Here is a 72,089-nt window from a genome sequence, read left to right on the forward strand (position 1 = left end):
CAGCCCGACCGTCACTCGTGGACTTGGTAAGTATAATTGTATCGAATTTTGCGTACCCCTGAAACGAGCATTTTCCCCCCATAGACTATAATGAGGTTCGAAATCCGTTCGAACAGCCAAACAGTGTGCGGCTGTTCGAATCGGATTTCGAACCTCGGACATTTTAGTGTTCGCTCATCTCTAGTTAGACCCATGTAGTGAGCTGCAGCCAAAGCGTGCAGTGGGAAAAACTGTGAAGACAGACGTTGTGATTTTTCCGCAGCTCAATTGGAAAAAATTTGCAGAAATTTGCTCGACAGACTTTCTGCCTCTGTTATACCTATATGGAAATCTACAGCGTTTCTGTAGGTATAATTGACATCCTGAGATTTACAAAAATGTAGTATTTCTGCTGCAGATTTTTTTTCTACAATGTGTGGATGTAATTAGACAGAATCGCAGGTACCGTGGGGCATTTCCACTCCGTAGGCCCCCAGCCCCCCAGCTTATTCGAATGACCATGAAAAAAAGGCCAACATCCGTCATATGGCTGTTTTGTCAACACATCTGATTCTCTGTGTGTGGCCATTTTTCACAGTCATCAATAAAACTGATACGGGTTCCAATATGGCCATGGGGTGACTGTTTCAAAAATGGCCATTATTCATTGCAATGTAAATAAGTGCCGTCTATGGACTTGCATACAGCTGTTTTCCATAGACATTAGGACTGTGAAAAACACCATAGCATGTGCATTAGGCCTAAGTGTACGAGACTTTTTACAATACTATTCATCTAGGGGTCACTCGTGCCTGTGGTTTTACATTAACATTTGTGAGCAAAAACCACGAAAGGAGTCTATACAGAGATAAAGTGTAGTGGAAAAATTTGCAGCATCCATTTTGTGGTTTTGACTTCGGTTTTGGCTTACAGACATGTGAATAAGGCCTTACAATGTTACAGTACTTCAGTGTGGATTTCCAAAACAAAGTCAATATGCAATGGGTTAACTAAGACTTACAGCTCAGGTTTTAAGAGAATTTGTTATAAAATATACTGTTGTCCCATAACCACCCCCAAGATGCAAAATGGGCCTAAAAACTATACAGTCCTATGAAAAAGTTTGGGCACCCCTATTAATCTTAATCATTTTTAGTTCTAAATATTTTGGTATTTGCAACAGCCATTTCAGTTTGATATATCTAATAACTGATGGACACAGTAATATTTCAGGATTGAAATGAGGTTTATTGTACTAACAGAAAATGTGCAATATGCATTAAACCAAAATTTGACCGGTGCAAAAGTATGGGCACCTCAACAGAAAAGTGACATTAATATTTAGTAGATCCTCCTTTTGCAAAGATAACAGCCTCTAGTCGCTTCCTGTAGCTTTTAATCAGTTCCTGGATCCTGGATAAAGGTATTTTGGACAAACAATTCAAGTTCAGTTAAGTTAGATGGTCGCCGAGCATGGACAGCCCGCTTCCAATCATCCCACAGATGTTCAATGATATTCAGGTCTGGGGACTGGGATGGCCATTCCAGAACATTGTAATTGTTCCTCTGCATGAATGCCTGAGGATTTGGAGCGGTGTTTTGGATCATTGTCTTGCTGAAATATCCATCCCCGGCGTAACTTCAACTTCGTCACTGATTCTTGAACATTATTCTCAAGAATCTGCTGATACTGAGTGGAATCCATGCGACCCTCAACTTTAACAAGATTCCCGATGCCGGCATTGGCCACACAGCCCCAAAGCATGATGGAACCTCCACCAAATTTTACAGTGGGTAGCATGTGTTTTTCTTGGAATGCTGTTTCTTTTTGGACGCCATGCATAACGCCTTTTTTTATAACCAAACAACTCAATTTTTGTTTCCAAAATGAAGCTGCCTTGTCCAAATGTGCTTTTGCATACCTCAGGCAACTCTATTTGTGGCGTACGTGCAGAAACGGCTTCTTTCTCATCACTCTCCCATACAGCTTCTATTTGTGCAAAGTGCGCTGTATAGTTGACCGATGCACAGTGACACCATCTGCAGCAAGATGATGCTGCAGCTCTTTGGAGGTGGTCTGTGGATTGTCCTTGACTGTTCTCACCATTCTTCTTCTCTGCCTTTCTGATATTTTTCTTGGCCTGCCACTTCTGGGCTTAACAAGAACTGTCCCTGTGGTCTTCCATTTCCTTACTATGTTCCTCACAGTGGAAACTGACAGGTTAAATCTCTGAGACAGCTTTTTGTATCCTTCCGCTGAACAACTATGTTGGACAATCTTTGTTTTCAGATCATTTGAGAGTTGTTTTGAGTAGCCCATGATGCCACTCTTCAGAGGAGATTGAAATAGTAGAACAACTTGCAATTGGCCACCTTAAATACCTTTTCTCATGATTGGATACACCTGGCTATGAAGTTCAAAGCTCACTGAGGTTACAAAACCAATTTTGTGCTTCAGTAAGTCAGTAAAAAGTAGTTAGGAGTATTCAAATCAATAAAATGATAAGGGTGCCCATACTTTTGCACCGGTCAAATTTTGGTTTAATGCATATTGCGCATTTTCTGTTAGTACAATAAACCTCATTTCAATCCTGAAATATTACTGTGTCCATCAGTTATTAGATATATCAAACTGAAATGGCTGTTGCAAACACCAAAATATTTAGAACTAAAAATGATTAAGATTAATAGGGGTGCCCAAACTTTTTCATAGGACTGTAGCTATAGGAAAGTAAGCTATGAAATAGTATGTGCTACCTGTGAATAGTTACCGTATATACTCGAGTATAAGCCGACCCGAATATAAGCCGAGGCCCCTAATTTTACCACAAAATACTGGGAAAACTTATTGACTCAAGTATAAGCTGAGGGGGGAAATGCAGCAGCTACTGGAAAATTAAAAAAATTAAAATGGTCGGAGTTTTTGGGTGCAGTAGATGCTGGGGAAGGGGAGGGGGTGTTTTGGTTGTCTGTCTGCCGCTTCCCTGAGCTTGAGGTTTTTTTTTTTCCTGGCTGAATATAGGGTATCTGCAGTGCTCCTATTAACCCCTTCCCGACGGAAAGGAGTGATTTAGAACTTTTATTTACTTTATTTTTTTATTATATTTTTTTTAAAGCTTCTTTTTTTTTTCACTATGTTATATTAGATTCTATACATTACTATTGCGGCTGGTCAAAGACCCCCATCCCCCCCCCAAAATAAATAAATAAATAAATAAATAACAATACATATATATATTTTTTTTTGCTTGACTCAAGTATAAGCCGAGGGGGGGGGGGGGCTTTTTCAGCACAAAAACGGTGTTGAAAAATTCAGCCTATACTCGAGTATATACGGTATACATGGTAGCACACGCTAGCTGTGAATAGTCATGGGGTGGGTTTGGACTCAGAAGTACTGATGTATTTCTGGCATTACAAGCCAACTCCAGAGGTATCCAGTACTGGACTGGACTGCTATATCTGCACTCCGAGTACATATCGGATGGCACTGGAGGTGTCTTGTAATGTCAGGACTACTACTGAGACTGTCTCCATAACTATTCACATGCCCTATTATAGAACTCCATTTTTTTCTCTATGCTTAAAAACGCATTTAATGATTAAATAATCTCTGTAGTCTACCTTCCTTTGTGCTGATAACTTTGCAGAATTTGCACCATTTTCAATAATTTACCCTGTACACAAAGATATCACTCCTTTGCACCACTTTGCAGGTGCGTATGTATACTGATAGCTAAAAGGGAATGACTTAGGATATGTTCACACTAACATTATTAATGTCTTTTGCTGTTATCAGTCATGGGATGAAAGCGACGGACATTAATGGTGGCAGAATAATGGGCACAGATTGAGCCCTCTACGGCCATGTCTGTTCCAATTGACTAACAGCTGTATACACCTGCTTAATGGTTATGGACTACAGTAATATATCAGCTCTGCATTCTCTTCTTTCTCAGGATCACTAGGAATCCCAGAGGTTGGACTCCCACCGATCTTAAAGTGATGACATGTCCTAGCAATGTGCCATCAATTTATAGCATGAAAAAAACCTTTAACTTCTGTTACGAGGCCCCATGGCTTTTTGTCATGGTCTATAATTCTGTTTTTTTAGCTGTTTTTACCTCCTTATAACATAACTGTTACATAGTCGCCCTGCTGTCCACTGGATTACCTGGACAATTAGGTTACAGGCAAGACCAACATCCGAGATAGGACGGGTACAGAGAATGGGTTAATTTCCCGTTATAGAAATTCTCAACAAATAAAGGGTTTCGCATGACCTGTTTACTTAAGGAACAGAAAACTATCCTTTGTTTTACTTGACCTGGTTTATTCATAAGAGCAGTATCTATCAAGTGTCAGTAAAGCGACACCAACAGTAAACAATGCGGCCACGTCACTGTTTGTTTTTCAGATGCCTATTTTACAAAGCAAGGACAATTACTTCCTTTCAAAAAAGCGGCTACGTAATGCATGGAGTTATATGTGATAGATATTCGGAACCAGCATAGTCATAGAAAACCAGTAGGATCAAGCCTTGATCATTTATATCCTGTCCACAGGGTGCTTTGTTCAGCTGCTAATGAGCCAGGTTGTTGAGGAAGACTTCATGGGATGACCTCTTTTTTCTAAAGATGTACGGTATTCCAAAGTCTCAAGATATTGGTCCCTTGAAGATGTTTTCCCATTAAACTGGCTATTATTTGATTGGTTAAGGACGAATTGCCGAGACCCCATTACCTACAGCCCAGGCAGGACCAAATTCGTGGTGGACACGACCTATACTGTGCGGAAAAATTTCTGTAGATAAGCAGAACTACTAGATAACTAACTAGATAACTTCTAGGCCTAGGGCAAAGCCGACTGCGCATGCCCGCCGGCCACAAGAAAATGGGCGCTTACACTGTATTGTAAGCGGCCATTTTCTTGCGGCCGGCAGGCATGAGCAGTCAGCTGCCCGAAGCCTAGAAGTTTGAAGCCAGCACCAGAAGAAGACGTGAAGAAGCCCGTTACTGAAGAAGATGGAGGCAGTGCTAGAGAGTTATCTCGCAACATTGGGGATGCCCCCAGTGCTGCGAGAGAACTCATTTGCATACCGACGATAGCTGGGATTTATACCAAACGGCAGCCTGGAGAAGACATCTAAAGGTAGGAGAAGAATAGCCCTTCTTAAGGCTATTCCTATGTGAAGGACAAAAAATTGAGTTTTAATGATAGGATCCCTTTAAAGAGGACCTGTCATATCCTCGGGACCCACAGTTTTCCCGTTATGTGCCCTGGAGGAAGAGATATCGGTGCCCATACCGATAACACTCCACGCTGTGCATCACATTCTACTCGTGCAAGGAAGCTCCTGCTCCTGATTCATGCTCCTAACTCCTTTTCTGGGTATATTGTGTGTTTTGTGACACTTGAAAAAGGGGAATCCCCGAAACGCTGTGTTGTAGCATCGTGTTTTTAAGAAAGTGGAATAAAGTGCGTGTATTGGTTTATCCCAAGAGAGTAGCGCGGTTTTATTCTTATCCATCGGTCATTCTCCTGCTTACCGATAGCTCTTCACAGTCATGGCATTCCTGACAATCTAGCTAGGAATGTCCCTCCTGACATTGGTGTATGTAGTGCTGTACTGCCAGAGGGGGCGTTCCTTACCACCCAGTCATGACACTGAATGGTGAGGAATGCCCCCCCAGTACTAGTCTATGGACTAGTGGATGCGTACTGTCAGGAAGGCGGGACGTGTTCCTCACTGCTCAGCACCATGGGTGACTGGTAAGAAACGCCCCCTCTAACAGTACAGGGCTATGGACTCTACTGTTAGGCAGGAGGGGTGTTCCCAGCTAGACTGTCAGAAACACCCTACTAACAGTGAAGAACTATCAGTGACGGCATATGTTCCCCAGGGCACATAACAGGAAGCCGATAGTGTGCTGAATTCAGTGCACTGTTGGCTTTCTAGCGGTATATAAAACTGCGTGTGCTCGAGCACATAAAAGGTCTTCTTTAAGATACAGTTAACATGGTTGAATTTTACAAATCTGGTTATCATCCTCTTAGAAAATGTCAATATCAATCGATCCATAATCTGCTTAAGTGGGATTATCCAGGTTCCAAAATTAACTGCAAATACCACAGCAGTGCTAAATCCTCACTGTCCCATTGTGCACTATTTACTTGGCTTTATTTTCCTTGCTGCACCTTGTATAATTGTAATTTACATGCAGGGAATCTGTGGACAAACTACAATTCCTATGATGCATCTGCCTGCTCTCACTCTCTGTATTTTCCCTTCCTGCTACAGGGTCTGTATGTCTTGTGCGTCACTTTTTCTGTGCGGTATTGCTCTCCTTTGCAAATGAGGCAATAAATCACTTCCATGAGTGGCTCTTCAAGGGGAAAGACGGTCACATGCTGCTGTAACGTTTCGTTTCCTTAGCTGGAACTTCTCACAGGGCTTAGCAGCTGCAGTGTGTGTGTTTCCTTTCCTGTGGCCTCCTCCTCCCGTCTTCATAGACTTCATGTGACAAGTAACTCTGACAAACAGTATCTGCCAAACAGAGAATGAAGCATTGTTCTCTTTATTAAAGAATAGTACCGTACATATGAATGACATAAGATACTTTGTAGCGTTAGAGGAAAGGCAGGCATAGAGCCTAATGGAAGTGCTGTCATATTCTTCATGGTTTCCTTGATCTTCCAGGTCTTGTTGTGGTCCTTGGTGTTCATTTTGTGTTGCAAGGCTTTCTTTTTTTGCCAGGTACATTTTAACCTTGCATAGTGTGTTATAAATAATGACTATAAGAGTCTTCTTGTTTAAGTCTATTTTAACAACAACAAAAAAAAAGAAACTAAGTAATGTTCCTTGAATGAGATGAGAAATAAATCAGTGTAAGTAAAACCAGGCTCAGTCCTGAGGATGTCTGATAAGGCTGGATCTCATTATTGCCGTGGAAGTGAAAATTCCTGGATATTCCCTATACAGAAAAAAAAGCTGCCCACCCCAGCATGGAACAATACCGCTCATAGATAGAAAGCCTACTGCATGGCCACATAGTTCAAGCAGCAGCTCTGTTTATTCTGGACTGGGTCAGAAGACATGATAGAGAAAGTGATGACCTAAGACCTAAGGAAGTAATGACCTAAAAAAGTAATGACCCCTTTGAGCTCTAATATGTATTGTCCATGGTTCGGGATTTTTTCTATACTTTCTACAGCTTACTTTTGAAAAAAACATTGACGCAGATTTAGTAAAAAGACAAAAATGCACCAGATTTATCACAGTGACGGATGAACCAGATTTATCACAGTGACTGATGCACCAGGTTTATCACAGTGACGGATGCACCAGGTTTATCACAGTGACGGATGTACTAGATTTATCACAGTGACGGATGCACCAGGTTTATCACAATGACGGATGCACCAGATTTATCACAGTGACGGATGCACCAGATTTATCACAGTGACTGATGCACCAGGTTTATCACAGTGACAGGTCACCAGGTTTATCACAGTGGCTGATGCACCAGATTTATCACAGTGACGGATGCACCAGGTTTATCACAGTGACGGATGAACCAGATTTATCACAGTGACTGATGCACCAGATTTATCACAGTGACGGATGCACCAGGTTTATCACAGTAACTGATGCCATAACAGATCTGGTGCATCTTTATACTTCGTTTGTGAAACAAATCTAATAATTTTACTGCAATTCTGGAGCTTATTGTCACATCATTCAAATTATGTGATAATACCCAAAGAGAACCCGGCTACCATTTGTATTACTTTCTGTATTTATGTTTGTTAACATTTTTGGTTTATGTTTTTCCCTTATTTCAAATTGTCACATCTTAACCTTCACCAGTTTCCCTGCAAACCCCAACTCTTTTTCAGGTAAGCCCTACCCCTATACTCTGATACTTATTATTTTCCAGATTCCCAACAGGAACACCTCTCATGGGCCCAGTTTTTCTACCCACTTCTCACCACTGGTATTTGTCCTGCAATTTACATCTCCTTGGTATTAGCTTACCCCCTTCCCCTTCATCCCATCATCCCAATTGGCCTTAGTATATAGTTCTCCCCAGAATTGGTTCTGCTAGACCTTTGGATCCATAACTGTGTAAGAGCTTGGGCCTCAGTGGAATCTGCTTGTACTCTTATGGTATAGTTGGACCCTGGTGCGATACTGTATCTCTCTGCCATGCTGTTAGAATGTTTAAAGTGATGTTATACTATCCTAATGTCCTTTACACAGTCAACACAACCTCTAGTTGTAGTATAGCTGTAATTCCCTTTTTTTGTTCTTTAGTTTTCTTTAGAAATTCTGTGGATTGTTCATTTATTTCATGTTATCCATAGCTTTATTCCATTGTAATTTGACATTTATAATTCACTAGTAAAACGAGGATCGCAGATTTATTCAGTTTATTCATGGAAGTCATCATTGAATGTTATTGGTGCGGGATAAAGAAAATGTCAGTGTCTTCAGGTAAGGAGACTTGTGAAGGCTTTCCTCTTTCTCTACTGTTCCTCAGCAGATTTGTATTGACAATATACGGTGTAGTAGATACATTGTTTCGGGATTCTTGCAAATTGGACCTTCAAATTTCTATATTAACCCCTTCCCGCCGATGGCATTTTTTGATTTTCGTTTTTCGTTTTTGACTCCCCTCCTTCTAAACCCCATAACTTTTTTATTTCTCCGCTCCCAGAGTCATATGAGGTCTTAATTTTTGCGGGACAATTTTTTCTTCATGATGCCACCATTAATTATTCTATATAATGTACTGGGAAGCAGGAAAAAAATTCAGAATGGGGTGGATTTGAAGAAAAAATGCATTTCTGCGCCTTTCTTACGGGCTTTGGTTTTACGGCGTTCACTGTGCAGCCAAAATGACATGTCCCCTATATTCTGTGTTTCGGTACGGTTCCAGGGATACCAAATTTATATGGTTTTATTTACATTTTGACCCCTAAAAAAATTCCAAAACGGTGTTAAAAAATTTTTTTTCTAAAAGTCGCCATATTCCGACGGCCGTAACTTTTTTATACATAGGTGTACGGGGATGCATAGGGCGTCTTTTTTTGCGGGGCCGGGTGTACTTTTTAGTTCTACCATTTTCGGGAAATGTTATTGCTTTGATCACTTTTTATTCAAATTTTTATCAGAATTAAAACAGTGAAAAAACGGCGGTTTGGCACTTTTGACTATTTTTCCTGCTACGGCGTTTACCGAACAGGAAAAATATTTTTATAGATTTGTAGAGCGGGCGATTTCGGATGCGGGGATACCTAACATGTATATGTTTCACAGTTTTTAACTACTTTTATATTTGTTCTAGGGAAAGGGGGGTGATTTGAACTTTTAATACTTTTTATATTTTTTAATATTTTTTTTTTATTTTTTTTTTTGCATTTATTAGACGCCCTAGGGGTGTTGAACCCCAGGGGGTCTGATCACTAATGCAATGCATTACAATGCTAATGCATTGCAATGCATTGCAAAAAAGCATCATCTCTTTTGCAGGCTGTATACACCAGCCTGCAAAAGAGAGAATTTGCAGACCGGCTGGGAGCCTTTAACAAGGCTCCCGGCTGTCATGGCAACGGGGGGTCGGCCCTGGAGCATGCTCCAGGAGCCGGCGATCCTTGCCAAAATGGCGGCGCCCATGCGCCACCGGGAAAATGGCGCCTCCAGCGCCTTTGACAGCAGCGCCGGAGGGGTTAATGCCTCCGATCGGTCCGGGGACCGATCGGAGGCATCAGAGCCGGTTGTCTACTGCTTAAAGCAGTAGACACCCGGCGGCTATGACGGCCGCCCGGCTCCCGGGCGGTCGCCATAGTTACAGACCCGACACGCGCCGTACTATTACGGCGCATGTCGGGAAGGGGTTAAGACTATGGTCATGTGATCAATGAAAGTACATTTACTTGTATAGATATGCATAGAACTGAGAATTAGGATTTACCTATTCCTCTATTCCCACCTTCTCTCTTTTGCCATATATCTCTCCCCCTTTATATGTTTTTGTTTTGGTTAACAAATTGAATGAAAAGTGAAAAGAATTGGGAAATTTTTGGCAGTAGTTCAATGCTTAAAATGAAGTTTCCCTATTTAGCTACAATTCTGAAATTTTCTGCTCAATTTTAAAAGGGAGCCTGTTTCCAAAACCCAGCATATCACCTTCATTGCCACAATATTGGTGTTTTTGACAATATTCAAATTATTATTTTTTTTTTAATGTAGATTGTGAGCGCCATATAGGGCTCACAATCTACATTTTTCCCTATCAGTCTTTGGATTATGGGAGAGAAGCTACACAAATACGGGGAGAACATCCAAACTCCTTGCAGATATTGTCCTTGGCAGGATTCAAACCCAGGACTCCAGTGCTGCAGTGCTACAGTGCTAACCAATCAGCCAATGGGTTGCCCCTATTTTTTCTCCCCCTATCAGTATGTCTTTGGAGTATAGGAGATAAGCCACATAAATACGGGGAGAACATCCAAACTCCTTGTAGATATTGTCCTTGGCAGGATTCAAACCCAGGACTCCAGCGTTGCAAGGCTGCAGTGCTAACCACTGAGCCTCCATGTTGCCCCTATTTTTTCCCCCTATCAGTATGTCTTTGGAGTATGGGAGAAAATGCACACAAACATGGGGAGAACATACAAATTCCTTGCAGATGTTGTCCTTAGCAGGATTCGAACCCAGGACTCCAGCGCTGCAAGGCTGCAGTGCTAGCCACTGAGCCATCAATATGCAAATTCCCTCTATGGGTTGACAAGGGTGTTGCGGCTCACCTCAACCTCAGTTTATTTGCATATTGACAGAGCAATATCTAATCAATTCATAATTATTGTAACTCAAAAAGCAAAAACAAAAACTTTCCCATTACAGAATCTGGAATCACAATGGCAGGTATTTTGTGGCTTTGAAGCATTAGTGAAAGTTGCTGTCTTGATCATGAAAAGGGGCACGTAGATGGCACTATATATAGCTTTCTATAGCTTCATTCAAATATTTGCTTGCAGGGTGATGTACAAATCCTACACAGTATGCTTAATAGGGTGTTGAAAGGTGGAAATACTTTTAGTAAATTATAGTTTGCAGATGTTCTTTAGAAATTTCCTCGCTCTCAGCTCAATTTTAACTCAGCAGGTACAATATGTTGTGAACAAAAACTTATTACATTTTACAGTCACTGGTCGGTTTATAGAACCATAATGAATATTTCCCTAAATAACACATACAGTGTGTTCTACATTCACAATATTACATGTCTGTAAAAGATTTCACGCCCTGACAGTTACATACCCTGTCAGATCACGCCGGAGGCTGTAGGGCTGCAACAGCTAGAAGGCCGCAGGTTGGGACAGTCTATGGCTCTAAGTGCAGTTGACAAACAGTAATAATACACCCCAAAATGTGTACTATTAAGGCTTTTGTGGGGACACAGTGTACAAGTTCCCCCTAAAGTGTCTTTTGAATGACTTTGTAGATCAGGGGTCCTCAAACTTTTTAAACAGGGGGCCAGTTCACTGACCCCAGACCATTGGAGGGCCAAAATATAGTTTAAAAAAAATTAAGATTATACGCTCCACAGCAGGCCCTCCCACACAGTATTATATGCTCCTCAGTACACCCCCCACACTGTATTATATGCTCCTCAGTATGCCCCCCCCCCCACAGTATTATATGCGCCAGTACACCCCAACCCCCCGACACACACAATATTATATGCTCCTCGGTACACCCCCACACTGTATGATATGCTCCTCCATATCCCCCCCCCCCTCACACACACACACACACACACAATATTAAACTTACCCATGAAGAGCCGCTGGGTATCCTGGTTTTTCTTACCTGGTTTACTTACGTCATCGCGCCTGCATCGGGGCAGAGGTCACACTCTGCATTCAGTGTATATCGTGGTCACGTGGACCACGGACTACACTGACTGCTTTCAGCCGTATGTGTATTTGCACCGTACCAGATTTTCCGTCAGTGAGCGATCCAGGTGAAGGCGCGCGGGCCAGAAAAATGTCCTCGGCGGGCCGCATATGGCCCATGGGCCATAGTTTGAGTACCCCCGGTGTAGATAGTACTCCCAGCACTCAATTTAAAGTGGACCTGTCTCATGGACAGGACAGAAGTGGTTTTGCTTATTCAGCTGACAATATACCAATATACAGACGATCAAGAGGAACCACGTGGCTGCATTTGTGAACCCATTATAAGAAAAGCGCCATGGATGGGATCATGTGGTAACCACCAAAGTGAGGTATATCAGGCTATGTTCCCATCAACCTCCACTGCAGATACCATCATGAAATGAGACAACATGAGAGAAATCCCATGAACCCATAAGCCAACGGCGCCATTGTTGTCCATCATGTAAAACTGTCCCTGACATGGTTATGCTTCTAAGATGAAGTAGAGTTGCTCAATGCATATGAATTTGGTTGGGGTCACTTGATTTGGCATACCAAGGGTTGACCCGTCTTAGTTACGACTTTTAACTCTTCTGTTGTATCTCTAGGACATACATTCCGACGGAAGGAGCAACTTCGGGACAATTTTATTTTATGGCACATGCATAACCTAAGACATGAATCCTAGTGCTGCATTAACCTGATGTCATATACCCAAGTTTGCCATTCTCAAAGTCGTATTAGGTCAGTGGTCAAGAAGACAGGCGAGCGCAGATATCTGATGGTGAGGAATGCTGTCTATCTATGTGCCATCACTTTATTTCTCTCACTTACGTAACCAGCACATGGGCGGCAGATAACAGGTATAAACGCAACGTGACCTCGTCTGCTTCAAGGCTGCTTCACATTGGTGACTTTGTAGCGACCATAAAGTCATCAGTAGTCAAAGCAAATAACCTCACGTGACTAGCCACTGTGTAATGGCAACTGAATCAAAGTAAACACTTTTCTGCTGACTACAAAGCTGCGCCGCATTCACCTCACTTATCGAACGAAACCATTCTCTGCTATTTCATCCTGATATTATATTGCTAAGTCACTGGGGGAAAAATAAGTACACTGGATGGGGCATGGTATGCCGAAATTATTAGTTTTTTTAATCCTATGTTCTACAGTGTGACTGTATCAATGGTGGAGATCTAGACTTTATTCTTGCTCGAGTGGATATAGTTGAATTATTTTAGTGCCGTAGCCATCACCATTATGATTTGTGATCACCGTTTACGACCAGATAGATTAACCATTACTCTCCATAATACTCCTTTATGGAGACCTACTGTAAGTCTTATCTCTAAGCAAGGCAAGCCAAGGCTCTTTGGTCAGATCTGATAGAAAAAACACGTTCAAAGCAGAATCCCATTGACTTCAATGGGTTCCGTCTTACACGCGCTACACATTGAAATCAATGGGAGGCTATTTAACCCATTGATTTCAATGAGTTACACACGTTAAACGGAATCCATTGAAGTCAATGGGATTCTGTTTTGAAGCGCTCACTCTGACAGAATGAGTGCAGCGTTACTTCGTGGGAACGGACCCTTAAAGGATCTTATCTTATGACTTACTAGCTTTTACCCGTTACTTCGTCCGCGGAACCCCGACCCCCTGCGGGACCCACCTGGAGCGGTGAGCAGGCTTGTTCCTTTGCCTTGTGTCTGCAGCAGGCCCTTCCTACACCTGTGGGTCCATGGACCCTTGGGACCCAACCTGCAGCCCGCTGGAACTGTTTATGTCTTCTCCCTCCTGGCGCCCGCCACCCCCCTTTCTCCCTACCCGCTTCCCCATGTGGTCACTCCTTCCTCCTACCCCGTGCCCCTTTGCCCCCCAGGAACGGGGCCCCTTCCCCCCCTAACCCCATGCCCCCTTCTCCCGTGTTACCTACTCCATGCCCCCTTGTTCCCCATGTCCCCTTCCCCTGTCTTACCTACCCCGTGCCCCCCCACCCTGCGGCCTGCTGGAATTCTTTACCTCGTCTCCCTCCTGGCACCCGCCACCCCCCTTTGTCCCTACCCGCTTCCTCATGTGGTCACTCCTTCCTCCTACCCCATGCCCCCTTCCCCCGTCTTACCTACCCCGTGCCCCCTTTTCCCCCCACCAGACTGTGCCGACTGTGTGTCCCCTTCCCCCTACCAACCTGTGGCACCGTCCTCACCACACCCTGGTCTTCCCGTGGACCGATGTTCCGACTTGTAGTGTCCAGAGACGGCAGATGCTGCGAGACCGAACCGGCGTTCCAGAGCGTGGTGCAGGTGACCCCCTGTCCGGCTGCGGCAGAGTACTGCGGTCCCGTGGTGAGGCCACACAGGTGGGGCAGTGTATGGACGCTCTGGACCTCTCAGAGACGCCATGTTGGTGTGGAAGGCGGCCGGACAATAACTCCACCAACATAGAGAAGCGGCACCCAATCAGGTGATCTGCTGAAAGGGCTGGGATGACGTCATCCCAGGTCCTACAGCGTGCCAGGTCCTGCAGTGAATTGAACCGTGATAAGCACTGGGCACGGGAGTGAATTGCGGTGGTGTACGGGAATTCCATGTAGCCTATCGATCAATCCGGGACCCAAGGTATGTATGTGCGCATTTTCAAACAAATCCGTTTGCCCGTGTAGGTCTGATTGAGGAACAAACATCCAAACACACAAACATCCAAACACACAAACATCCAAACACACATACTTTCACCTTTATAATATTAGTAGAATAGAATATACAAAATTGTCTGAGCTCTGTATAAGCAATGCTACCTCTGATGCTGCCCCTGCTACCTCTTGTGTCACCCCCTCTACCTCATAGTGAGGTATCAGTTGACCAGTCCCATTGAATGGTTGCACAATTCCGCCTGTTTAGCATTGGAAACAATGTTACCTTTCAATGATCTATACGGTGCCTATAGCAAAGGTTATTCACCATTTCCAGCTCCTTTCGTATTTCTCCCTCAAAACTATAAAAGCCATATTATTTCTGTGTCATTGAAGTCAGCAGAGAAACTAGAGATTAGTGGTTGATTCATGTCAATGTAACAGAATGAAAAACAGATTGCAAAACTAATAACATTTTGTGCATCAGTTCTGTTGCAATCTGTTGCCCACTGACCTTCTTGGTAACAAAAAAAATCAGATTGTGACAGATACACGTCTTACAGGACCTAAATATGTGACATGTCATTGAAGTGTTGTATTCTCTCTCTCAATTTACAGCCCCTAATGTCTTACCCTAAAAGACTGATAGACTGAAGCCAGGACCGGTAACATACAGTATATACAAACCCTATGGATATCTAAGGGCTCCATTGTGCCAACTCTATATCATTATAGATTGTAAGCTCTTGTGAGTCGGACCCTCACTCCTTGTGCTTGAATTGTTTAGTTGGCTACTATACAGTGTGTGAATTTGTCTGTACAGTTCTTAAAACGGCTTTAGAATATTTGTCTATATTTTATATATTGCTGTATAATTATATATTGCTGTATATATATATATATATATATATATATATATATATATATATATTGCTATGTTATTATGGACCCATGCACATACAGGATTGCCATATAATACTATATGGTGCCTCCATAACCATCTTACAACAGGGATCAGCAACCTTTGACACTCCAGTTGCTGTGACACTACAACTCCCAGCATGCACACTGGAGCAGTGATTTGCAGAACAAGGATGCTGGGAGTTGTAGTGGCACGACAACTGGAGGACCGAAGTTTGCTGACCCCTGGGCTTTAGAACAAAAACTTACATTACTACTTTGGAGGCAGGTACAGTAAAGCTCCATAGACTGCTATGGAAGCCTTACTATGGCTTGGGTTCATTATACACCCCTGTGGAGCCTTGCCTAAAATCAAAGAGTCATCTATCTATCTATCTATCTATCTATCTATCTATCTATCTATTATCTATCTACCATCTATCTATCTATCTATCTATCTATCTATCTATCTATCTATCCTTGAATTGTTATTCATTCTTACTTACATCCAAAAATACATTATTTATATCTGATTCTAGGAAAGCTGAGTGACTACAGTTATGCTTTTTAAGGGGTTGTCCCTAAACTTTGGCAAAAAATTTTCTAGCTGACCCCTACTCCTAGCCTAGTGGACGCCATCATTTGTCTGCTAGAGAAACAAAAAACTATATCAAAGTAATAAACATCTTACTATAAGGTTGCGCAAGGGCAAAACAATATTAATACAATAGTATATTATTCCGAATGTGCAACCAGACCCCCAAAAATGTTGATGCATTTACTGAAATAAATAAAATCTATGATCGATTGGTTACAAAATCCAACCAGTCTTCATCTCAAGCCTTCCATTCAGACAGAACAGGGCAGAGTAAGCACGAAATCTCCACCCTCCACACAGTGAGGAAATTGCAGTGAGTAGTTTGGTTGCTATGCATGTTAATGACTTTGCACCCTGGGCTGTAGGATGTGTTTTATAAGAGGACAGGCAAGGAAGGCGAGCCTCATATTGGAGGTGGATTCTGTATAAGCAGGACAGAGGCACCAAGCAAAGCCACCAGAGAATACACAGGAGGGCACCCTGAACCAAACCACCACTACAGCAATAACACAAGAGCAATAGGGACATGAAACCCTTGGTAGCAGCTTTCCTTCTCCTCCTCATAGCTGTGTGTACACTACATGTGGAAGGTGAGATTTCTTATCCTTACTCCTATCATTTATACATTATCAGTATTGACTTGAACTGCTCATTTTTTTTTTAAACTGTGCAAACTCAGCACTGCTACATCTCTATTAGAACCATTGCATGCAACAAATTATTAGATTATTCAATATTTTTACAATTATTGGCCAGTATTTTGCATGCCGTGATTTCCTTTAGAGTACTTTGCTTTGGTATAAGGCATGTCATTCTACTTGCTACATTTATTCTACTTTCGTAGATTTGTAACATTGTATCCCCTAATATAAATATTTGCCTACTTGTTTGAGCCTTGTAAAGTTTCAGAAAACATTAGAAATAACTTTTTACTTTCTCCCTGCGTTGATGAGGTTTCCTTATTATTTTGCTCTAGGGTCAAAATGCAAATGTTCCCGAAAGGGTCCAAAAATAAGATTTTCAGACGTGCAAAAGCTTGAAATCAAACCAAGGCATCCTTACTGCGAGGAGAAGATGGTCATGTATGTAATGTTTATTTATTGACTTTATGCTATGGGTTATGCGCAGAGCGTAATTCTTCGTTAAACCCTTTATTATGGTTCCATTGTGGAGTCTTCTATACACCCACATGCAACTCACTGCCATCTATGCAAAATAATGGATGAAGCCTTGGACACCCGACAAACTCACCTCTGCTACATCTAATCCTTGTACATAGCATTTTTAGTGTCCTATTCACCAAGCATGTACATTTATTCTACTTTCATAGATTTCTCTTTGTGACATTGTATCCCCTGATATAAATATTTGCCTACTTGTTTGAGCCTTGTAAAGTTTCTGAAAACATTAGAAATAACTAAGATTATGGATTTGGTTACACTCTATAGAAAACATTATTAATGTAGTGAAGTTATTATGCATCAATAAGAGTTTTACAGAGCTGAATTTGTTATTAGACTTTGAATATAAGTGCAATAACTTGGTAGGTTTATCTAATATTAAACCACAGGTGACACCTTGTATTATCATGAATATTTGCACAAAATGACAAACTCAGCCCTGCTATATCTGTGCAATGAGTCAGTGTATGACCTTATGCTACAGGAATACATTGTATCACTATTCTGTAGGTTAGGTACATGTTAGGTCCTTTGTGTAATGGAAATGAATACCCCAGTGTTGGTGCTGACATTGTAGGTTATCGGCTCTGTGATAAGTGGAACATTGTACATGCTGACAGGTGTTACAATACATTGCAGTCTGTATAGGAGAGATACATTGCTTACATTCTCGGAACTGCTGTCATATGTAACCAGGGGGGAAAAAATACTGTAGCTATCCAATGCTGAAATGTTACCCATACTATTATGTTCCCTCATTGGTTACTTACAACACTAGTTGCTCACATTACACACCTCATTAAGGCTGGCATCCAGATTTCTAAGACTCCTGAACGGTAATTCTGCCAAGTTGTGTACGGATACATTCTTCCTAAAGAATATTCTTTAGTGTGGAGTCAATGGAACAACCGCAATGTATGTTAAAGTGGCTGCAAACAAAGAAGATATAACATATATATCATATATAACGATATCATATATAATATATATATATATATATATATATATATATATATATGAATGATATGACTAAGATCACTTTCGCACTATTCGTATTTAGTCAGTGTTTTGCATCAGTATTTGTAAACCCAAGATAGGAACGAGTCCAAAACATAGAAGAGGTGCAAACCTTTCCGTCCTGCGTTTCTATGTATAGGTTCCACTCCTATTGCAAAATACCGATTATATGGAAGTTGCCAAAACTGTATAATTCCTTTAATAATAAGTTTAATAACTCATCTGAAGCGGAGAATTATTCCATTGCTGCAGGGGCATGGTGACTACACCGCATGGTGATAGTACTTGTCAGTAATCTAGGGCTTATTTGATTCACATAATGTACTCGAGTTCTGTTCATGGTGCTAAAATGTAGCATGTATAAATGATTATATTTGTATACATTGGAGGAATTTACTGTTTTATGAACATCGGAAAACAGGAGTTGATGGGCTTAGGTAAGGGACATCTTTGGCTCATAGCTATACCATATCTATACCAAAGATACATCACTTTTGGGTAGAGTAGGGCAGAGATCAAGGCAATCTGGGAAAGGGACATCTTGGTCCATCTGATTTACTGTAAGTGATGTGACTTATACCAGAATGAATAAGATGCGTAATAATTCTCACACCTCACCTGTCAGCACCCAAACACCCACGGTGGCTCAGTGCTTAGCTCTGCAGCCTTGCAGTGCTGGAGTCCTGGGTTTGAATCCCGCCAGGAGCAACATCTGTAAGGAATTTGTATGTTCTCCCCGTGTTTGCGTGGATTTCCACCCATTCTACAAAGACATACTGATAGGAAAAAAAAAAAGTACATTGTGATCCCTATATGGGGCTCACAATCTACAAAAAAAAAAAAAAATAACACTGGTACACAGGAGTATTTATTCACTTATATGGTCCTCAGGATGCCATTGAGGGACCCCTAGGTCATGTGATCAAAATCAGCATCCGGCTCCCCAGGATGTTCCACGCAACCCTCCATCGATCTCACAGGTAATCTGTGCTATGGGGGCTGGCTTTATTATAATACATGTATTTAAAAGGAGGGAGGAATGGAACAAGACCAAGTCAATAAAAACTCCTTGGAAAACCCCTATGTACAGCCATAATATCAGATCAGTGGAGGTTTGACTCCTTATTGAAGAGGTTGTGGTTGAGGTGATATAAAGTCACACCAACTTAGCATTGTCACAGAATAACAATAGAGCACCAGATATATTCAAATCTACTAAACTACATATTTGTATTCTTAAAGAGTTTAAGGGATTATTTCCATAGATATCCAGTCCTCCAGTGCAGGTCCAGTCTGCATTATTGTCCAGCCCCATATGACATTTTTATAGTGATTACCTATCAGGGTTTGACACCAGACCCCACACAGATCATCTGGTCTAGTGCCAGAAGCTTTTGGATTTCGGGCCAGATGACCCCTTTAGGCTAGGGCCACACAGCAACTCTGACAACGAGTCTCAGGGCAATCTTTGGTCACGCTTTAGGAGTCACAGCCAAAGTCAAAGGCTTTTCTTAAAAACAACCCATCCGAAGTAATGTCTGTACTGAATATTTCGATTGTCTGCCCTGCTAGAGAATCCGCAGTGAACTGTAATCTGGTCTTTCTGAAGTGGAAGGAAAATTATTTATTCCTGTCTCAAATTTGGACACCAGGACTCCGCTGCTCAGATATACGAGTCCCCTAAATCCAAGTGTTTTCTACTAGTGCATTGGTGCCTATGTTGGCAAGATATCGCAGTTTTTGTCAATATGCAAATGAGCTCTTTAGTAGACCGAGGGTCGTTGTTAGTTCATTTGCATATTGACAAAAATGCAATATCTTGGCAGTGGAGGTACAAATTCCCAGAATCTATTGACCCCATCTATGTGGAGGCAGGGGTGATATACAAGGTTCTGGTGACAGATTATCCTTTAGAACTAGGCTAAATAGACAGAAGATGTGCCAAATTTATCACAATGGTCATGTTATGTCTGCCACCAGAACCCAGACACGTATTTGGTGCATCTTTACTAGACCTTTTAGATGCTTTGGCCCATTATAAACCATGTTTTTTGTATAGGTGTCCATTTCTAGACATTTTTGAAAACTGTGTAGTGAAGTGTAAAACGTGTCTAAAAAAAGCATAAATCTTTGCTTGGTAAAACGTCAAGAAGTGACAACTGATTAGCAATGAAGCCGCAGAAGCTACTGACTGAAGCCTGAGCAAAATTTCAAGTCATGTGTTTTAATCTGCCTCGAAAGCAACTAATACAGTTTGTGCGGAGATCATTGGATTGGGCACTGTGACTTTGAGACTCAATCTGAACAACATGTGTTGGTGGAAATGGTGTAAAGTATGCCGCCATCAGACTGTACCAGTGGAAATGTTAAGCAGGGTGGTCATTGGCCCTTTGTCACCTTTGCTAGCAGTTTGGAGGATGAATGGTAGACTAATGCCTATAGGCAACTTCTTGCCTGAAGGAGAAATGGTCAATATTAACCAAGATGCTCAGAGCATTCACCCTGAAAAGTATGCGCCACATTTCTAAACGTTTATTCACACATTGTAATGCCAGTTTTTGCCCCAATTTTTTTCAAATATCATGGAAAAAAATACACTTTGCAACAGTTTGAAAACAAAGGGGTAGATTTCACATGCCATCCTTAAAGGGGTTGTCCCACCTCAAGGATTCTATTTATACTGGTAGCTTATGTAGATTGAAGACTTTCCCTAAATATATTGCTTTAGAAATTCTGCTTTGTTTGCCTGCTATGTGACCTTATTCCTCCCATTGTTTACAAAATGTTGCTATAACCACGGACCTGGGAGATAGGACAAGTGACGTCACTTACAAATTGCACTTTGCTGATAAAGCCGAATCTGTTATCTCAGTATGTAAACACATAGATAACAATGAGTCCATTCTGTACAAGCATGTGCATATTATCTGATCTGTGGACGGATTGAGAGTCACGTACAGCAGGGTGGGGGGGGGTGGAATACAGGAAGTGAGAAGCAGACATTGCAGGCAGCTGGCTCATACACTGAGTTGGGAATAGCCACAGCGCCCCTTACATTGAAGTGCTTTCATCAGTACCAGTGGGGGTGCTCATTGCAGTTAATGTAGCCCCAAGGAGTGAGTTATATTAAAAATATTTCCTTTCTGCTCCGTCCACCAAGTTATGACGTCACAGCAGGCCTAGGAGCAGAGACGAAACATGGAGTAGAATGGTGAATTATGAATATAGTTCACAACCAACTCCTTTGGCATCACCGAGTGTGGGGGCACTGAGTTGGCCATTGCATAACTTTTGACAAGGCTCCAAGCTAAGCTAGCTCATAGCTGGTGTAGATTTCTGTTTCTGTGTCCCGAGATGTTACTCTACTTTCTTACTGCAGTAAGAACATGGCAATTTTTGTGACAATTTAAGAATTTATAATTGATACAGGGGTGTAACTTAGTACATAAGGATAGTTCAACCTATAAATCTACCAAGTCGATCCAAAGGAAGGCGAAAAGTTCCATAAGGATGACGCCAATTCACTCACTAAAGGGAAGTCTTTCCTAACTCCAAATATGTGAATTAGACTATAGTCCCTGGACAAACCTCCTATCCAAAAAATTCAAGGTCCCATAACAAGAACAATACCCAGGCCCCTCTTGAACTTGGTATCAGTGGTCACCACATCCCTTGACGGTCAGTACCATAGTCTCACGCTCTCTGTAAATATAGAATCATTATAGTAAATCCTGTATTCCTCCAGCTGTAGAGGAGGCCCCCTTTGTCAAACTTACAGGCTTCGAGGAAAATCTCTCTGTACTGTCCATTCATTGTAATAAAGGCACCGCTAGGCCACCTCTTTTCCAAAATGAACAACCCCAAGCTTGATAACCTGCCTTTATTCTCTAATGCACCCAACCTCTTCATTCCCTTGGTCGCCCTCTTTGCACCAGCTCCAGTTCAGCTATATCAGACCTATATATAGGTGCCCAAAATTGAGCACAATATTCTACATGTGACCTGACCAGTGACCCCTCCTTTAATGCAGCCATTGACTATATTTACATTATTAGAATCTGCCTGGCACTGGTTGCTAAAATTAAGTTTACTGGTGCAATTGCACCCAGGGCCCACGAGCCTCAGGTGGGCCATAAGCTGTTAGGAGCACAGTACTATAAAAAATCCATTATATTTGAAAGGCCTGGTACTAATTTTGCATTGCGACCAAGAAGCTTCATGGTACGCCTTTGGATAGGATGCTTTTGTATTTAAGTCTGAATGGCGGTTTGGGCCCTATAGGAGAAGGAAACGGTAAATGCTGCTAAAATGTATGCATGGGACATGGCAGGAGATTGTGACTTTAGCTATCCTCCTGACTTGATAAATCTGATCTAGACTAGACAAGCTATCCATGCTCACTTATCCACCAACCTTGCAACTTTTTTTACTCCAAAAATGAGTGCAGTGCTTAATCAATTCCACCCAGTGTTTTCTGGAAGCAGCCATTAGCTCTAAAGACTTCTTTATATTGGGGAGTCTACACAGGTGTGTACTGTAAAACTCCAAGGCAATGCAAAATATGGAATGGGGTCCCTACCTACTTGGTGCCATTTAGAATAGTGGTATATTTTATGTAGCTTTGGGGCAATCTCAGGGTTGAGGCCTGGTAGCCTGAGCGTACAGTAATCCAGGCCATGGAGTTATATTATTGCTTACAATATACACCCTCCTGAGAGTTAGGGTTGTGTTTTATGAGGGAGAAGTATACATCAAGATCCATAGTCTTGCTGTAGATTAGCCTCACCCTTTCGAGATCACACCCCTCAATGTCACTTCCACTATACCTCACCCAGTGAAGGACTCTCCTACATGGTCATCTCGAAGGAATACTTCAGCAAACACCATGATAGTCATAACTACTCTTTTTTTTCATGGTTGAGGGGAGTTCCATGGTTATTTATTGAATTCCTGCCTTGCCTAGATCAGTACCTGCACATTTGCAGGGCAGAGTCTGGGAATATTCCCAGAAACTGACTAGTGAAAGCACATTCACGAGAATCAGCTCAGGCATGAAGAATGAAAGCGAAGTAGCAATAAAATACTTCGTGTTGTGACCAATAATCTGAAATTACAGTCTCCACAATTCTTTGGGAACTGGCAACATCTTTAATTAAGCTATGAAACATTTAAAGGGTACGGGAGTTTTCATAAAAAGTTGAAATATGTTCAGGGTCTTCCTAGACGATCTGTTCTATGGCTGTATAAGCCATCGTACTTGGTGTCCTATCAGTTTTTTTTTTTTGCTGCTAATGTCCCCATTTTGCATTCTACTTTGAGGCTGAGGTTGTATACAATAAAGAGCAATCTGCCCCCCTCCCCTATACATTATAACTAGTTTGGCTTGTTTACTTGTAATTCTGCCAGGAGTAACTGTACACTAGCAAATAGCTAAGGAAAGCCCAAGTGTCCATTATAGAGGAGATCCAGGCGCACAATGAAATTGTTGAATAATATAGTGAATATTGCATAAGAGTTACAAAGTTACAAAATTGTGAGCCAGATTTTTGTTAAAAAAAAAATCCAATATTACATTATAACACATAATATTATAAATACTGTATTGCTGACAAAATGAGTTTATTTCCAGCCTAGATACTGGTTTCTTGGAAAGGAGAGTCCCTTTTCCTTGAAAAAAATGGAACTTTCCTATGAGGAAACATTTATTGATTTATTGGGCAATACAGTGGAATTATAGCGGAAAAAAGTTCTCTAGTCTCCTGCTACTACAAAGGCTTAAGTTTTTCTTACAGGCTGACATATTTAAGGCTCTGTTCCCACTGTGCTTTAGTCCAGTTTACAATATACTGTACAATTTTCAGTTGGTAATATTTTTGGGTTCACATCTCCGTAAAGGCCATGTAATGGATGACTTCAGTGGGATCTATAATGGTGACTAAAAAGGTTGTAGATATCGCAACTTTGATACATACAATGAATACGATCTATTAATCGATTTTCATGGTAGCTCTATGTAAGCCTGAAGCCCCACGTTGCGAAAACACAGAATTTTACAGTACCTGGAAAGTGGATGGTATTCTGCCTAAATCGGCCAAAGTTGCGGTTTTGATAATTGCAGCATGCCAATTATACCTGCGGGGATGATGGTGTTTTTGGTATAGGTGCAAGGGGGGCAGAAAGTCCACAGAGGAAGACACTGCGAATTCGCAATGAAAAATGCTGCAGAAAAAAACCCTACTGTGTGCCTGACGCATTTTTCGGCAAACTTTTCATGTAACGTGGGTCTTTAGCCAAGTTAAAAATCGGCTTCAAACGATACCAGGTCTGGTTTGGTGTTTTAATGAGATTCTATCATTAGAATTCCTTTTTTAACTAAGTACATGTAGGAATAGCCTTAAGAAAGGTTATTCTTCTCTTACCTTTATTATTCTGATCGGCGCCGCCGTTCCTGAGGAATTTCTTCTTTCTTCCTTATGTAAATGAGTTTTCAGACAGCACTGGGGGCGTCTCCTGTACTGCCAGAAAACTCTCCAGTGACGCCTCCTTCTTCTCCTCCGGACCGCCTCTTCTCCCATGTCACCTTCGAGTCTTCATCCAAAAGCGCCGACTGAGCATGTCCGTCGGCCATTTTTCCTGTGGCCAAACAGTAGAGTCCACAGGAAAATGGCAGATGGACAGGTGCAGTCAGCACTTTTGGATGAAGACACGAAGGTGACGTGGGAGAAGAGGTGGTCCAGAGAAGAAGATGGAGGCGTCACTGGAGAGTTTTCTGGCAGTACAGGAGACGCCCCCAGTGCTGAGTTGGTATTACTCTTTTTCAAGTGCATACAATTCACCTTTCCAAATTGGAAGTCTTCTCCCCCCGAGGAGGACGGTCCATCTTCTAGTCTGTTGTCTTAACGTCTCTTGGCGTGTCTCCAGCTGCTGCCCTACTTACCTGTACCATCCATTTTTATATACCTCTATAGGGTTGTTGTGTCCCACACAACCAAGTCAGGTGAGCGGCCATTACCTCTGCTTACCTTGCCTTATTATTGCCTAATTCTACACATTGGTCGGCTTGGTGCCTCTTCCTCTTTTTGCCTCTGTAGAGCATTTGGCACCCATCTTAATGCAAATTGCAACAAAGAAGTTTTTGGTGCCATTTTAAGGAATTTATTTTGCTTTTTCATCTTTAACATCTTGTATAATTGACATGGAAAGTCAAACTATATATACAGAAAACAGACTTAGATTATTGAAGGGATCATCCGCAGCCATTAGAGGTAAAACAATGTCCCATTTTATATAATAATTTAGAACACCGATCCAGAGGAAGGTTAGACAGTCCATTCAGTAAGTTGCGCGTTTCAGACCTCATCTACGTCTCTGATGTGCACTTTCATATGAAACATTAGACAAACACTTTGTACTAATTGATTGCTTTAACAAAACCCTGAAATGTGAGCTTTGATACAAAATACTGGGCTGAATACGGAGGACAGGCGGCCGCTTCCCTTCAATTAGCAAGAGAATGCTCTGTGTGAAAATGGCCGGATTAAATACCTAACCAGATAATCCACGTTCAAGACCAAGAAGCGCACATTCATCGGCACATCCAGCCGATGGAAATTAATCACAGATTGTTTACTGAATAAATTGTGTTTGCAGTTTTTGTTCCGGTGCCAGGTCTCCCAAATGTTTAACTGCAGATGACCTACATTTTGTCAGGCACAGCTGGTATGCGTGCTTAGTTATCTTACTGCAGCCAAATGTAGTTTTTAAAAGCGCGTTTGGGAATACATCGAAACCAATGATACTAAACGTTGTTTCCAAACAATGCTCAAATTGACAACAGACATTATTAGCGTGCTTCTATGTCACCTATAACTGCAGAGGTTAGACTCGCCTCATGCGGCAGATCCTGTTATTTGGCTCCGAGCACAAGGATCTGTCTCTAATTTACCCAACATGTGTGGCCTAGTAGGATAGAAGTCTCTTTTTGGCATTAGGGTTGAATATCTACTGTATGTCACAGAGATACATTATTGCATGACATTTATGGCCCGAGGCTTAAAGCTTTTGAAAAAGGACATAAAACACAAATGTAATTCACTTCTAAGACTTTGTATGCTAAGTAAATACTGTAGTTCTGCTCCAAAAGGAAAAAAAATGGCTTCAAAAATGCAATGGCTTCTTAAGAATCCTCCAGAAATCACTTAGGATCGGAGGCATAACTAAGCAAAATCTGTATTTACCTTATGTCATGTACAATAGTGATATTATATGGGACAGTAAGGGGAACTAGAGATGAGCGAGTAGTATTCGATCGAATACCTCGCCACCCTAGGAATGCGTGTAAGTGGCCGAACACCAAGGGGTTAAGCGCATCAAATATTCACTGCGCTTAACCTCTTGATGTTCGGCCGCTTACACGCATTCCTAGGGCGGCGAGGTATTCGATCGAATACTACTCGCTCATCTCTAAAGAGAACTATTGGGACCCACTCATGGTTCAGGGCTCGGTAGAAACTCTGCATCCCTAAAGCTACCCCCCTGGATCTACTGTCCTCATATGGAATACACATTTACGGTACAGGAGAGGGGAAGCATAGACTCCTAATATCTTAAAGCACTATGATGTTTGGAGTCCAAATCCCAAGTCAGGGCTCAGTCCAGGAAATGTAGCCTAAATCCAGTCTGTATCTCAATTGGTGTGAAGTCAACCTAAGGTTAAGGTACACATTGCTGAAATGCACCCCACCCCTCATAACACAATAGCAAAAGAATAAAAGAATAATAATAAATATAGTAAATGGGATTTACAGGGTTTATTGGGAGTAAAGTGAATGGGCAGGATCAGGCATTCTATGGAGAAACTCCGGTGCGAGAATCATTAGTCGGTTCATTATTATCCATGTTAGACCACCATTAACTCCATGGTGCGTTATATATATGAGGGTTTACATACAAAGCAAAATATACAGAAACAAGTACAATAAGCACAAAGCGACCAACCGGTACAGGGGAACAGCGAGCCCTCCTCGTATAGGCTTACAATCTATGAGGGAAGAGGGATAGAGACAGTAGTAGGTGAGGGCAGAAGATGTCCATGTGGTGGTGGGGCATCTGGGGGGATCTTGAAGGTTGCAGGCTTTGCTAAAGAAAGGAGTCTTCAAGGTCTTCTGTAAGACTTGAATTCTGGGAGAAAAACTTATGCATTGTGGTAGTGAGTCCCAGTTTGTAGAGGATACATTGGAGACGTCTTGGAGAGGAGGAGGCCTTGGGAGGATTGGAGGTGAAGTATGAGGAGGTAGCGGGAGATTAGGTCAGAGGATGGAATGGGGCAGGTTGTGGATGGCTTTCTTAAAACAACACACATAAATTCTTTATATTAAGACTTTATATATGTTCTCAGGGCCAGAAAGGGTGCAGGTCTATAAGTATTTATGCACGTGACTGGATTTTCCTTACACTATACATTATATAAGAAGAACAAAGATGAGAACATGGTACATGGTACATGATATGGCCATATTAATCCAAACTATAAAGGGCAGAGTACATTGATACGTAACAATAACTCTGGCCTGCAATGTGTTTCCCTGCATCAGTCGGTGTTGACAGATCATATGAGCTGATTCCTTATGTCTGTGGTAGAGGAGAGCACTACGGTATGAGAGAGCAATAAATATGTCAGAACTCATATTAGAAAAGAATCTCAATTCTTCATTGATAAGTTTTTCCTTGTAATATTTGTCAATTTAATCATGAATGACTTGTCTAGTAATATCTTGGATAATACGGGATCAACATTACCAAATTCTGGAATAGAGTTCGAATAGAATGAGTAGTCATCGTCATCCAGCAAACCTCTAAAGTAGCCGTAGGTAAATCTGCTGTGTTAGGTCTTTGACAGGTACTTCGTTCGAAGGGGCAGGGTTTATAAAAGGGGCAGGGCTCATAAAAGGGGTGTGGCTTACTTTGTCTGAAAAGCCAGAGATGGACGTTGCTGCTGTAGCCAGTTCTCTTACATCCCATCACAGCATTGTAAGGACAAGGGGGGGGGGGGCATTGCAAAACAGAATATAGATACATATAGATGGTCTTAGTTTTGCTGCCGTATTAGATAACATAGAACGATGGAAGGACCCAAAAAGAGGAAATTGCTGGGATCTTTAATTTTATGAAGTTTTTTTATTTAGTATTTCTTTAAGGAAGCTGCAGGTGCTGTGGTCAACTTGTAGAATCTACCTATCTGATATACATTGTGAAGAGAGACCTGTAAAGTATAATGCAATATAGCCTATGTAATTATTTAGATAAGGTTATTGACAAGAATATTTCTATTTTACACAGTTTCTGAATTACATGCCGTGCAACATGATGTATGTCTTTTTTTCATTTTAGTGTAACTATGCATGTATCCCGGCTCAGAGGACAACAATACTGCTTACACCCTAAACTGCACAGTACTAAGAAGTTCCTTAAATGGTACACGATTTACAGGGAAAAGAACAGGTAGGTGCACTCGTACTATTGTTACTGCTGCTAATTCTGGATCAGATACTAATATACATAGGGGTGTAACTAAAGTCTTATGGGCCCGGTGCAATCTTTTGTCCCTTACCTCATTCCTACAGCCAATTCTTGATAGTGATGGTCAGGTGCTAAGGAGTTTAATCCACCTTAGTGTGGTTCGGGTAATCTGTAGGTCTTCTTGGCTTGTGGGCCAGATGGAAGCTGCAATCTCAATACTGATGCCAGTGCTTATGGCTCCTGGGCCCCAGTGTGACTGCACCCTCTGCACCCCCTCAAGTTACACACTTGAATACACGCTAGCATCATCAATACTAATTGTTATATGACTACCGCTGATACCTATACCTATACCCCCTACCACTGTCCTACTACTACATGGTCTATTATGATTATTAATGCAATTTCCTTTCTGAAATTAGTTTACTCTGACCTAATACAGGACTTTACAATAAGAAGGATTTAATTCCTGAAACTAGTTTGCTTTTACCTAGAAATGTTCAAAACCATTATATAGATACCTGCATGCCTATGTATTGTTCTAACATACTACACACAAGAAATCCACATCTGATCAGAAATCCCTTTTATAATCTTGTTAGAAATTGAAACAATGTTTATAAACCTAGAATACAGATTATTCCTCTCTCGTGTTATAGTGTATCCTCCCTTGAAATTGGGCTCTGCCAACAATGCTTTTCTGTTCTATCTGGGTTCGGATGTTGCCTCTTCTGATAAAGTTGGATGAAACTTGTTCATATACTGTTGTGACGTCATATGTTGTAACTAGGGTGATCGGGATCAGGAAAGATCCCGATCGGCGATCAAGCAAATTTCACGATCAGGATCGGCTGGAAAATGATCGAAAATCGGATTTTAAAAACGATCCTGAAATCTCAAGATTGGCTCAACCCCAGTGTACATACATTATATTACTAGGGTTGAGCGATCGGGATAGGGAAAGATCGGATCCCGATCAACGATCGAGCAAATTTCACTATCGGGATCGGCTGGAAAATGATTGAAAATCAGATATTAAAAATGATCCTGAAATCTCAAGATCGGCTCAACCCCAATTGTAACATCATATGTTGTAACGTCGAATACTGTTGTAACGTCATATGAAGAGAAGCCTGTGTACCCCTTTAGAAAGATAAATAAAACCATCTGAGGCTAGGATCACATCTGTGCTCGGCTCTATCTTCTGGTTCCACTGGGGGATCCAAATGAAGGAGAACTGGACTGCTAAAACAGCGGTCTATAATGGGATCTACCGAGTGTTTGCTGAAGCCAGCAGAGAGAAAAGACCTCAGATTTTTCTGAGACTCCAGCGCAGATGTGAACTTAACCTAAGCCCAAGCTGTCAAATAATGGTGCCCTTACAGGGGCAATGCGGTGGCTCAATGGTTAGCACTGCAGCGCTGGAGTCCTGGGTTCAAGTCCCACCAGGATCAACATCTGCAAGGAGCTTGTATGTTCTCCCTGTGTTTGCGTGGATTTCCTCCAATTCTACATTTAGTCCAAAGAATTCTGAATAGCACATGTTAAAAAATTTCTTTTGAGAATTGAATTCAGGAAAACAATGATGGACTTGGGTTGCACAGAACAGCAGACTTTATGTTGCGCTCCTTGGAGATCTGCTCTCGCTTAACCAAGTATTTAACTATTTTATACCAATTTATTCTTCTTCCAGCAGAGAAGGAATATTTCTATACACAACCAATAAGACAACGTTCACACTACTGTCCATTACTGGATATCATAGGACGATGGCAGAGTTAAAAAAACGTCTGGTTCTTCAGCATAAAAAAGCGCTGTGTCAATGCAACCCTAGGCAAAAACGAAGTTTACCTTATTTAATATAGATTTGGGTGACTGTTCCCAGACATCTCCCGTCCTTGTCAGGAATGTGATAATGAGATGCGGTTGACGTCTATTAATAGCACCTTTGAGTGGAGTTCATACTTTCTGCTTGAGGGCAGCGAGTTCTGATTAGACTAGAAAATTCACTCTAATTATTTTATTTGGAAGCATGTGTCAGTCCATCATGAAGAAGCCCCAGCTGTGGGCACGGAAATTTCCCCGGAGAATCCAGATTAGCTACACACGCAGCCATAAGAAGATAGAAACTTTATATATAAAGCTTAAATTAGCAAATTTCATCAAACACCTGACAGCTTGTGTCTTGTGTTGTAAGGGATTGCAAGTTTAGATGGATACGTTAACTTCAGGCTAATTCACGTCACATTGACATTTTCTAGAATTAAAGTATGGAGGGTGAACTGTTGGCTGCAATAAAGTACCGTATATACTCGAGTATAAGCCGACCCGAGTATAAGCCCCCCTAATTTTCCACAAAAAACTGGGAAAACGTATTGACTCGTGTATAAGCCGAGGGGGGGGGGGGGGGTGAATGCAGCAGCTACTGGAAAATTTCAAAAATTAAAATGTTTTTTGGGTGCAGTAGTTGCTGGGGAAGGGGAGGGGGTGTTTTGGTTGTCTGTCTCCCCCTTCCCTGAGCTTGAGGACTGGGTTTTTTTTTCCCCCACGTGGAACTCAGTCTGGCTGAATATAGGGGATCTGCAGTGCTCCTTTTAACCCCTTTACGACAGAACAGGAGCACTGCAGATACCCTATATTCAGTAGACCGGGCACTGTCAGACACAGGGTTACCTAATGTGTATGTGTGTCACAGTCATTTACTACTTTTGTATGTATTCTAGGGAAAGGAGGGATTTACAACTTTTATTTATTTATTTTATTTTTTTATTATATTTTTTAAAGCTTCTTTTTTTTCACTATTTTATGGGAGATTCTATACATTACTATTGCGACTGGTCATAGACCACCAGCAAAAAAAAATAAATAAAAAAATTTCTTTTTGCTTGACTCGAGTATAAGCCGAGGGGAGCTTTTCAGCACAAAAACTGTGCTTAAAAATTCGGCTTATACTCGAGTATATACAGTATGCATAGATGTGGATGGAGATATAGTTATTTTGATAGAGATCTTATGATCACATCACATCACATAGTGCTACACACAACTTTGGCTGCAACGTGTGTACGTGTTCCAACAGATTTGAATTTCTTGCAAGTTTCAACACAAAAAGTTCACTGTGACATTGATATGTACAGTCCAGTGTTGATTTAATAACTATACTTGCACTGTTACTCTAGATTCACACCAAAGTTGGGAATTTTCATCTTCGGGTATCCAAAAAAAGTAAACCCAATCCATTACTCATGGATACCTGTGGACCCCATTGACTATAATGGGGTCTACTGGGTTTCCGCCCTGAATTGTTCAAGTGGAATGGAATCCCTTAAGTATTACCAAACAGGTGTGACCATAGCCTTTAAATTGGCCATACATTTTTTTCCCCTATGCATATGTCTTTGGAGTATGGTAGGAAATCCATGCAAATATGGGAAGAACATACAAACTCCTAGCAAACGTTGTCCTTGTCAGGATTCGACCGCTGGACTCCAGCACTGCAAGACTGCAGTGCTAACCACTGAGCCACTGTGTTGCCCAGCTGGCCATACATTTCACTGGCTGTCTGATAAATACTTGTTTTTCCTAGTACTTTTCCCACACTTATTCAGACTTGCTTCATCCTAGTTTGCATGTGTTGCCAGTGGCAAAAGAGAAATAAGCTACTGCAATTACATTGGCGGTGGCCTACCGATACATTGTTTCTTACTAGAGGTGAGCGAACAATGTTCGGATCAGCCGATCTGAACAGAAATGAATGGAAGCACCTGTGACGCCGGCCGGCCGCCGGCAAAGTCAGCGCCACAGGTGCTTCCATTCATTTCTATGCGAGCGTGCTGTTCGGATCGGCTGATCCGAACAGTGTTCGCTCATCTCTATTTCTTACCTGTCTTGGCTGAACATGTCCAGATATGTCTATTACAAGTCTAGCAGCTTTTTCTAAAAACAATATTATTTTGTGATAACTTATCACAAGACAATATGCTAACTATCCTAACTGTGTCCATGTGTGGCCACCTAGTGGTAGTATTATGGAATTCAGCCTTTCAAGACTATTGTTAGCATCTTGTGATGTTTATTAGAATTGGTTTCATAAGAAATTAGAGTTCTTGCTCTTTGGGGTTATCTCCAAAGATAAGCATTTGTTGCTTAAACATTCAAAATGAATGATCCTTTCTTTACCCCATACTATAATATACAAATTATTAAAATGAATGGGCATTGATAGCACCCAAGATATGTATTCCTTCCAAGAAGGAACTGATGTCAAGTCATCAGAAATATACAAGTATCTGCCAGCTCTAATAGATTCTAGGATTCTAAGGTCTTCAGGGAGTTTTAGGCCTGGTTCACATCTGCTTTGGTAATCCGATCGGGGAGTCTACTTGGGAACCCCCCGTACTACTGAACACATTGGCAGTGAAAGCACATGGACCCCATAGACTCTAATGGGGTCCGTGTGCTTTCCACATGGTCTCCGCATGGAACATGCGAGCAGAAAAGTACTTTACAATCTACTTTCCTGTCTGCTTGACTCATGTGGACACTGCACGGAAAGAACACGGACCCCACATTGTCTATGGAGTCCATGTGCTTTCACTGCTCACCACTTGCCAATGCGTTCAGTAGTCCGTTTGGGGGGGGGGGGGGTGTCCCCATGTGGACTCCTTGAACAGATTACCAACGCAGATGTGAACCAGGCCTCATGCTCTTTTTGCCATATATGTAGTTTGCTTAATTAAAATGTAGCCATAAGAATATTTAATTACGAAACTGATATAAGACTTGGTCTATAGGAGGAAAAAATTAAATTAGATCCAATTTATATTGACCAAATTAGTTAGAACCATTTGAGTTTTCCCATCAAATGAAATTTCTATAGATTTAGACATTTCTGCCTGTATGTAAATGGAACATCTCATTACAGACTAATCTATGAAATAGGTTTTTGATCCACCTCATTTAGACTTCTATGGTAAAGATTCTTATGATTACGTTTTCAAGAAATTAGAAAATACAGTTAGCCATTGTGATGCAGTTTTGAAAGAATGCAAAGTATCTACAAGCACATGAAAAAGTGTAAAAAAACAAACAAAAAAAACCTCCATTAAGTGCATTTTATTCCACAATTGACACTCATAACTAGAGATGAGCGAACACTAAAATGTTCGAGGTTCGAAATTCGATTCGAACAGCCGCTCACTGTTCGAGTGTTCGAATGGGTTTCGAACCCCATTATAGTCTATGGGGAACATAAACTCGTTAAGGGGGAAACCCAAATTCGTGTCTGGAGGGTCACCAAGTCCACTATGACACCCCAGGAAATGATACCAACACCCTGGAATGACACTGGGACAGCAGGGGAAGCATGTCTGGGGGCATAAAAGTCACTTTATTTCATGGAAATCCCTGTCAGTTTGCGATTTTCGCAAGCTAACTTTTCCCCATAGAAATGCATTGGCCAGTGCTGATTGGCCAGAGTACGGAACTCGACCAATCAGCGCTGGCTCTGCTGGAGGAGGCGGAGTCTAAGATAGCTCCACACCAGTCTCCATTCAGGTCCGACCTTAGACTCCGCCTCCTCCGGCAGAGCCAGCGCTGATTGGCCGAAGGCTGGCCAATGCATTCCTATGCGAATGCAGACTTAGCAGTGCTGAGTCAGTTTTGCTCAACTACACATCTGATGCACACTCGGCACTGCTACATCAGATGTAGCAATCTGATGTAGCAGAGCCGAGGGTGCACTAGAACCCCTGTGCAAACTCAGTTCACGCTAATAGAATGCATTGGCCAGCGCTGATTGGCCAATGCATTCTATTAGCCCGATGAAGTAGAGCTGAATGTGTGTGCTAAGCACACACATTCAGCACTGCTTCATCAAGCCAATACAATGCATTAGCCAGTGCTGATTGGCCAGAGTACGGAATTCGGCCAATCAGCGCTGGCCAATGCATTCTATTAGCCCGATGAAGTAGAGCTGAATGTGTGTGCTAAGCACACACATTCAGCACTGCTTCATCAAGCCAATACAATGCATTAGCCAGTGCTGATTGGCCAGAGTACGGAATTCGGCCAATCAGCGCTGGCTCTGCTGGAGGAGGCGGAGTCTAAGGTCGCTCCACACCAGTCTCCATTCAGGTCCGACCTTAGACTCCGCCTCCTCCGGCAGAGCCAGCGCTGATTGGCCGAAGGCTGGCCAATGCATTCCTATGCGAATGCAGACTTAGCAGTGCTGAGTCAGTTTTGCTCAACTACACATCTGATGCACACTCGGCACTGCTACATCAGATGTAGCAATCTGATGTAGCAGAGCCGAGGGTGCACTAGAACCCCTGTGCAAACTCAGTTCACGCTAATAGAATGCATTGGCCAGCGCTGATTGGCCAATGCATTCTATTAGCCCGATGAAGTAGAGCTGAATGTGTGTGCTAAGCACACACATTCAGCACTGCTTCATCAAGCCAATACAATGCATTAGCCAGTGCTGATTGGCCAGAGTACGGAATTCGGCCAATCAGCGCTGGCCAATGCATTCTATTAGCCCGATGAAGTAGAGCTGAATGTGTGTGCTAAGCACACACATTCAGCTCTACTTCATCGGGCTAATAGAATGCATTGGCCAGCGCTGATTGGCCAGAGTACGGAACTCGACCAATCAGCGCTGGCTCTGCTGGAGGAGGCGGAGTCTAAGGTCGGACCTGAATGGAGACTGGTGTGGAGCGATCTTAGACTCCGCCTCCTCCAGCAGAGCCAGCGCTGATTGGCCGAATTCCGTACTCTGGCCAATCAGCACTGGCTAATGCATTGTATTGGCGTGATGAAGCAGTGCTGAATGTGTGTGCTTAGCACACACATTCAGCTCTACTTCATCGGGCTAATAGAATGCATTGGCCAGCGCTGATTGGCCGAATTCCGTACTCTGGCCAATCAGTGCTGGCCAATGCATTCTATTAGCTTGATGAAGCAGAGTGTGCACAAGGGTTCAAGCGCACCCTCGGCTCTGATGTAGGAGAGCCGAGGGTGCACTTGAACCCTTGTGCACCCTCAGCTCTGCTACATCAGAGCCGAGGGTGCGCTTGAACCCTTGTGCACACTCTGCTTCATCAAGCTAATAGAATGCATTGGCCAGCGCTGATTGGCCAATGTATTCTATTAGCCTGATGAAGTAGAGCTGAATGTGTGTGCTAAGCACACACATTCAGCTCTACTTCATCGGGCTAATAGAATGCATTGGCCAGCGCTGATTGGCCAGAGTACGGAACTCGACCAATCAGCGCTGGCTCTGCTGGAGGAGGCGGAGTCTAAGATCGCTCCACACCAGTCTCCATTCAGGTCCGACCTTAGACTCCGCCTCCTCCAGCAGAGCCAGCGCTGATTGGCCGAATTCCGTACTCTGGCCAATCAGCACTGGCTAATGCATTGTATTGGCTTGATGAAGCAGTGCTGAATGTGTGTGCTTAGCACACACATTCAGCTCTACTTCATCGGGCTAATAGAATGCATTGGCCAATCAGCGCTGGCCAATGCATTCTATTAGCGTGAACTGAGTTTGCACAGGGGTTCTAGTGCACCCTCGGCTCTGCTACATCAGATTGCTACATCTGATGTAGCAGTGCCGAGTGTGCATCAGATGTGTAGTTGAGCAAAACTGACTCAGCACTGCTAAGTATGCATTCGCATAGGAATGCATTGGCCAGCCTTCGGCCAATCAGCGCTGGCTCTGCCGGAGGAGGCGGAGTCTAAGGTCGGACCTGAATGGAGACTGGTGTGGAGCGACCTTAGACTCCGCCTCCTCCAGCAGAGCCAGCGCTGATTGGCCGAATTCCGTACTCTGGCCAATCAGCACTGGCTAATGCATTGTATTGGCTTGATGAAGCAGTGCTGAATGTGTGTGCTTAGCACACACATTCAGCTCTACTTCATCGGGCTAATAGAATGCATTGGCCAATCAGCGCTGGCCAATGCATTCTATTAGCGTGAACTGAGTTTGCACAGGGGTTCTAGTGCACCCTCGGCTCTGCTACATCAGATTGCTACATCTGATGTAGCAGTGCCGAGTGTGCATCAGATGTGTAGTTGAGCAAAACTGACTCAGCACTGCTAAGTCTCTGCATTCGCATAGGAATGCATTGGCCAGCCTTCGGCCAATCAGCGCTGGCTCTGCCGGAGGAGGCGGAGTCTAAGGTCGGACCTGAATGGAGACTGGTGTGGAGCGATCTTAGACTCCGCCTCCTCCAGCAGAGCCAGCGCTGATTGGTCGAGTTCCGTACTCTGGCCAATCAGCGCTGGCCAATGCATTCTATTAGCCCGATGAAGTAGAGCTGAATGTGTGTGCTTAGCACACACATTCAGCTCTACTTCATCAGGCTAATAGAATACATTGGCCAATCAGCGCTGGCCAATGCATTCTATTAGCTTGATGAAGCAGAGTGTGCACAAGGGTTCAAGCGCACCCTCGGCTCTGATGTAGCAGAGCTGAGGGTGCACAAGGGTTCAAGTGCACCCTCGGCTCTCCTACATCAGAGCCGAGGGTGCGCTTGAACCCTTGTGCAGCCTCGGCTCTGCTACATCAGAGCCGAGGGTGCGCTTGAACCCTTGTGCACACTCTGCTTCATCAAGCTAATAGAATGCATTGGCCAGCACTGATTGGCCAGAGTACGGAATTCGGCCAATCAGCGCTGGCCAATGCATCCCTATGGGAAAAAGTTTATCTCACAAAAATCACAATTACACACCCGATAGAGCCCCAAAAAGTTATTTTTAATAACATTCCCCCCTAAATAAAGGTTATCCCTAGCTATCCCTGCCTGTACAGCTATCCCTGTCTCATAGTCACAAAGTTCACATTCTCATATGACCCGGATTTGAAATCCACTATTCGTCTAAAATGGAGGTCACCTGATTTCGGCAGCCAATGACTTTTTCCAATTTTTTTCAATGCCCCCAGTGTCGTAGTTCCTGTCCCACCTCCCCTGCGCTGTTATTGGTGCAAAAAAGGCGCCAGGGAAGGTGGGAGGGGAATCGAATTTTGGCGCACTTTACCACGTGGTGTTCGATTCGATTCGAACATGGCGAACACCCTGATATCCGATCGAACATGTGTTCGATAGAACACTGTTCGCTCATCTCTACTCATAACATCTTGTCATAATGGAATTTTTTAGGTGAAAACGTGAGGCTTTCCCCAAAAACGGTAAATGTGAAACCACCTTTGTTGTAGAAAATTTGTCTTTCCCTTGCCCAATTGATAACTTTTAGGCTAAGGCCCAACGGGACGACCCGCAGCTATAAAATGGTGTGGGAAAAACCATGGCAGGAACGCGTCACGGTTCTTCGTGCAGCACTTTAAATAGAAAGTTTGTGGAGTTTTCCTCCGTAGACTTTCTGTTGCTATCATACCTACCGTGTTTCCCCGAAAATAAGACAGTGTCATATTAAATTATCATCCTAAATATAGGACATGTCGTCTTATTTTTTGGGGGGTGTCTTCATAAGACATGCAGGAGGTTAGGGGGAGGTAGGCTACTGACCTTCCCCATCTTCATAGCAGCGCTGGTGCTGCTATTGATTGTAGCGGCGGAAGTGGTGGGCGTGGCTTAGCGAGGCTTTCGGCAGTTGCCAGGGTGCCTCACTTTGTGGGCATTGCAGCTAGCTGAATGCTGTGCACTGTGTTCCATGTGCACAGGAAAGCTGGCTGCTGCCTCTGCTGTGATACTGGCTACTGTGGGATGAGCTGGGAGAGCCAACTCCGCGGAGCATATGCACAGCGGCATCTCCCAGCTCATCCTACAGCAGGGACAGTGGATACAACCTACGATATCACAGCAGAGGCAGCAGCCGGATTTCCTGTGCACACAGAACATCGCGCACAGTGTTCAGCAGGCTGCAATGGTTTTTGGGGGATGCCTTATTTTTGGGGGGTGCTTTATATTAGGCAATTAAACAGAAACCTCCCCCATGCCTTATTTTCAGGGGATGACCTATTTTCGGGGAAACACGGTATGGGGAAACCGCTGGCATTTCCGTAGGTATAAATGCTGCGATTTCCAGTTTTGGAAACCATGGCGTGTTCACATGGTGATTTTTACCGCATAGTGGACCAGATTCGCCAGAATCCTGTACACTTTGCCTGTACTGTAAAATGCTGAGATTTTCCCTTTTCCGACCCGTCGGGCCCCAGCCTTATAAAGAGAAGGAAACTTATTCCTCTGCCCTCTGTTCTGATGAAACTAGCCATAAATTTCTCCTTGCCATGGATCTAACTTATCAAGCCGCAGCAAACAAAAGACTTTGACAGAGGACGTTGTCATCGCCTGTACCTTTTTGTCTCTGAAAGGATATTTTGTAGTACAGATAACTATATCCCGATTCAGGTCGGGGCACCATGGGCATCGTTTTATAGTAAGGGCAAAGTGTATGAGAGTCTAGCGAATCCCATGCCCACTTTGTGCTAAAAACCGCAGTGTGGACACGCAGTGATTTCCGAGTTTTTGGAAATCGTAGCATGTCAATTGTATCTACGGAAATGCCGACGGTTTCCCCATAGACATAATTGTAATTCCGGGGGAGGAAAACTCTGCGAACTTTATTTGAAGCGCTGACGTCCCGTGGGGCTTTAGCCTCAAAGAGTAGGCCACTGTTTCTGGAAGAAAGAAAAATTCTGAGTTATTTATTTGTGTTTCAGAAAACCACAAGAACATAAATCCAAATGGTGGTTTTGTAGGTTCTTCCCAACTCGGATATCTAAGGAGAATTTGTTTATAGTAATGGAAGGGCACATACGACCAAGTTCTTCTCAGACAGTAGCATAAAGTAACGCGATCCACACAAAGGTTACAGTGTGGTTGCCGCTCATACCAACAGACTATCAGCATCTCTAAACAGTTTGGCTTCCAATAATGGAGACATATGGTATCCATTTCCATTTGTTGACTGTTCAAAGAATGCATTGGCAAAACCTACATCATTGCTCAACGTATTTTCTCTGTAAAATAGAATCTTATTCCATGATATGACGGCACTAGTCTATATAAACACTATTCAGTTGCGATTTCAACTTTTTCCCTATGGTCACAGATATGAATGGATGGAAATTTAAAATTTTAAATTTGCAATAATTGATTTCTATACATTTGTTTTTTTTTAGAGTGTATGAAAACTTAGAGGAAATTTAAAATTTAAAATTTGCAATAATTTATTTCTATACATTTGTTTTTTAGAGTGTACGAAGACTAAGAGGACGTTCCGTTGGCAAGATATAACGTCAGAGGCGAGCAACTGCCCAAGGAGCACAAGCAAAACATCAACTTCTTTCCTGGTTTTCAGATAACCTCCGCTTAGATCATAAACGCTCTTTAAGAGGGTCCATTTTTACATTTATAGCCACATCGACATAAGACCTTTGAAATTCATAGTTGTCTCATTCTCTCCTGAATTTTGCTGTAAGCGTCTTCACGATTCTGAAAATGGAAAGATTGTGTTATAATGATACATGTACCGTGTGTGTTTGAGATAAAGATTAATCGTATGTATGAGCTTTATAAGTTCATTAAGTATATAGTTAAGAGATTTCTTTGATTCACCAATTTCTTATTTTACCTATTTATTTCAATGTTTCCTATTTTGTTTGTTTTTTCCGTTTTGGACACTTTTTTTCAATTCGTGTGATGTCACGTATGAAAATATGTTTTGCTTAATAATATCAGTAATTGCTTTCTAGATCGTGACCGACATCTCGTCAAGGGTCATCATAACAGTCCCTGTATAATATTCCTATATTTTTTTTGTCTCATTTTATGGTTTAGTCAGGGTTTATGAGCAGTCTTTTAAACTAATACGTATTTTTTTTATTCCAAAAGATGCACTTGGATTTTCAAGTTTTCCGAACGAAATCACAAAATTGTAAAAATTCAAAATTCAAATATTTAAATTACATTCAAAAAAACAAAATAGCCAGAAACTGGATATTTATATATACATTTTGTATTTTTATTTTTAATGTGTTTCTAATTACAAAATAGGACTCCATAAATTTTTGGAATTAAGAAAAAAAAAATACAGAAAAATTCAAAACCATCAAGTTCAATTATTATTATTTTTTTTTTAATTTAATCGTCTGTACTGGGATTTTTCACGTGTTGTTTAGCCTCTACTGGTTTTGTTCCTTTTGTCACTTATCGTAGACAATGCTAAGCCACACTGAATCATAAAGAATCTTACAAAATTAACTGACCACATCAGATGTTTTTTTTTCTTACCTTAAGACTGAGGCCCCACATTGCAGAAACGCAGCTTTTTTTGTTGCGTTTTTTTTGAGCCAAAGCAACGAGTGGATTGATCAGAAGGGATAAGTATAAGAATCTCTTATATACGTCCCATTCCTTTTGTAGCCACTCTTGGCTTTGGCTCAAAAAAACCAAACAAAATCTGCAACAAAAACAGCTGCGTTTCCGCAACGTGGGGCCTTAGCCTAACCCTTGTACCAGTTTGCAGCAATATTATGACATTTTTGTGCCATGAGTTCAGTAGTTTGAAGAGATGCCAATAGCTGGAAAGTCACATAGTGTACTCCAAAAGCACTCGCTTGGAGCACTCTCCAACGTGCCCATAAAAATTAAGATGATAATTTGTATAAAATTCAATAAAAATTGAGAAAATATTAGGCACCCAGTGCCCATCAAAAAAGTCACTAGCACAAAAAAGGACACTCAATAAGGTCCATAAAATCAGTATATATTTGACAAAAAAAAATTAAGAGTAAATTTTAGAATTTTTGAATCGTGAAGTATTCCCCCCATTATTCTGGACTCAATACCTCATACTGACAAAGTAAAAACAATGTTAGAAATCTTTCCTATAAACTATAATATTACATTGACTTTAAAGTATTCAGACCTTTTGCTTGGTACTTCGTTAAATCACCATCATCAATTACAGTCTCTGGTTTTCTTGGGTTGATGCCACAAGGTTTCCACACCTGGATTTGGGGAACTTCTACCATTCTTCTCTGCAAATCTACTTAAACTCTGTCAGGTTCGATGAGGACAGTCAATGGGCAGCCATTTTCAGGTCTCTCCAGAGATTTTTGATTGGGTTCAAGTCAGGGCTCCGAGTCGTCTCTAAGTCTGTCCTGTGTTTTGGCTCTGTGCTTAGGGTCATTGACTTGTTATAAGGTAAACCTTTAAACCAGTGAGGTCCAAAGGACTCCAGATCAGAGTCTCTCTGTACTTTACCCCATTCAGATTCGATCTTGACAAGTCTCCCATCACACCATGCTACTGCCACCATATTTTCCTGCAAGAATGGTATTTAATGTCTAGTTTCCTCTAAACATAGATGAAAAAAAGTTCAATCTTGGTTTCATCAGACCATGCTGATGCTTTTTGGTAAACTCCAGGCAGACTTTCATATGTCTGAGGAGCCAATAAACTGATCAAAGTGTAGAAACATCTAAAAAATGAGCGAGAGGCCCCAGGTCAAGTATCAATACTAATGTCCATGTTAATTTTAATTTTTCCTTTACAAATTTGCAAAAATTTAAAAAATTATTTTTTCACATTGAGTATTGAGTTCAGATTGATGGAGGGGAAAACTTGATATTTATTTTAGCACAAAGCTAAAGCAACATAACTAAACTGTGAAAAGGTATGAAGACTTTCCAAATGCATTGTACATACAGTCTTTATAGGCTTCTACCATTAAAAGGTCGGGTGATGCCCATGGCGGCCATCTGAAAAGCGGCCATTTTGTGAGCACAATATACAGGGTGGGTTACAAAGGGTAAGGTGATATCAGCAACCACTTCAATTTTATCTGGGTGTATCCATACTTATGGCTCACCCTTGGTGTATCCATACTTATGGCCCACCCTTGGTGTATCCATACTTATGGCCCACCCTTGGTGTATCCATACTTATGACCCACCCTTGGTGTATCCATACTTATGACCCACCCTTGGTGTATCCATACTTATGGCCCACCCTTGGTGTATCCATACTTACGGACTACCCTGGGTGTATCCATACTTATGGCCCACCCTGTAGAATCCATATCATGTTCACAATACCTCAGTCCCTTATAGTTCCATTAAACTAACGCGAAGGTCACATACAGCGAAAATGCTGCTGAATGTCAATTGTTTTAGCCTTTGCTTCAGCTCACTGTTGCTTCCCCTGTGGCTTCTACCCTTTACATTGCAAGCCCCTGGTAAAACCCGTACCGCATATTGAAGATATATGGTGATTACTGGTTGTGCAGTAGTCTGGATGCCGCAAGTCACAACTCAAGTACAGATCCCAAAGTCAAGTGCATTAGTAAAGTTTTGAAAGTGTTTCTACAAATTGTTAGTCTTTCTACCGTACATCGATGCCATGTGCAAAAGCTTGATCAGTAAGTCAGTATTTCCTGTAATATTGATCCTTTCTTACAGAATTTAGCTGGAGAGATGAATACTTTATAATATGTAAATAGACTATGATGATAAAGGTTCGTACTATAAATGTGTATATTATCTATGTATTGTACTGCTAAATTATCATTTTATTTAAGTATATTCAGTTTGTAGAAGACTTGCATGTTGGTTTCTTATTCATTTTTTAAATAAACTGGGGAAAATTATGTGTGTTGGGGGTTTTTTTGGACCTAAAGGTTTTTTATACAGTACATAGTAACAGGTAATACAACAGAATTGGCGGCAACATGCTATAATGTAGTGTGAATCACACCAAATGTAATAATTCAAGTAAAGGCACAAAATCAATAAGAACACTAACTGCCAGGTCTGTTACTGGTGAAACAAAAAAATCTGCTGAAAGAGGTTCTTTCATATCCTTGGGCACATGCGGTTTTATATACGGCTAGAAAGCCAACAGTACACTGAATTCAGCACACTATTGGCTTTCCCGTTATGTGCCCCGGGGCTGGAGATATCGGTGCCATTACCGATAGCTCTTCACTGTCAGAAGGGCGTTCCTGACAGTCTACTTGGGAACACCCCACCCGACAGTACTGTGTGTAGCTCTATATTGCCAGAAGGGCGTTCCTTACTGGCCATGACACCAGTAGTAGTACCCAGAGTTCCCTGCCCCTTTTCCCAATATGTTAAGCAGGCATCGAAGCGTAACAAAATCCGGTTTCTTGGTGATTTCCTGAAATTTGGATCGCATTCCACTTCTCCGGAATGTATTTGCTAATCTATAGTGATGAGCGAGTAGTGTTCGATCAAGTAGGTGTTCCCACGTCTTCTTCCGGGTGGAATTCACTCTGCCTAGGCATCCGGCCTAGGCAGAGCCGACTGCGCATGCGCGGGCATGCACGAGCATACATGCGCATGCGCAGTCGGCTCTGCTCAGGCGTCGGGCCAGGGCAGAGCCGCACATGCATGCGCAGTCGGCTCTGCCTAGGCCGGATGCCTAGGCAGAGTGAATTCCACCCGGAAGAGGACGCGGGGACCCTGCGCAGGGAGAAGACTTCAAGCAGAATCCAGCCCGACCATCACTCGTGGACTTGGTAAGTATGATTTTATCGAATGTTGCCTACCCCTGAAACGAGCATTTCCCCCCATAAACTATAATGGGGTTCGAAATCCATTCGAACAGTCGAACAGTGTGCGGCTGTTCGAATCGTATTTCGAACCTCGGACACTTTAGTGTTCGCTCATCTCTACTAATCTATAGCCCTGACCCGTGCACAAAGCTCCATTAGTGTCATAAACAATCCTTGCACAGTGCAACCTTGCTCTCGATGTCATTATGTAATGTACATTGCCATCATCTGTCACTGGATGAGAGCAATGGACATTAAAACAGATGTAGACTAAACCTCTTCCATCTGCATTCATCATCTTTTTCATGACCTTTTTTACTTATCTGAAGAGGGAAAAAAATTTGGCATACAGGATTTTTACAAAAGTAAACAAACATGATGGAAGAAAGTATATTCCAGTCTTCGTAAATGTGGGCCACTGTTTTGTAGAGTGGTCTTTGCTGAGTGGGGCCCCTTCCATGTTTTGGTATGGAGATCTGTGGCTATTTCCTATTTTTATACAAGACCCCCTGTCTCTCCTGTGTTCTGATTCTCTTGTGGACTTTTCAGTCTTCTTTTCGGTAGTATATTGTGAATAGATTTGAGAACCCAAACAATGTTATTGCCCTTCCCCCCATCAGGGAGACTGAACCCCATAACACTTGTAATGTAACCTGGGTCAGGAGTTGACATTATGGTACCACAATGGCTAGAGGTATGAGGGATCTGTTCGCCGTTGTTGGCACCCCTATAGTCTCCTGTCCTGCAGGAGCTGCCGATGATAAACTATATTACTGTATATCCATATAAGTGGAATATACTGGAATATTGAGTGATAGCCATTACTATAATCATGGTTACTAAGGAGTAATTTACACACAAGACAAAAACCACAAACACAATATACATATGTTTAAATGTTTTTATTGAATAGGCAACATTGTAATGAAAAATGTCACCCTTAGGTCAGGCTTGGTGGAGAGCATATAACTCGCTGCAGCCATGAGATGAAAGCCACTGACCCAATGATACAGAGGAGGGCAAAACAACCCCCCAGAGAGTTATACCTTAGGGGGGCAAAACATTTCTTTCTGACCCCAGATATGGCAATCGGATATCTCCCTGGATCATATCTTGCCCGCTGTCTTATGCTTTATCTATGTATGTATGTATGTATGTATGTGCCGCAACCCAGATGGAGGAGACAGGAGGTTGAGATTTGAAGGAGTTAAGGTTGAGCCGATTTTGAGATTTCAGGATTGATTTCAAAATCCAATTTCCGATCATTTTCCAGCCGATCCCAATCGCGATCATGAAATTTGCTCGATCGACGATCGGGATCTGATCTTTTCCGATCCCGATCCTCAACCCTAGTCAATGCTTTTCTATGATAAAAGTCACTTGAGGGTTGAGCTGATCTTGAATCTCCAACCTCGATCCTGCTAGAAAAGATCGGGTCGAAATTCTGATTGCGATCGTGAAATTTACTCAATCGCTAATCGGATTTTTTCCGATCCCCATCGCTCAACCCCAGTAGAAGTGGATGATATGCCACCTGATAGGCCGAGCACTCTAGCCCCACTCTTGGGCTAGACACCACTGAGGGAGGTCCTCCAGCACTATCTGATTGTAGTGGTAGTAGTAGTTTTCCCCGGGGTGCTTCCAGTTGGAGAGGGGGCCTCTTCTTTCTGAGCCGATGTGATGGTGTTCAGAAAGACCCTAGTAAGGCAGGCATAACTCAGGAAGCCAGTGGTTGCAGTTGATCAGAGTCACAGCTTTACTGCAGCAACTGGAAACAGGTACAACGGCAGTTTCCCAGCCTTGGTTATAGGAGCGTGCCCAATGATGTTACAGGCTCTATGGCAAAGTTCTCCAACTACTCCTACTCTCATGCCACTCTCAAATAAGGATGCTGGGGACAGTTGGCTGGTTGGCTTCAGCCCGAATACATTCCTCCTGTCAGGGTCCTCTCCTGCTCCTCCTGGCATTAATCCAAAACGTCCAATAGTCCCTTTCTCGGAGCTGTCTCTAGACAAGCCTGGGGCAAGGAATAATCTTCCTAGAGGCTGTGTAGGCAATCCAGTTCACGTGCTGTGTGCAGGGATACTCTGCACACTGTTACAGCTGCACACTAGGCACTGCACTGCAGCTCAATGGACACCCAGGAGACCTAGATCTCCTACAACCCCGCCTATTTGCCTGCAATTGGCCAGGGCTAAACCAAGGCAAAGGTTTGAAATATTGGGGGTAGAAAACAACAGGGAAAGCTGCAAACAGTATATACAAGTGATATAGAACATAAAGGATGGGACATACCAATACACAGATGAGTTGTACTTTTGGCCCCATTTTGGGGTACATAATAAAGTTTAGCTTTTTGATCACTATTAGAGATGAGCGAGTAGTATTCGATCGAATACCTCGCTCCCATAGGAATGCGTGTAAGCGGCCAAACACCAAGAGGTTCACTGCGCTTAACCACTTGGTGTTCGGCCGCTTACACGCATTCCTATGGGAGCGAGGTATTCGATCGAATACTACTCGCTCATCTCCAATCACTATATATTGCTGGGAAGAGATTAGGTGACCAGAGTACATTAAATTTGCACTTTGCAGTAATTTTATGACGTTCAACATACATACTTAATCATGCTAATTTTTTATAGCGCTGACATAGGCACATGGGGATACTGAATGTGTTTGGTTCCTTTATTTTGTTTCCATATGTGTTTTTTAAATTAAGAATTTTTTAAAAATGTATTTAATGTTTACATTTTTTCTTCTCCGATAAGGACTTTATCCTGGGATCCGCTGACCCCTAATGCAATGTGCTGCAATACTTTTTATCAGGGCATAGTATGACCAGTTCTCCAGGCACTGTAATGGCAGCCATTAGGGATTATATCTTACCTAAAGCTGCTGAATAGTGTATATATAAGAATATATTTTATTATAGGAATATAAGACATATCACTAGACCATTCTAGGGGAAATTCAGTTCATAAAAAAAAAAAAAAAAGATGTTGAACCCCCACAAAAATAAGTATCATATTGCAAATCAGGCTCTTATTTCAGCAGTGTCTACACTCGACCCTCATTGCAATCATTCTACGTCTTTGAACACTCAGACTAGAATATTTGATCTCCCGTCTTGTTATTCTTAGTCTTTATCTGGTCCAGATGTTTCCTCTGAAACGTCTCAGATGCCATGTAATAGCTCAGAAATCATCATGTACGGAAAACAAAATTCCAAATCTGTATAAGCTGCGGAATCTAAACTGTTACTGTTTGTATCAGAATTTTCTTGTAGGCTTTGACTGGAAGGATAATAGGCTACAGCAAACATTGAAGATCTGAGCTTCGTAGGGGCAGGCACCGCCAAAAGATTTTCTCAGGATTAAAGGATCGTATTTACTTTAGCAGACGTTTTTGGAAGTTTGGAGAATGATGGAGAAAAACAAATTTGAAGAATATTTAATGAACGTGAAAATGAATTGAGATTATTTTAGGTTTCCTTATAGAAGGTTATGATGGCCGTCCACATAAAATCTGAAAATTGTGACAACATAAAAGCAATTCATTCTATATATACGGCCATATCACTGGAATAATGTCATTCGTTTCTGATACAGAGGAGACTTGAAATAATGGTCTGAGAATTAGCTCATTCCAGTTAGACCAAAGACCTCTATCTGTAGGCGTTTTTTTCAGGATTTGCTCCCCGATCAGTTTCTTAGTTCACTGTCAGTCAGCTCGACTACCTCAATAAGATAAGATAAGATAATCCTTTAATAGTCCCACAGTGGGGAAATTTCAGCATGTTATAGCAGCATAGTAATACAGATACAGGATAATACACAGTAATATATTACAGACGTAGACACACACAAGCTGAGAAGAGAAGATAGCAGCTCCATAGCAGCTAAGAAGATAGCAGCTCCATAGCAGCTAAGGAACAGAAGAGAAGAAGGAAGACTTCATAGTCATAATCATTAGTTTTCTGTGCAGAGTGATCTTCGCTTGGTCTGATGTAGATTATACAGCCTGATCGCGGTTGGAAGGAAGGACCTGCGATAGCTTCTTCACACACTTGGGGTGAAGCAGACGGTCACTGACAGTGCTGCCAAGTCCCATCAGGGTCCCATACATGGGGTGGGATTTGTTCTCCCGCATGGAGGTCACCACAGACAGTATCCTTCTGTCACCCACCACCTGTACTGGGTCCAGGGGGATCCCCAGGACAGAGCTGGCCCTTCTGATCAGCCTGTCCCTGGTTGATATACTGCCCCCCCCCAACAGGCCACACCGAAAAAGATGGCTGAAGCAACCACAGAGTTGAAGAAGGCCCTAAGAAGTGGCCCCTGGACTCTGAAGGCCCTCAGCCTCCTGAGCAGGTAGAGCCTGCTGTGGCCCTTTCTGTGCAGCGCGTCCTCACGTGTGGAAGTCTGTCACACAGACCACTCGCCCCCCTGCGGCTTATAATCTACAGCAAATAATGACTAGCTGTGATAGATGAGTTTTACCTCTAGGATCCCCCATCAGTCTACAGCACATCTGGCCACCCAAAGCAGCTCTTTTGCACTTGAAAAAGGACAATTTACGCCCAAAACGCGTTGTTAAAGAGGTTGTTATCCATTCCGGTGAAGCGCAGTCCTTTGTTCTGGACCAAGCACATACCATCAGTCTACAACACACTGTGTCTGCTTTTAATTTAGCTGTGGTCATCAGTATCCTACATGATGCAGCCATATAGTAATGCATGTGTAGCATATTACATACACACGTGTACCTCATATATAGAAACATCTGACATGTCCCCGACTGTGTCAAAACTAATTCATCAAAGCTATATAATGTCTAAAGAAAACCATAGAATCTGGAATGGCTTATATATCTGACTAGGTCAGCTAGCCAGTGACCCCTGTATGCAAACCTCATGTATTCACCAGTATACTCTATAATACAGTATGTATCTTAGAGAACACTGATGTCAGCATAGTAGTTAATAACCGGTCTAATGATGCGCTGTACTGCACAGATATGTGTCTAGTCTAGCAAATAGATATACTTGGCAAACCACATCTGGTGATTCCTGTAGCACCGTACATAATTACATAATATCCCTTTAACAAGCTAGATTAGGAGAACTGAGGAGTGCTGTAAAAACAGCCGATGTAGCACTTCCAACATGGGATGCCGGACAGAGCTAGCCAGGCTCCCACTCACCATGCAGAAGAGGGCACTATCATTCTGGACACAAATACAGGGCAGTAGCCCCGAGTCCTGGCTAAGCCACAGAGCCCTGAGCAAACCCGATGCCCTCCAACCAAGCATCAGCCGACTACCAAGCCAAAACCCCCAACATGCCCTAAACAAGGCTCAAATTAAAGGGGCCATTGAGAGCAACAGAGAACGGTACATCGAGGAATGGAGAAGCACAATAAATAACTCCAAGAAATTCACCGTGTACCAGTCACTGCAAAGAAACTACACCATGGCCACCTACCTGGAGAGAATATGCCACCCCAAAACACAAACAGGCCCTGAGCTGGTACAGACTGAGGGCCCAGAGCCTGGAGATGGAGCCAGACATACAAGCTACGGGAGCACAGACTGTGCCAACACTGTGACCAGGGGGCCCTAGAAGACAAGGCCCACTTCCTGCTACACTGCACCAAATACTCAGCTGTGAGGGCCATCTACTTCCAAAGACTCTCTGCCCACATCCCAGACTGTAGATGAGAAGAGGAAATTCTACATCTTACTGGGAGAAGAGGAGTCAACTGTGGAGATCGCTGCCCAATATGTGTCCAGCTGCAGGGGTGATCCTGCCCCTTTCACCGCCCGAGGCGAACTACAGAAAGCCGCCCCCCCCGCCGGGGGAGGGGGCGGAGCGGGGGCGTGGCTTAGCAGAGGGGGCGTGATGACTCGAAGGGGGCGGGACTTAGCGCCGTTCGCCGGCAGAGACTCGTTTGCCGGCCCGGAGACTGCCTGCGCTCTGCCTGAGCGTGAGGGGAGGCTGCTGGAGCAGCGCTGCTCCAGTGGCTTCCCCAAACCACCACTCGGTGCTAAGCCAGTCCAGGAAAGCTTGTCCTGGACTGGCTTAGCTTAGCAAAAATGCCGCCCTCCCTGAGGCCCTGGCATGTCACCAAATGAGGGGAAGGTGAAACTCCCATGGACTATTATATCCCATTACCACCCCCTCTAATCACCCATCTACCCCCGGATTCCCATTACTGCCTCCTCTAATCACCCCACACAGAGGAAAACTCAGCAAACTTTCGGTTTAAAGTGCTGCGGGAAGGACCTTGATGTCCTGCAGCCATGGTTTTTCCTGCAGGGCATTTTGGCTGTGGGACGTCCTGTGGGGCCTTATCCCCAAGGTACTGGGTCCTACATAGAGAAAGAGACATTATTTGCAAACACTCACCACTCTGACTAATAGGTAGAAACCCAGATTGAACCAAAAACTAGAAAATCCCTTTGCTAAAGCCAAAGAAATCCTTCCATCCATTTAGTTACCTACTGATTCACGTGAAGGCAAAACAACCCCACTGAAGTAGTAGTCGAAATTTAGAATAATCTCCACCAGTTTAGTTCCTATAATCTGTAATCCCTTGGATTAGCCAGTAATAAAATAAGATAAAATAAGATATTCCTTTAATAGTCCCACAATGGGGAAATTTCAGTGATACAGTTTCATAGATGGTACAGTAGTATATAACAAGAGAGAAACACATACAAGCTCATGGCAGATAGAGAAATCCTAGGAATCATAGTAACTAAAAAAGAAAGAAACACAGACATACTGCAGGATCATTTAGTTCTCTGTGCGGATTGATGTTAATAATAATACAGCCGACTGTGGTTGTAGGACATGAGTAGGGGTCACAGCATGTAGATATAACAAGCAGAAATATTTGCAGAGGTGGGGGACATACAAACTAATAGTTTGGCACTAGAATACCTCAATTCTTCTACTGTTCCTCTCCGATAGGTGCGCCATTTCCTCTTCTGAAAAGGTTTCATCATTCCCTGCCACAATGAGTAGAATTTCTATATTTGTCAGAATATTCGAAGAAGAATTTTGTAACGCTGAGACTCCAGGCAATTTAGAAAGAGACCTTTTACAAGAATGGTATTTTGTTTTTGTGCCTCAAGTCCTTACTAATTTAACTGTATAAATGACAGAAATGGATAGTAAATGTGAGTCGGCCCTGGGAACAGAAAGCGGACATACCGGTAGTTGTTTTTGATACAGTCAGGGCTGAATTATATGCGTCATGGTCCACCAAGGATAAGGGAGTCGTTATACTTTTTAATAGGTTTGCTATGAATTATTGCTATTTACTGAACAATTTTATATTACAATCTTCCAAATCTTAAATTTTTTCATGTTTTTCTTTTTTTTTTTTTACGGACAAACCAGCAGATGAAAATATTGAAGTAGCATGGAAGTGAATCACAGTTGCTGCAGTAAGGTTGATACAGACAAAACATAACTGCGGTGGTCCATGAATGACGTAGCACCACTGTGATGTTTATTCCTTTGGACCATCATGCTGCTTCATAAGTAGACAATGGGTCATGGAGTCCAGACAACAAAGGTGAATTTACTCAGGCAGCTGTGTATTCCTGGAAGACCCTTCCATGGAACTAATTTATCAAGCATGCTGGAAAAGTACATGTACCATGAAACCTGATTTCACCAATAGAGAAAGTAATATTGACCTTGGTGCCATCTAGTCTATTTTGTAAATGTGCAAATACATGTTGTGTAATAATGGTGGAGTTTTGCAATTTGGTTTTCTGACTCTCAAAAGAGGACATGAAAATGGAAGCATAAAATAAACTCAGTGGATATTTACGAAGACTGGCATTAATCAAATCAAACAAGCTTTATTGGCACGTCCGAATAGATATTTGGCATTGCCAAAGCTAGTAAAGTGTGGGGGGGGAGTTGGATTTGGGTGGGTAAGTGGTGGGTATGGGTGGGTGGTTTGGGGTATAATAGTCCATGGAGTCTCGTCTTCCTCTTAGTTAGTGACCACTATATGGGAAGGTGGGGTGGGGTGGGTGGTTTGGGGGTATAACAGTCCGTGGAGTCTCATCTTCCTCTTAGTTGGTGACCGCTATATGGGGAGGTGGGGTGGGGTGGGTGGTTTGGGGTATAACAGTCCGTGGAGTCTCATCTTCCTCTTGTTTGGTGACAGCTGGACACGTATTGGGCAGCGATCTCCACAGTGGCCTCTTCTTCTCCCAGTAGGATGTAGAGTTTCCTTTTTTCGTCTACAGATATGAAGTCTGGGATGTGGGCAGAGAGTCTTTGGTAGTAGACGGCCCTCACAGCTGAGTATTTGGTGCAGTGTAGCAGGAAGTGGGTCCCGTCTTCTAGGGCCCCCTGGTCACAGTGCTGGCACAGTCTGTTCTCCCGTGGCTTGTACGTCTGCCTGTGTTGCCCTGTCTCCATCTCCAGGTTGTGGGCTCTCAGTCTGTACCAGCTCAGGGTCTGTCTGTGTTTGGGGTGGTGTATTCTCTCCAGGTAGGTGGCCACGGTATAGTCCCTTTGCAATGACTGGTACACAGTGAGTTTCTTGGAGTTATTTATTTCGTTTCTCCATTCTTCAATGTACTGCTCTCTGTTTGCCTCTGTGGTTGCCTTTATTTTGGCCTTGGTTATCATCTGTTGGTGTTTTTGGTTTGGTAGTTGGCTGTTTGGTTGGGGGGTGTCTGGTTTGCTCAGGTGGCTTAGCCATGCTTGGTGGTGGTAGGAGTCAGGCTTGCTCCCCTGGATGTGCGCCTGGAAAGCTAGTGCCCTTTTCTGTATGGTGAGCCATAGGGGGAGTCTGCCTTGCTCTGCTCTGCAGGCCATGTTGGAGGTGTTGCGATGGACATGGAGCAGGTATTTGCAGAACTCCAGGTGGAAGTTCTCTGTTGGGCTGGAATCCCACTTTGACTGGTCTGGGTGGGCATTATCAACCCCAGTCTTTATAACTCCATTGCTGGTAGAGGGTGTGCCAATGTATAAGGAGGAGGACCCTCCGCTGGACCATTTGCCCGGAGAGAAATTTGTGGCAGCTCATAGCTGGTGTAGATTTCCAGCATGGTTTATACCAGATTTCTGTTGTAAAAGCAGAGGCGTAACTTGAGGGGGTGCAGAGGGTGAAATTGCACCCGGGCCCAGGAGCCTTAGGGAGCCCATGAGCACTGGCATAACTTAAGTAGTTCACAGTGATCCCATCTACCACTAGTCCATAAGTCCATAACTTTTTATGCCAAATGGAGCAACTAGTCAGAGTATAGTCAAGGACGGAGGTTGTGGGGGCGGGAGGGGGGTGCAAGATGTACTTTTGCACCAAGGCCCTTTAAGCCTCTAGTTACGCCACCATGTAAAAGTGTAAAAGATAATAAATCTGGTGGGACTTATGGCTTACCTACTGCATGTCCTCACCATGCCCCCTTTTTAATAAAGTGGTGAGGGAGTGCAAATAAAAGTTGCATTTTTTTGCACAAAATCCTGATTTGTGCAAAAAAAAAAAAACTGTGACTTTTTTATGCCATGTATATCAGAAAACTGCTGTAGAAGGCATAATGAATTTGCCCCAATATGTACTCCAAGTCTATGTGCTATACAAAATTTTGCAGCCACTCTGAATTCACCCAATCCCTCCACCATACAGTGTAATTCCTCCTTAGTGGGCCCCACATAATATAACGGTTTCTTTCACCAATACAGTATCCTGCTCCCTTGTGACTCGTACACATTCAATGCCTTCTAGTGGCCCTCACACCGTATAATGTCCCCCTGTGGCCACCTAACACACGAAAATAGTATAATGTTGGCCCTTGAAAATAAATAAATACAAATATATATAAATGCCCCAATTGTATTCACTACAGCAAATAATAGTCCCCTTGTGACTCCAACACATTATAATGACCCCTTTTGTGTTCCCTCACCAAATAAGTGTCCCCTTTTTTTGGCTCACACACATTAATGTGCAGTAAAATCCCCCAAAAAATATACCTTGTGCTGTTTCCTTGGAGCCAACTCCAGAGGACACAAATCTTGACTTGAAGTCAAGACATATTGCCTGCCATCCAGGACAGCCTCTAAATCCAGGACTGTCCTACTAGATATGGGATATTTGAAAGGTATTTTCACCATACTTGGTGTCTTGTAGGAAATGGGACACTGGTGAACAAAAGTATGGCTAAGGCCACTTTAATGCCTAGGATGCTTTCATATTCCAAAAGGTGCTGGCCTTCATTGGCTCTTTGGAAAGTAGCTACAGAGAATGCTCCCAGATCTCAATCTCAGTCAGTCTGGATTTCTACAGTGTATACTTCCACACCTAAAGTTCTGCAATTCACAATCTTTAGGAATTCCCACACTTAACATAACTGTCAATAAATCTGGATTGCTACAGAACATGTTCCCACGCTTATAATAATTCACTAGACTTGCAGGGCAATCTGCTGCACTCAGTGGGTGTGGACCTGCAGTGTCACCCAACTGGTTAGACTTTGGGCCACTCCTAAGAGCGTTGTTGAAGTGACCTCTAGTGACCCATAGTGGGAACTTCACTGTAGAGACACCACCAAGTTGCTACCTTCTCGAGTGGTCCTTTGGCCAAGGGCCAAAAGACACAAGTCCAAAGCAAATACTTATATCCAGGTATTGGCTGGGAACATATCAATTGGTGCAAGCCCTGGCCCTTTAACCGGTTAAGGACCGCTGGCCGTAAATTTACGGCCAGCAGTCCTGGTCTCTAAGACCAGCCGATAGTAAATTTACGGCCGGTCTTCAGAGACTCACTAGGCAGGGGGTGGGGCGGGGGGAGGGCAGGGGTTAGGTGTTACTGACACCTAACCACCCCCTCAACAACGTTCAGTCGGACTCAGTTCCGACTGAACGCTTTAACCCTTTCGATCCTGCCGTGAAACATCACGGCGCGATCGAAAGGGATCCGCCGCAGATTGAAGCTGATCGGCACCCCCCGCGGCGAGATCGGGGGGTGCCGATGTCAGTAGAAGGTAGTCTGGGGTCTGGCCAGTGACCCCAGACTACCGGAGCCCCCACATACCTGGTTGATCCTGCCGACCGATGGAGGAAGTGAGCGATGTGTCTCACTTCCTCTGCTGCTTGCAGGACACGAGCAGGCTCATGTCCTGCTCGTGTCTTGCAAGCTACTATACAGAATCAGTTGGTGCTTTCATCAAAGCATCAACTGATTCAAGTGTCCTAAATGGACACATGAAAAAGTTAAAAAAAAAAGTTAAAAAAAAATAAAGTGTATGAAAAAAGTAATAAAGTTATAAAGCCCAAAAATCCCTTTTTCTCTATACAAAATGAATTATATAAAAAAAGGTACTAAAAATTAATAAAAACAATGCATATTTGGTATCGCCGCGTCCGTAACAACCTGTACAATAAAACTGAAATAATATTTAATGTATACGGTGTACATCTGAAAAAAAAAACGGAAAAAACCCGCCGGAAGTAATGATTTTTCACCATATCACCTTACAAAATATGCTATAAAAAGTGATCAAAAAATCATATGCACCCCACAACAGTACCAATAAAAAGCGCAGGTTGTCCCGCAAAAAATAAGCCCTCAACCAACACTGTCAACCGAAAAATAAAAATGTTACGCCTCTCAGAAGATGGCGATGCAAAAATCACTGATTTATGTCCCCAAATGTGTTTTTGTTCTGCAGAATTAGTATCGCATAAAAAAATACTATAAATGAGGTATCACCGTAACCGTACCAACCCTCAGAATAAAGGTCACATGTTACTTATACTGTACGCTGCATGGCGCAAAATTTAAAGGGTACAACTCAATGCCAGGATTGATTTTTTTTTTTTTTTTAAATCCAGCAAGAAAGAGTTAATAAAATGTATTCAGTAAGTTGTAGGCACCCAAAAATGGTGTCATTACAAAATACATCACATCCCGCAAACAACAAGCCCTTATATGGCCACGTCACCAAAAGAATAAAGAAAATATAACATCTACCAATGTGAAGACAAAAAACCCCAAAATCGCCAAATTATTAGAATACAACTGGCGGCGTCAGGAAGGGAATGTATAAGCAGTGTGAGCGAATATCAGGGGACACCCCAGATTTACAGCTTATGAGGGAACAGACACCAGAAGTGACCCCCAAAGTGACCCCCAGAGTGACTCCCCCAATCATAGGAGCTACTGGGACATAGTAGGGAATTTGGTGTCTGCAATGTCCTCCACACCGCTTATATATTCCCTCTTCGCCATCCGCCGTGCAGTCACGTCCGGATACTAATACTCACTACACCCCCTGATAAATTCTTTGAGGGTGCAGTTTTCAAAATGGGGTCACTCCTTTGGGGAATCCACTCTTCTGGTACCTTACAGGCTCTACAAACATGACATGGCGTCCAGATACCAAACATCTGAATCTGTACTCCAAAAGCCTCATCGCGCTCCTTCCCTTCTGCGGCCTGCTGTGCGCCCAAACTGCAGTTTATGCCACATGTATGACACATGTATGACACTGGTGTACCCCGGATAACGGACGTAATGTCATATGTGGGAATAAACTGATATTAGGGCACAGCCAGACACAGAAGGGAAGAAGGGTTATTGGGTTTTTGGAGCGCAGACGGTTTGGTTTTTGGATGCCATGACACTTTTGCACAGCTGAAACGCCAGTAAAGTGGAATCCCCTGATATGAGACCCTATTTTGGAAACTACACCCCTGAAGGATTTCTCCAGGGGTACAGAGAGCATTTTTAACCCCCAAGTGTTGCTATAATTTATTATCCATAAATGAATACGAAGCTGATTGTGAGAGGTGAAAATGACCATTTTTCCAGGAATCCGTCATTCCAGTGTGTAATATGTAGTGCCCACCTTGTATCAGAGATGAACGCTCTGAAAGCTGTTGTGCCCGGAATACCCGCTTACCAGTTTTTGGAGTGTCTCTGCTGACATAAGTTGGGCACAACATATCGGGTACTGAAATGGCGAATCTCTGGAAATTTTTCATTTTTAACTTCTCATTATCAGTTGCGATTTCATTTCTGGAAACTAAATAAATGCAACACTCAAGGGTTAAAAATTCTCGCTACTCCATTTGATAAATCCCATCAGTGGGCTAGTGTCCAAAATAGGGTGACATGTCTGCAGATTCCACTTTATTGACAATTCAGGGGCTTTGCAAAAGTGACGTCCAAAAACCAAACTGTGCTCCAGAAACCAAAATAGCGCTCCTTCCCTTCTGCGCCCTGCTGTGTGCCCAAACTACAGTTTATGACACATGTATGACACTGGTGTACCCGGGATAACGGACGAAATGTCATATGTGGGTATAAACTGATATTAGGGCACATGTATGACACTGGTGTACCCGGGATAACGTACGTAATGTCATAAGTGGTTATAAACTGATATTAGGGCACAGACGGACACAGAAGGGTTATTGGGTTTTTGGAGCACAGATGGTTTGGTTTTTGGATGCCATGACACTTTTGCAGAGACCCTAAACTTGCCCCTACAAAATGGGGTTTACAGTTACCTCCAGGTCTCTCCAAAAGGAACATGGCCCCCAGAAAGTCCCTCTAAATCTGTACCCCAAAAGCTAAAAAGCGCAGTGCTCCTTCCCTTCTGAGCCCTGCTGTGTACCCAAGCAGCAGTTTACACCCACATATATATTTTTTTGCCCCTCGGGATGGCCCCTTAATAGTTTTAGGAGTGCAGGTCTCTGACAACACAAAGTGGGTGCAACGTATTGGGCACCGAAATGGCATATTTATATTAAAATTTCAATTTTCATTTTGGACATTCATTTTTTGGAAGCATTTTAGGCACAAAATGATAATACCCCTTGATTCATTCCATGACAGGTGTAGTTTATAAAATGGGGTCACTTTTGAGGGGTTTCTATTGTATTGGTACTTTAGGGGCTCAGCAAATGTGACATGGCCCCTCAAAACTATTCCAGCCACATCTGCCCTCCAAAATCCAAATACCTCTCTTTCCATTCTGAGCCTCACCATGTACCCATACAGCAGATTATGGCCACATATGGGGTATTGCCGTGTTCAGGAGAAAATTTGTAACAAACTGTGGGGGGCTTTTAATTATTTAACTACTTGCAAAATTAAAAATATGGCGCTAAATGGACGATACATTGTGAAAAAAAAGTAATTTTTCATTTTTACGTCCCAATGTTAATAAAATCTGTGAAACAGCTGTGAGGCCAAAATGCTCACCAAACCCCTAGATAAATTCTATGAGGGGTGTAGTTTCCAAAATGGGGTCACTTTTAGGGGGTTTCCACTATATTGATATTTTAGGGGCTCTGCAAATGCGACATGGGACTTGAAAAATATTCCAGCAAAATCTGTCCTTCAAAAGCCAAATAGCGCTCTTTCCATTCTGAGCCCCGCCATGTTCCCATACAGCAGATTATTACCACATATGGGGCATTTCCGTGTTCAGGAGAAATTGTTTAACGAACTTTATGGAGCTTTTTCCCCTTTATCCTCTTGTGAAAATGAAAAATTTGGGGCTAAATTGACAGTTTATTGGAAAAAAAGTAATTTTTCATTTTCATGCCCCAATGTTAATAAAATCTGTGAAACAGCTGTAGGGTCAAAATGCTCACTCTACCCTTTGATATGTTCTGTGGGGGGTTTAGTTTCCCAAATGGGGTCACTTTTAGGGGGTTTCCACTGTATTGGTTCTCTAGGGGCTCTGCTAATGCGACATGGCACCTAAAATTATTCCAGCAAAATCTGCCATCCAAAAGCCAAATAGCGCTCCTTCCATTCTGAGCCCCGCCATGTTCCCATACAGCAGAATATGGCCACACATGGGGTATTGCCGTGTTCAGGAGAAATTGTTTAACAAACTGTGGGGGGCTTTTACTCCTTTATCCCCTTGTGAAAATTAAAACTTTGGGGATAAAGTGACATTTTAGTAATTTTTCATTTACACATCCCAATGTTAGTAAAATCTGTGGAACAACTGTAGGGTCAAAATGCTGACTATACCCCTTGATGAATTCTGTGAGGGGTGTAGATTCTAAAATGGGGTCACTTTTGGAGGGTTTCCATTGTTTTGGTACTCTAGGGGCTCTGCAAATGAGGCATGGTGCCTGAAAATTATTCCAGCAAAATCTGCTGTTCACACACCCAGTGTCGCTCCTTCCCTTCCATGCACTGCCGTGTACCCAAAAATCAGTTTACGCCCACATGTGGGGTATTTCTGTGCACGGGAGAAATTGCATAACAAAATGTGAGATGCATTTTCTCCTTTAACCCTTTGTGAATGTGTTAATTTTAGGTCTAAATGAATGTATTAATGAAAAAAAATGAAATGTCTAAATTTCACTTCCATATTATGTTTATTCTTATGAAAAACTTAAAGGGTTAACAAACATCCCAAATGCTGTTTTGAATAATTTGAGGGGTGTAGTTTTGAAAATGGGGTGATTTATGGGGGTTTCTATTATATAGGCCTTTATAATTCCTTACAGAACTGAAGCGGTCCCTAAAAAATTGGTTTGGAGAATTTTCTTGCAAATCTAGAAAATCACTGTTACACTTGTAAGCCTTGTAACGTCCAAAATAAATTAAAAGACAATCAAAAGATGATGCCGATATAAAGCAGAGATATGGGAGATAATATTTATTCATGTATTTGGGTGGTATGACTATCTGCCTGAAAAGCAGAGAATTTCACATTTTGAAAATTGCAATTTTTTCCAAATTTCCATCAAATTTCCTAGTTTTTTTTATAAATAAATACAAAAATATTGATTAATATTTACCACTAACATAAAGTATAATGTGTTACGAAAAAAACAATCTCAAAATCATTTGTGTAAGTTAAACAGTCTCAAAGTTATTGCCATTTAAAGTGACACATGTCAGTTTTGAAAAAAAAGGCCTGGTCTTTAACATACTTTTGGGCCTGGTCCTTAACCGGTTAAAAGAGGAGCATGCATCAGCAAGCAGGACGATACATTATTTGTGGAAGTGTGTAAGCGCACCCTATAGTTGCCTATTAGCAATTGCAAATTAGTATGAGAGCATTCTCTGAAGTTGCTTCCCCGTGAAACAATGAGAGAAGAAAGTTCAGAGAGGTCAGCATAAGAGAACTGGACAGCTTGGGGAAGACAGCACCATTGCACCAATACATCAACTGGTTCTTGGAACTGGAGGACCATCAGTATATATAGCAGAAACACTTGATTGCAGGAAGCAGGTGTCAGACTTCATGGATGCTAGTAGAGACATGATGTCTGACAGTGAGGCCCTGAGGTCTACCTAATGGTAATATTCTGACAACATTCTACTATTCATCTACGTATACATCTGAACAAAGGTAAACAACCCAGCATTGTAGTTCCCGATGTCCAAGGGTGTGTTCCTATTTCAAACAGCCTGATTGTCTGATTGTTCTGTAAGGGCTGCCCGGATAAGTGGCATGCCAACTACTGAGGATGACGGAATTGGCTGTAGCCAGGAGCATGGCCATACTGCCAACAACCCCTAATGGCAGGGATGGACTTCTGAGTACACAATAACACCTCTACGCTTGGCATAATTCACAATTACTATGAGGCAAATATAGAGTGTGTACTTACATTTAGAATAAGTGTCAATTTGAATGACTACATACTATCCAAAATCCAACACCTGCAGGTCCCGCGAAGCTGCCCACTGGCAATGAAAGAGAAGGACACTTCACTTTTCACATCAGGGCGGGTTCACATCTGCGCCCCAATCTCCGCTCTCAGGTTCCGTCTTCTGCAGACAAGAGATGGAAACCGGCAGTCATCTTTCAAATCCATTCTTTTGGACGGGTTTGCAAAGTATCCGCCCGTGAGCGTTTTGTGGTCTCCACGGCAAAATCGTTTTTTTTTTAACCGGACACAAAGTCCTGCATGTCCAACTTTGTGTCCGGTTACAAAAAACTGGTTTCACCACGGAGACCACAAAACGCTAACGGGCGCTTACAGGCAGACACCTTGCAAACCCATTTAAATGAATGGGTTTGAAAAGTGACTGCCGGTTTCCGTCTCCTGTCCAGTTTCTTGGGCAGAAGACAGAAACCTGAAAGCAGAGACCGGGCGCAGGTATGAACCTGCCCTAAGTCCTCTTTACAGAAGTAGATGATGACAGAACAGAAATGTAATCCCTTGGTGGTACAATAAAGGAAGGATGAGGGGTTAAAAGTAACACTTGCAGTTAGGCCTAATGTGTTAGGCCTGGTCTACTTCTTTACATGTTTCCATTTGGGAAGTCTGCATTAAAAAAAGTAGTTACCAGGGAAATCCGTGGACCCCATAGACTATAATGGAGTCTGTGTGGTTTCTGCTCAGTTTCCACATGAAACATGCGGAGAGAAAAGTGTTGCTTTCAGGAAAGTGAGTGAAAACTGAGCAGAAACCACACAGACCCCATTATAGTCTATGGGGTCCATGTGCTTTCATTGTTCACCGCTTGCCAATGCGTTCGGTATTCCGTTCGGGGCCAAATGGAATACCAAACGCAGATGTGAACCAGGCCTAATACAGAAATGAAGGGTTCTGAATAGGGTTGAGCCGATCTTGACTTTTCAGGATCGATTTTAAAATCTGATTTCCGATCATTTTTCATTCGAACCCGATCTCGATCCCAATTCCGATCCCAATGCAAGTCAAAGGGATTTTTTTTTTAATCGGATTTTAAAAGCAATCCTACCCCCTGGTGTCCACTTACCTCCAGAGATGGCTGGTCCTGTGCCCCGTGCCTTCATTCTTCGCCTCGCTGCTGCTCCACGCTGCTTTTCTTCCTACGCTGCCCCCTCCCTGCCAGGTTAGGAGAGTGTGGGCGGGTACTGGGAGGGGAGACGTCACGTCTCCCCGCCTTGTACCCGCCCACACTCTAAGCCACAAGCCCCGCCAACCTAGCGCTTTAAACACTAACCTGGGATGCGGGGCAGCGAAGCAATAAGAAGGAGGGCACCGGAGCAGCCATCTTTAGAGGTAAGTAGCTGCTAGAGATTTAGTTTAGCCTTCCATTCGAATGAATGGAGGCAGCCGGCGCGCAGGGGGTTAAGGCTGTGTGCCGGCTGCTTCCATTTATTCCTATGGAACTGCAGCGGAGCCTTCACACTGAATATACATCGTATACTCAGTGTGAAGGCTAAGCAATGCATTGTGGGAAAAATCACCGATCTCGATCCACATAAAAAGATCGTGTTCAGAATTCCGATGGCAATCGTGAAATTTTCTCGATCGCCAATCGGAATCCGATCTTTTCCGAACACGATCGCTCAACCCTAATTCTGAAGTTAGCTTGGCAATACATCCAATATTTTACCAATCCTACCAATGACATCACTGCCAGTACATAATAATTGCTAAAAATTCAACTTTTTATTTGACGTTAAGAACCTCAAAGCTAAATAACCTTAACGTTTTTGCCTTGCCACCAAAGAAATAACTGGGAAACGTGCTTGTGTTTTGCGCCTTTGTTCCGATTTATGTTTTGGAGCATCGCTTGAGCTCTTTGTGTTTGGATTTTTTTTTTTTTTTATTATTTTAATTTGAATAAAAATACTGGACATCCATTCCCGCTGCCAGTTCTCATTGTGAAACGGATCTTCGCTCCTTTGATTGCATAATTATCCTTTTTCTAAAGCATATGAAAAACTATCTGACTAATATGTTTAATGTCTGCATGAGCGCACAAATGAAAATAACATACTTCTTGTTCTTCTAGCAAGCCCATTCAGCGGAGGGTTATCATATGCCAGGCAGATCAGCAGCCTATTGTCTTGCTATGGATTCACATTGGTAGCGGTTTCATTTTTCTGCTCCGGTCCCTTTGTTCACTTTTGTCATCGTATGTATTAAGTTATCTTACCTCTCTGCATTCTTCTGGAGAGCTTTCATAGTGGAAAATTTTAAAAAGGTCTTGTTAAAAAAGATTAAAAGCTTATTGTAGTTGGGCAGACTTTGCCAGGCTTACGCAGCTGTGCCACAGAACTTGATAATGGGCACATTCAACACACCCATTTGTAGCACCCCTTCATTTTGCATTACATTAATTTAACAATTCAGCTATCAAGTTCCGTGTTGATAATATCAGATGGCTTACACTAGCAGCTGCGTAAATTATCATTACAGCGAGAGTAATTACAGCTTTGTTTATCTCCTGAAAAATTCACAAAAAAAACACAAAGAAAATGGAGAAATAGATCAAGAGCATTCATTTGGAAAGAAGTTTTTGAACTTAAAGTTACAAACCTTTGAAAATACGGCAACATCGTATTGCTCATTCTTTCCTCGCGCCTTCATTTACATTACTTATGTATCTTTTAAGAGATCGTTTTCACAAGGGGACCACGTGCAACCAAATTGAAGGGGATTGACGTGAAGGCAATTTTTTTCTGAATGTTCTATCAAGGCATATGGATGGTGTAGGGATCAAACACGTGGACAAAATTGTTGGTTCCCTCGTTTAAGGAAAGAAAAACCCACAATGGTCACAGAAATAACTGGAATCTGACAAATGTAATCATAACCAAACTACAGCTTGACAAGCCACAAAGCTTCTGGGAGAATGTCCTATGGACAGATGAGACAAAAATCGAACTTTTTGGCAGGGCACATCAGCTCTATGTTCACAGACAGAAAAATGAAGCGTATCTTGAAAAGAACATTGTCCCTACTGTGATACATGGAGGAGGCTCTGTTATGTTCTGGGGCTGCTTTGCTGCATCTGGCACAGGGTGTCTTGAATCTGTGCAGGGTACAATGAAATCTCAAGACTATCAAGGGATTCTAGAGAGAAATGTGCTGCCCAGTGTCAGAAAGCTTGGTCTCAGTCACAGGTCATGGGTCTTACAACAGGATAATGACCCAAAACACACAGCTAAAAACACCCAAGAATGGCTAAGAGGAAAACATTGGACTATTCTGAAGTGGCCTTCTATGAGCCCGGACCTAAATCCTATTGAGCATCTTTGGAAGAAGCTAAAACATGCCGTCTAGAAAAGGCAGCCTTCACACCCAAGACAACTGGAGCAGTTTGTTCATGAGGAGGGGCCAAAATACCTGCTGAGAGGGGCAGAAGTCTCATTGACAGTTACAGGAATCGTGTGATCGCAGCGATTACCTCAAAAGGTTGTGCAACAAAATATTACGTTACTGAACCATCATTTCTGTCCAGGCCTGTGTCATGAGGTTTATTTTCAAAAAAATGTCTGACATTTGTTCATTTTCATCGAATTTTTATTCATTATTACTTTTGTCAGATTCAAGTTATTTCTGGGACCATTGTGGGTTTCTCTTTCATTTAACAAGGGGGACCAACAATTTGCCCACGTGTATATATTGGGCTGCTTGGCCTCCCATACAGAATTGCTAACAAAGAATGGCACTTGCTTCCGGAGCCAGCTACTATGTTTCAACGTCTGCCATTTAGCTGCTGTGGCTGGTAGCATGGCTAGCTGCAACATCTAGTAGCCGATTTCCCAATCCCAGGCCAAGTTTGCATGTTTATAAGTAGCAATAATTGGCTGATGGTTGAGCTACAATTCAATCAATGACTATTTAATTTCTAAGGACACCTTAACCCCTTCCCGCTTCAGACATTTTTCAATTTTCGGTTTTTGACGCCTCGCCTTGCAAAAACCCCTTAAGGCTAGGGGCCCTGTTACGGAAGCTTGCGCAGCTTTTTTGTTGCAGATTTTGCTGCGGTTTTTTGAGCCAATGTCAAAAATGGCTACAAAAGGAATGGGAAATATATAGGAAGCTCTAATACTTTTCCTTTCTGCTGAATCCACTCCTGGCTTTGGCTCAAAAAACTGCAACAAAAAAGCTGCATTTCCGCAATGTGCTTGTTGCAGAAATGCAGCTTTTTTGTTGCAGATTTTGGTTGTTGCATCGTGCTAATCTGTGTGTTCGTGTGGCTGATAGTAAGCTACACATATAGTTAGTTTATTGTTACCGTTTAGTTAAGAGCTCAGACGAGCAGGATTTTGTTTCACGTCATTTTTTTTTCTTTTTGCCTGATGTTAAGGCTGTATGGCTCATTTTGTGCCTTAAGTGAAGGTTTATTTATTTTCCTATTTTTTTTCTGAATAAACCTTTTTTGCTGCATATTTTGTGTCCCTTTCTCTGACTGGTTGGGTCCGCACCATTGCTGCTCCCCCACAATATATATATTGTAATAAAATGTTATAGCTATAGTTAACTACAGCATGTTACTAAGAAATTGTCCAGATACTTACCAGAAAGTAAAAATGTTTTGCATAAAAGGCAGGGGTCAGCAACCTGGCACTGATGCCGAGTTCAGACCCTAAGCTTATCTATGTGGCACAGTGCTCTCTGCTGTCTTAACACATGGCACTGCTGCTCCAGGTGGCAGTCTCTCTCAGATGAAGGGGAGGAGTGCACTGGGGGTAGGGAGCATGAGGTATGATTGAATAGAAATACTAGTTTGGCAATTATCCCCGCATTATGTTATTAGGCTTATTAAAGTTATGCATGATGTTAAGGGGGCTGCCCCTAGAGGGCCCAAACTGAGGCACTGTTCTCCTAATTACATCCTGGAGAACAGATTTGCATATTTTTCCCATAATCCCCCAGTGGAGCAGAAGTGGCCTGTAAATCTCCATTCGCCTGTGGAGGTGCCCACTCTCCCTAAGTAGTTTTATTGTCCCCTGATCTTAGGCTACTCCATGGCCCTGACTCTGGTACGAGGACAGCAACTGTCTTTGCAAAGTACAATATAGCAGCCAAACTTGCCTATTTTCATTTCAACAAGGGTGGAAAGATTGGTTCGGACTCCTTTAACAAAAAGACTGAGCTGGATGAAGGGCATTATCTGCCCCCCCTCCCCCCAATCCCAAAACCAGGCTTACTGCAGACTACTTTTAGCTCCATGTTTAGACCAAAGTAGATAAGAATCATCTTTCTGCAAAAATAAAAGTCATGGATCCCAGTGAAATATAAGCCTAATGGACTGCGTAATGAGTTCCTGCTATGGTTTGTGTTATGTGACTTTCATGTAGGGGGTCGACATCCTTACAATTATGACACGGCACGCTGACTATGTCATCTTTGATTTGTTTTTCAAAATCGGCACACCATCCAAAAAGGTTGCTGACCCCTGACGTAACCTCTACAGTTCAGCTATGCTTCTCTTTAGGCAACCCTAAATATGATCATCAGATTATATTAGCATATTATACATCAAACCCACAATTTCATGACTTCATTAAATGTAATTTTAAGATTTAAAATACTAGAAATAAAGAAATAACTCAGATTTGCGACGTATTAATTTGCACCATATGGTTTCTACTCATTACAGATGCTAATTTTGCAGGTTATTATTTTTCAATTACTCTCAAAACATGCCCAAGACCCATGAATTAAGGAGATCCTAAAATAGGACGCCTGGAGTTAGAAGCAGTCAAGTAGCGTGACAGGTTTTTGAATCCTGCCAGATAAGAAATTAAGTAAATGAACAGCAAATTATTATTTCAGTTTATTTAATATATGGTTGCTCCAATGTAGAATATTATTAAGGAAAATCATTAAGTATCCGTAATACAGATTATACGAGGAACTAAAACCGCATCGTGAATCTTATGTAAAAGAAAAGGTCTAAAGAGACCTCTAGTGGCTTCATAAAATAAAGACTGAAGGAGAAATTGCTAGAAAACAATAAAGCTTATCAAAGTTTACAATGTAACAGATAGAATAAAGCAATATAAAATGGCTTATATTTCTGGAAAACAGCCAATTATATTGTGAGAAGATCGTTCCGTTCACAATGGTCAGAAATGAGCAGAGATAGAGCTATGCACCTAGTGTGTCCATCACTAGGGTTGAGCGATCGTGTTCGGAAAAGATCGGATTCCGATCGGCGATCGAGAAAATTTCATGATCGCGATCGGAGTTCCGAACACGATCTTTTTAGGTGGGATCGAGATCGGTGATTATTTCCCACAATGATTTGCTACTGGCCAAGCATTGTGGGAAAATCTAAGAATGTTAGCCTTCACACTGAGTATACGCTCCGCTCATTCTGAGCGAAGTGTATACTCAGTGTGAAGGCTCCACTGCAGTTCCATTGGAATGAATGGAAGCAGCTAGCACACACAGCCTTAACCCACTGCGCGCTGGTTGCGTCCATTCATTCTAATGGGAGACTAGCTAACATCTCTAGTAGCTACTTACCTGCAGAGATGGCTGGTCCGGTCCCGGTGTTCTTGTTCTTCTTCGCCTCGCTGCCCCCACCTCGCATGTTAGTGTTAAAGAGCTAGGAAGAAGGCGGAGCTTGTGGCTTAGGAGAGTGTGGGCGGGTACAGGGCAGGGAGACATCACATCTCCCCTCCCAGTACCCGCCCACACTCTCCTAACCCACCCACACTCTCCTAATCTGGGAGGCAGGGGGCAGCGAGGCGAAGAAGAACGAGAACACCGGGCACCGGAGCAGCCATCTCTGCAGGTAAGTGGACACCAGGGGGACTAAGTAGCCAGAGGATTAAAAAAAAAATCCTCTGGCTACTTAGTGATTAAAAAAAATCACAACACAGCGTGGATTCTAACAATTAAAGCGTTCAATTGTTAGATTCCATGCTGTATAGTGAATAGGATTGCTTTTGAAATCTGATCTCCGATTAGTAAAAAAATCCCATTGACTTGCATTGGGATCGGAATTGGAATCGAGATCGGGTTCGAATGAAAAGCAATCGGAAATCGGATTTCAAAATCGATCCTGAAAAGTCAAGATCGGCTCAACCCTATCCATCACATGACCATGGACTGTGTATCACATGACCATGGATTGTCTATCACATGACCATGGACTGTGTATCACATGACCATGGATTGTCTATCACATGACCATGGACTGTATATCACATGACCATGGACTGTACATCACATGACCATGGACTGTATATCACATGAGCATGGACTGTATATCACATGAGCATGGACTGTATATCACATGACCATAGACTGTACATCACATGACCATGGACTGTATATCACATGACCATGAACTAATTTAATCAGAATGAATGACAGCAAGCAGAGATCTAGAAAACTGAAGAATTAATACAGAAAGTATATTGGAAAAAAGTTTTTTACTATACAAGCAATAAGATTTGTCTCTCAATATTCTATCTTTGTCTCTATGGCTGTATAAGCCTTCATACATGATGTCTCATCGGTTTTGCTACTGCTAATAGCACCATTAGGGAGAGTTCACACGGAGTAACGTGCCGCGTGATGTGGCACATAGACGCCGCGTGAGCTTTTGCGGGCCGTTCACGCTCCCATTGATTTCAATGGGAGCGTGGATCGTATACGCGGGTTGTTAGTAATTGGTAGACCTAGAATGTTTACATGGTGTTTACCAATTACTAACAGAATTAACAGAACTAGAATTCTATCCCCATGTGCCTTTTTGTACATAAATATGCATCCTTCAGAAATGGTTTTAAATTTATTTGAGAAAGGAGAGTTCCAAAACGTTGTAATCTGTCATCATTATTAGTTAGCCATTAAAAAGGTATCAACTACTGAAGACTATCAAGTTTTTTTTTTGTTTTTTTATAAATCTCTTTGGAGAACTCTTTATTGTGTAAATTACCCTGCCCTCCTATCTCATCCTAGGAAGATTCTGGAAGAGTATAACAGGTATCATATTTTGTGACTAGGTCTTGTTTATTCTATGAAAGACCTTTTTGCATCAAAAACGCTATGATACTGTTTCAGAATACATCTAGTCCCAGTTCATGGCTACTCCTGTAGAGCCATACAACATATGGTGGTGTGGTATATCTGGATCGGCTTAAGTTGTAGAGTCCATAAGTCAATTCCATGGGTTGAGAAGGCTTGAGGGGCCTCCTAATGGTCTTCAGCCCTCTTGAACCAGTTGGTGGCTGGAGTCTCCATGATGTTGTCTCTGGAAATAAGATTCAGGAGACTTGTATTTGCAGATTGGGTCTTTAGAGATGTATTATTGTATAAGATGATGATTAAAACAGCAGAGCAATCAACATCTTCCAGGTAATGGAGGTACAATACCTTATGAAATCGATTCAGCTTGAGAATGGGGTGACTTGGTGCATGGTAGGTTCAGCAGTCTGTACTTGAAATCATCCCAAGTACCAGTCTCAAAATCACTTAATATCAGGGTGTTCTGTCCTTCTTGTGAGTTGCAAGGTTCAAAGCTCTGAGGTCCTGCATACACTTGTTACTTGTATACACTTAGACTTAACAATAAGGCACTTTAATAACTCCAACCCCCTCTCACTCTTGGTTTTAGGTAACTCACTACTCTGTTTGAGGGCTGAAGCACAGTTTCCGTGTTCCCAGAACCAGCCATGTTCCTACACCTGTCTGTTTTCGAAGTTGTGAGCTCCAGGTCTCTTCCCACACTTCAGAACTTGCTGGCTGGACCAAACCATCACTTTACACAGTGGATCAGCCCATTTAAGAGGGAAATACACAAGCTGTATAAACAACTATGTGTATAGTGGCATAAGCATTAGAACACAATTTTGCAGTGTCCATTGCGATGCAACAAGAACAGAACCTCTCAAATGAACAGAAATGACTGCTTGGAAATTGTGGGGGCTAGAGAAAAAAAATCCCAACTATGCTGGAATCAGTGGAAGGATGAAGGATGCAATGAGTTGGAGTTGGTGAAGGTGATGAAAGGTTCTTCTCCAAATGTAGGATTATGACACAGATGACTTATACTGACATAGTCCGTCAAGGAGTCAACTTCCATTGCGGCCATCGATCATAGCACTGCTGTGAGTTCTGAATTGCCTTAGTTACAAGCACGCCCACGTACAATACATATGCTTGGAACGGCAGCTCAGTCCTTTTCACTTGAATCAGACAAGGCATATGGTACAAGATACTAGAAACGTCTACCATATTGATGAGCCACTGTGTCTATGTAACTAAATGAGGGATTATGTGACACAAGACTTCCTTTAATTGTGAGAAGTGGTGGGGGACCCAACGTTCAGACCCCAGCAATGAACACTGGTGACTAATCCTAAGAAAAATCACTCATGTAACATCACTGTAATACTACAGAACCCTGCTCGTCTGAGCCACTAGCTAAACAGAACAGATAACCTAACTATACATGTGGCTTACTTCCAGCCACAGGAACAAAACAGCCACAATATAGTCTCACCGGACTCAGGGTTACAGGACAGAACCATTCACCTACTTTCACCTTGTGGAACTGCCTAGAATTCAGGAGCTACAGCCATTTCTCGCCCAGTAATGAACCCAGGCTGAGCCTTACTCCAGATCCGCCCTGGACCACACATATGTCAGAACCCTGCTCGTCTGAGCCAGTAGCTAAACAGAATAGATAACTTAACTATACGTGTGGCTTACTTCCAGCCACAGGAACAAAACAGCCACAATATAGTCTCACCGGACTCAGGGTTACAGGACAGAACCACACACCTCCTTTCACCTTATGGAACTGCCTAGAATGCAGGAGCTACAGCCGTTTCTCACCCAGTAATGAGCCCAGGCTGAGGCCTACTCCAGATCCGCCCTGGACCACACATAGGTCAGAAACCTGGGGCTGATATATCTGGACTCCAGCACTCTGCCTGTCATCTTCTCACAAGGGAACAGGAAAATGTGTACACTGTCTTATGCCTGGTGCGAGACCTGAACGGCAGGATAATGACACATGGAGTCTAAGAAGAAAAAAGAAAACCCCTTGTGTCTTGCATCCGCCCATGCTGTCAGGCATTGAATTAGGATAACACAGTGCATCAAGCAGCTGGTATATAGTACCACATAGTGTTTACTGGCAATGGCATTAGTGCAAGTCTAATTATCTGGCGAATCTCTTCAGAAAATCAACTGTAAACAAGATAAATGGGAAATAAACTTCTTTTGTCATAAAAGCAATGCGGCCAATGTAAATAAATCAAGTCCCTCTTTGTAGATTGGAGCATTCTAAAGAAACACAATTTCTTGCCAATTTGTACTCACACTATGTTCTTAGACTGTGTTCTGTGGGGTTGCTAGGATCTAAATTGCTTGATTCTAAGTACGCAACATTCTAAGAATACAAGTTGTTTGTGAGCAGAGAACAGACATTCCTTTCAGGTAGTTGGCAATATTGGGATTGTAGTCTGTGAATGAATTACCTAATTTATGCATTTTCACACATACACAATTTTTCAGTTCAAACAGGGGATCATTTGCACACATCGAGATATCCAGCGACAGGGTATAAGATCTCCGTGAGAAAAAAAGCACTTCGGTGTATGTCTATGTAGCGTATTCCCTAGGTTTGTTGCCCATGGTCATGTGCTGAATTTTTAAGCCCCTGGAATTGTCCTTAAAAACAAAAGGTTATAGGTCAACCTGGCATTAAGGGATGGAAAAAAAATCATAGGATTGCATTGCAAAAAGTGATGTGGAAAAAGTTATAACTATGCCCCTTACCTTTCTAGAAAGTGCTGCATGAAGATGCTACATGGTGGTCAATAGGGTTTGTAAATGTCAGGGCACAGCATCAGAACCTGGAAATCTGCATGGTGGTACACGTCCCGGATACAGTCCTATGAAAAAGTTTGGGCACCCCTATTAATCTTAATCATTTTTAGTTCTAAATATTTTGGTATTTGCAGCAGCCATTTCAGTTTGATATATCTAATAACTGATGGACACAGTAATATTTCAGGATTGAAATGAGGTTTATTGTACTAACAGAAAATGTGCAATATG

The 72,089-nt window shown here is 42.5% G+C and overlaps 1 protein-coding gene across 1 annotated transcript; it reads left to right on the top strand.

Annotated features, from left to right (window-relative positions):
- The first annotated feature begins 16,378 nt into the window (after window positions 1-16,378).
- On the top strand, window positions 16,379-43,390 carry CXCL14 (C-X-C motif chemokine ligand 14). Its single transcript, XM_075275057.1, has 4 exons — window positions 16,379-16,651; window positions 17,038-17,143; window positions 28,649-28,759; window positions 39,994-43,390. The coding sequence occupies exons 1-4, from the start codon at window positions 16,588-16,590 to the stop codon at window positions 40,007-40,009; spliced, it is 297 nt and encodes a 98-aa protein (XP_075131158.1). The 5' UTR covers window positions 16,379-16,587; the 3' UTR covers window positions 40,010-43,390.
- Window positions 43,391-72,089: the final 28,699 nt, after the last annotated feature.

This window comes from Leptodactylus fuscus, chromosome 5, assembly GCF_031893055.1.
Source record: "Leptodactylus fuscus isolate aLepFus1 chromosome 5, aLepFus1.hap2, whole genome shotgun sequence".
NCBI lineage: Eukaryota > Metazoa > Chordata > Amphibia > Anura > Leptodactylidae > Leptodactylus > Leptodactylus fuscus.

Coding starts and splice junctions, on each gene's coding strand:
- CXCL14 (XM_075275057.1), top strand. CDS start 16,588: ATGAAACCCTTGGTAGCAGCTTTCCTTCTCCTCCTCATAGCTGTGTGT. Junction 16,652..17,037: donor GTGTACACTACATGTGGAAG/GTGAGATTTCTT, acceptor ATTTTGCTCTAG/GGTCAAAATGCAAATGTTCC. Junction 17,144..28,648: donor TGCGAGGAGAAGATGGTCAT/GTATGTAATGTT, acceptor TTTTCATTTTAG/TGTAACTATGCATGTATCCC.